General features: G+C 29.1%; 7 protein-coding genes across 19 annotated transcripts; 1 reads left to right on the forward strand and 6 right to left on the reverse strand.

Annotated features, from left to right (window-relative positions):
* Nucleotides 1–1,788: 1,788 nt before the first annotated feature.
* Nucleotides 1,789–6,217, reverse strand: LOC112603878 (mitochondrial import inner membrane translocase subunit Tim17-B). 3 transcript variants are annotated; one of them, XM_025352677.1, is made up of 3 exons: nt 6,131–6,217; nt 3,039–3,216; nt 1,789–2,219 (listed from the first exon to the last, which is right to left on the reverse strand). In XM_025352677.1, the coding sequence occupies exons 2-3, from the start codon at nt 3,183–3,185 to the stop codon at nt 1,884–1,886; spliced, it is 483 nt and encodes a 160-aa protein (XP_025208462.1). In that variant the 5' UTR covers nt 3,186–3,216; nt 6,131–6,217; the 3' UTR covers nt 1,789–1,883. The 3 variants fall into 3 exon arrangements, with proteins under 3 accessions (XP_025208462.1, XP_025208463.1, XP_025208461.1); XM_025352678.1 differs by lacking the exon at nt 6,131–6,217 and adding an exon at nt 5,978–6,033; XM_025352676.1 differs by lacking the exons at nt 1,789–2,219; nt 3,039–3,216 and adding an exon at nt 3,555–4,856.
* Nucleotides 6,218–7,381: 1,164 nt separating this feature from the next.
* LOC112603864 (GPI mannosyltransferase 3) lies at nt 7,382–9,461 on the reverse strand. 2 transcript variants are annotated; one of them, XM_025352655.1, is made up of 2 exons: nt 9,296–9,461; nt 7,382–8,927 (listed from the first exon to the last, which is right to left on the reverse strand). In XM_025352655.1, exon 2 carries the CDS (start codon nt 8,858–8,860, stop codon nt 7,382–7,384), a length of 1,479 nt encoding a protein of 492 aa, XP_025208440.1. In that variant the 5' UTR covers nt 8,861–8,927; nt 9,296–9,461. The 2 variants fall into 2 exon arrangements, with proteins under 2 accessions (XP_025208440.1, XP_025208441.1); XM_025352656.1 differs by lacking the exon at nt 9,296–9,461 and adding an exon at nt 9,218–9,255.
* A 276-nt stretch (nt 9,462–9,737) lies between these two features.
* LOC112603862 (ATP-dependent RNA helicase DDX54) lies at nt 9,738–15,228 on the forward strand. 2 transcript variants are annotated; one of them, XM_025352654.1, is made up of 12 exons: nt 9,738–9,863; nt 9,948–10,121; nt 10,197–10,370; nt 10,931–11,139; nt 11,207–11,353; nt 11,478–11,646; nt 11,778–11,988; nt 12,060–12,289; nt 12,380–12,580; nt 13,831–14,153; nt 14,216–14,511; nt 14,754–15,228. In XM_025352654.1, exons 2-12 carry the CDS (start codon nt 9,951–9,953, stop codon nt 14,954–14,956), a joined length of 2,334 nt encoding a protein of 777 aa, XP_025208439.1. In that variant the 5' UTR covers nt 9,738–9,863; nt 9,948–9,950; the 3' UTR covers nt 14,957–15,228. The 2 variants fall into 2 exon arrangements, with proteins under 2 accessions (XP_025208439.1, XP_025208438.1); XM_025352653.1 differs by having other exon boundaries at nt 9,738–9,859.
* A 1,630-nt stretch (nt 15,229–16,858) lies between these two features.
* LOC112603887 (troponin T) lies at nt 16,859–24,532 on the reverse strand. Of its 7 annotated transcripts, none has more exons than XM_025352691.1 (12): nt 24,427–24,532; nt 23,124–23,177; nt 22,038–22,055; nt 21,261–21,287; nt 20,592–20,619; nt 20,146–20,490; nt 19,379–19,600; nt 19,159–19,251; nt 18,974–19,054; nt 18,832–18,910; nt 17,397–17,533; nt 17,212–17,310 (listed from the first exon to the last, which is right to left on the reverse strand). In XM_025352691.1, the coding sequence occupies exons 2-12, from the start codon at nt 23,147–23,149 to the stop codon at nt 17,212–17,214; spliced, it is 1,155 nt and encodes a 384-aa protein (XP_025208476.1). In that variant the 5' UTR covers nt 23,150–23,177; nt 24,427–24,532. The 7 variants fall into 7 exon arrangements, with proteins under 7 accessions (XP_025208475.1, XP_025208476.1, XP_025208474.1 ...); XM_025352689.1 differs by lacking the exon at nt 18,832–18,910 and adding an exon at nt 18,503–18,581 and having other exon boundaries at nt 24,427–24,531; XM_025352690.1 differs by lacking the exons at nt 18,832–18,910; nt 24,427–24,532 and adding an exon at nt 18,503–18,581 and having other exon boundaries at nt 16,859–17,310; nt 23,124–23,149.
* A 943-nt stretch (nt 24,533–25,475) lies between these two features.
* Nucleotides 25,476–29,482, reverse strand: LOC112603885 (probable dolichyl pyrophosphate Glc1Man9GlcNAc2 alpha-1,3-glucosyltransferase). Its single transcript, XM_025352688.1, has 8 exons — nt 29,033–29,482; nt 28,650–28,922; nt 27,742–27,943; nt 27,435–27,656; nt 27,268–27,373; nt 27,072–27,205; nt 25,921–26,060; nt 25,476–25,851 (listed from the first exon to the last, which is right to left on the reverse strand). Exons 1-8 carry the CDS (start codon nt 29,089–29,091, stop codon nt 25,494–25,496), a joined length of 1,494 nt encoding a protein of 497 aa, XP_025208473.1. The 5' UTR covers nt 29,092–29,482; the 3' UTR covers nt 25,476–25,493.
* Nucleotides 29,483–31,929: 2,447 nt separating this feature from the next.
* On the reverse strand, nt 31,930–37,216 carry LOC112603867 (T-complex protein 11-like protein 1). 2 transcript variants are annotated; one of them, XM_025352662.1, is made up of 11 exons: nt 37,132–37,216; nt 35,359–35,475; nt 35,131–35,283; nt 34,921–35,041; nt 34,728–34,841; nt 34,539–34,658; nt 32,965–33,088; nt 32,763–32,896; nt 32,525–32,709; nt 32,296–32,462; nt 31,930–32,226 (listed from the first exon to the last, which is right to left on the reverse strand). In XM_025352662.1, the coding sequence occupies exons 2-11, from the start codon at nt 35,439–35,441 to the stop codon at nt 32,018–32,020; spliced, it is 1,410 nt and encodes a 469-aa protein (XP_025208447.1). In that variant the 5' UTR covers nt 35,442–35,475; nt 37,132–37,216; the 3' UTR covers nt 31,930–32,017. The 2 variants fall into 2 exon arrangements, with proteins under 2 accessions (XP_025208447.1, XP_025208446.1); XM_025352661.1 differs by lacking the exon at nt 37,132–37,216 and adding an exon at nt 36,967–37,114.
* Nucleotides 37,217–52,900: 15,684 nt separating this feature from the next.
* On the reverse strand, nt 52,901–62,381 carry LOC112603883 (protein atonal homolog 1-like). 2 transcript variants are annotated; one of them, XM_025352682.1, is made up of 4 exons: nt 62,223–62,381; nt 57,342–57,642; nt 53,503–53,608; nt 52,901–53,355 (listed from the first exon to the last, which is right to left on the reverse strand). In XM_025352682.1, exons 1-4 carry the CDS (start codon nt 62,335–62,337, stop codon nt 53,212–53,214), a joined length of 666 nt encoding a protein of 221 aa, XP_025208467.1. In that variant the 5' UTR covers nt 62,338–62,381; the 3' UTR covers nt 52,901–53,211. The 2 variants fall into 2 exon arrangements, with proteins under 2 accessions (XP_025208467.1, XP_025208469.1); XM_025352684.1 differs by lacking the exon at nt 62,223–62,381 and adding an exon at nt 58,878–59,087.
* Between the last annotated feature and the right edge of the window lie 7,952 nt (nt 62,382–70,333).

The raw sequence follows: 70,333 nt of genomic DNA on the forward strand, positions 1-70,333 counted from the left end.
AAGTGAGTTATAAGTATTTTTTAGTATTTATATATTTCATACTCATAACTCACTTAAAAAACAATATCTATTACCTCGGTATCTTAAAAATCAATGAGAGAAAACAGATAATGTTCTTAATTAAAAGTTTGATAATAGGTCAATTCACTCTAATATCAAAACTAAAAGCACACTATTGAAACTGGAGAACGAAAATTTACCGTGTCGTACGCATGTGAGACGGAGACAACACATGTGGGAGCGAGGTCCTCTTAAGTCTTAAGATTATTGAACCGTGAAATCTATTAAAATTACCTATCCCACGTCCAATTTTGTGTAATTATATTTAATACTCACAGACGGATTCCTTATGGTCGAAAGTTTTAATTTACAGCATTAATACTTATTTATGGATATTCCAACCTGCTGGTCTCAAACTTTGAGGACGTTGCTTGTATTAAAACGTTTTCGTCAACTCCGACGATTTTACACATACCGAATACTTTTTATTTCGTTATTGTTACGGTCGTTACGAATTCAATTCTCAAAAAAATGTCGTTAAAATTACATTATCTGCTTATTCATTTTACACGATCGTTTTTTTTTTTTTTTTTACCGTACCAATTATACCACATAACAGGAAAAAAATAGAAATATTATTTAAAAACAATTGTCGAGAAGAGCAGCTAGAAAAAAAAAATGTTAGCATAATATGCATATCATTTCACCTTAGAGTCAAATGGAATACGAAAATTGGAATGCACCACTGCATCAGTAGCACCACATGTCCATTAAAATATAATTCAATGACTACATTTAAAAACATTTTTTTTGAGCGAAGTCGGGTAATGCCCGCCCATATTAAATAACCAATATATTACAGAAAAGAAAAGAAAAAATAATTTATAATTGTTTGTTATTCAAATATTGAAATATATATCAAAAATCAATGTCTATATGACATTGATAAAAAAAACTCTATATGACTCAACAACTAAAATACATTAAAATTATTTTTACGTAGGTATAATTAATGCACATAACATATAAACGAAGTAGAATGAAAAATACATGGAAACAAACAGCAATAGGTGTTGCCAACCCTAATTGATATAAAAAATGAACTTTTTTGAAAAAAAAAATTTCAAAAAAAAAAAAAAAAAAAGGTAACATACTCGTGAAAATCATAGCTTAATCAATAAGTTCCTATTTTACATGAATATTTATAATTATCTAGAAATAAGTTATTGTTTTTTTTTTTTTTTTTTTAAATTAAGTAATATAATTAGTGGAATTAGTTGTATTTTTTAGACATATTTATTTATTTTTTTAAATTAAAGTTTATACACTAATTATCTACAAAAAAAAAAAAAAAAAATATAATATGTCTAATATTTACAGCTAAAAAATTTAATTTGTATTTTATCAATATTCATTTGCAAATTCATAAATTACCATATGTAATAATAACTATACTACACACTTTCAAGTTTTAACCCCTTTTTTTTTATAATAATATTATACAAAATTTAAATAGGTATTCAACACAGATATTACCTTCCAGACAATTTTTTTCATATACAGATAAACTATTTATTAATTATTAAAAAATTAACTAGCATGTTTAATATGCATACTTATAATATTCACACTTCACAGTTCACAGTCTTGTCAAGATGCTAATTAATATTAATTAATTTTTATTTCAATAAGAAATAATTGATGACAATATTATAATTTATTGACTAGGTCAACATTAAAATGTCATCATAGGCTATCTTTTTATATTTTGTCAACATAAACTCTGAATAATATGGTAAAAAGTAACGAGTATATTGATTGCATTACTACATTTAAGGAAATTATACATAAGCTCTAAAAGAAATATTTATAGGTTTGTTGAATTAACTGGCATTAGGTTGGTTAATTTGAGTTGGATCTTCAAATACTGGTGGTTGAGGTCTGAATTGTTCAGCTGACATGTGCATAAAAAATAATCCAAACCCTTCAATCATTGCCAATAGTAATCCTCCAAAAACAGCACTAGCTGTCATAGCTGGTATCCCATTACGTGCTGCTAATATACCACCGGTCAAAGCACCACTAGCTATAGAATTCCACGGGTCTTCTTTTTTTCTGATGGCCACTAGTGAACAATCAATGGTTGAAAATAATCCTCCCCATATGGCAAAACTACCACCTATATTGGGTGCTTTGGTTGCAACAGAATGAAAAGCTCCCTATAAAATACCCAAATTGATACACAGTTAGTATACCGACTAAAATAATAGAATTACATTAATTAAAGCATATAATAATGTATAACAATTTAGTTAAAATGAGTTTATTTTTTTCAAAGTTTACAATGTTTTATCATTGAACAGATTAAACACAATCATAACAGTTGAAAACTAGTATACAGCAATCCGTTTTCCGCAGTTCTTTTCTATAGTAATTAATAATTATTTCAGTGTAAACCCACAAAACAGTTACTAATTTAATAATTTAGAATTTTTAATGAATACTAACATTTAATAGTTTTATTAACTACTAATATTTATTTAAACATTTTAAATAATGGGTTATTATAGTTTTAACTTTATTTTTCGTGCTTTTATAGTAATTTAAATTATAATTATTATCAACATTAAATATTATTCAATTATTTGTAACATTTTTTATGCATAAAAATTTAAACAGTTAATATAAAAAACAAAATACTGTTATCATTTCTTAAAGTTATATAATACAATATTCTTGAAATTTTAAATTTTAGTTCCAAAGTTCATTTCATCAATTATTTTTATTTATAACACAAATGTGTCACTGAAAAAATATAAACAATTTTATTTTTCTTAAATTTTATTTATAAATTTATATAAAATGTATTATAAGCTAGAAGTTTAAATTTGAAACATTCAACAAATTTATTAGCTGAATTTTAAATTTTAAATATTTGGATGTTAATAGTTACTTATAAATATATTATTAATACTATAAAAAAATGTAAGAAGTTAATTGTATTTACAATTTTTTTAAATGAAAAAAATTGAACTTACATTAAAACGTCTATTAACTCCTGTGGGAGCATTACGAAAACCTTTTATTCCTTGAAAAATACCACCACCAATAAGACCCATAGCAAAAGCACCACCAAGATCTTCTAATATTCTCATTGGACATGGTTCTCTCCCAAATTCTTCCATAGTTTATTTCTGTATTAGGTTATTAAAATATCTGAAAAGCCAAATAGTATTTATTATTAAAATATCTATGAAAATAAAATCCTAACATTTCTAAATCATTGAATGTTTATTAGGTTTTTAATGCAAAATAATTATTTAAAAACCTAGTTAGTATAAATACTGATATCATTGTAACTATAAATAATATACTAGGTCTAATTTTATAACCAATTTTTATAATTCTCTTGATAATAATATAAGATGGTATATATTTAGTGAAAATCTTATTTATTTAACACTCTAAATATCAATAATACATTAAATATGTTTTTATATATATACATAGACATACAAATTTAATATTTTTTCAAAATTTGATTTAGTGGCATTGTATTAAACAAATAATAGTATTTTACAAAATTATGTCTTATTATTTAAAAGTTATAAATAATTAAGTTTAAAATTCATTCTCTTTCAGGAGATTCAATTCTTGGTCTTTTGTTGAGTACTTCTTCTCTCCTATTTCGTACATTATGATTATATTTAAAATTGTTGGAGAGTTTTAAAACCACTTTTGGATTTTCTTTGACATCTTCCTTAACAACTCTAGGAGTCCAATTGTTTTCGGTTAAAATATCATAGATCTCTTTACATGTTTGATTAACTATTACATTAAAATATAATTTTTCTGGATTAAGGAACTTGACAATTTCTCTTAATTCCTTACAACTAGGATGGCTAGAATAACAAACTCGGGTTATATTATTTTTAACTATAACATGACCACCTGTGTTTATCACATCTTTGGTAAATGCTAAGGCATTAAGCTGTACACATTTTACATTTTTATTTAATTTCATACAATTAATATTATCCGTGTCACATTCATATTTTGAACATGCATGTATTCTATTATTAGTGTAAATAGGAGTTACATAGTTGTCTAATTCTGGTATTGAACTATACAATTCTTCATACTTTTGTTTATGCACATGAATAGAACATTTGAAATGTTTAGCAACTTCAACTATGGCAAATTCTATGCCTACATATCCAGGCATCCACAAACAAATTTTATTATCAGGGTTTTGGTATAACCATTCTTCAACTACTTTTATCAAGTTGGAACTACTTTCCTTTCTAGTTGGAAATTCGTAATAATTTTTTGATGCAAAAGTAGTATCTAAATATAATGCAGATATATTCTTTGGACCATGATTACCTTCTTTATCTATCAAAAGTGGTTTAAATAATTTGAAATTTTGTAATTGTACTCGGAAATCTCCTGTATATAAAATACGATGTGTACCAGCTTCAATCAAAAACATGACCGACCCTGGACAATGACCAGCTGGTAATAGGGTCACACAAATGTATTCAAATTTATCTGAATGTACTTTTAATGAATTAGGGAAACCAATTTCAAGAGATATAAGCTTGTCTTCTCTAAGATTAATGGTTTTATTTCTCTTTAAAAATGTTATTGTCAATGGTGATGCATAAAGCATCATGTTGTTTTTAGTATTATTGAACGCCTCTTGAAAAAAATGATCTTGAATTCCTCGCATGTGGTCTGTATGAAAATGGGACAACATAAAAGTAGAACAACTCAGAAGATGTGACTCAAAACAATCAATGCCAATGAAAGATAATTCCTTCTCTTCTAATTTTCCACAAAAGGTAGACATTTTCCTGGAATAACAAAATATTTAAGAAAATCCAAGAAATGATAACACTTCATTTTCAATTCAGAATCTAAAATCATATTAACAATAAATAATTTAAAATATACATATTTTGTTTCAAATAGCCATAAGAACAGCTTGAAATCTATTTTAACTGTCTTAAAATATATATTAAAAACTAAAAATATTATAAAACTTAATTATCAAATAGAAAATATGACATAGATTTTTAAAAATTATAGCTAATTATAAATACCTATGCAAATACACAATGCCATATACTGATAGAATTATGAAAATATTGAATTTACAATGTTAGTGCATAATTTGTTACCTATCTCTCTCTGACCCACACATGACATGGCAAATCTGATTAAATTTATATATTAATAATAAATAAGTAAAATATCTCTAATACTAAAGCTAACAAAAAATTATACCTGCTATTAAACTGAAATTTGATATATTGTGGTATAGGATGTTGATCAGGGAAAGAAAATAAATATGTACTAATATCTACTTAATTTAAATTTTAAAAATTATAGTTATAACTTAATTATACCTATTATTAATCATAGTATGTTTATCTTAAGAAATATTATGTTTTGTTGAAACAATTATTTTTAACCAGTTTATGCATTTATAATGTTTAAATTATACTTGATTCAACCTACCTCTATTCATATTTTTATTTTATGATTCAAAATATTGGATTAAGTTATTAGGTATACCAATTATGTATTAATATTCGGATAAAGACAAAGCATTTCTATCTAATTAATAATTACTTAACACTTTAATGTATAGAGAATTTCAATACTAAAATAACATTAAACATATTTGTACTATTAATCTAAAAAAAAAAAATAATTTGTTTTAAGTATATTTTATTTTATTTTCACATTCATGGATCACTGTCAAAATTAAATAATTTAAATTTGGCTGATTAAAGTTATTCATATATCCATTATCAAATAAAAAGTTTATTTGACCATAATAACACTTTTTTTTAAGAAGACAACTTATTCAAATTATTTGATAAGGACATAGCTTGAGGAGTAACTTATTTAAAATAGTATTTAACCAATTTTAGCTAATATTATGTAATCTTTATAAAAATTGAATTACCACTGAATAGTGAATACTGATATTACATTGACATTTACTAGACGTATAATAAAAAATAATATAGATAATATACTAGTATACCAATAAATTTATTTCTGTTAATTATATAAAACATATATGTCAATTATAGGAAACTATTAATACTTTACTTACGATTAGCTGAACGATGAATGTTGAGTTGAACAAATTCTTAATTCTTTATTTCTATTCCATATTTCTATGTATTTAATATTTATAATATTTTTATCAATGATATTTAAGTTTGATGGTTAGGTTAGAAATTAATATTATTCATCCATCTCAATTTCAAGGAGTATAATAATATATACTTCCCGCCAAAAGTTTAAAATTTTCAAGTAAAAATATATCTTTAAATGTATATAAAATTGAAATTGGAATTAGTTTTCAGTTGAATTTTGAGCAAATAACCAATGATTGCTCATAAAGATCAAAAAACTTCTCATCATTAAGTAGTTCTGAAATTTGTTTCTTTGTTGTATCAACAATAATGTGCATTGTTTTACATCTTTATTCTATATAATAGTTGATTGCTAGTTAAGTGATAAGCAATGAATGGTATTTAAAGTTTCGTTTAAACAAACAATTTTTATAATAACTTCAAGCTGTAGGACCAAATTGTGTGCCTTGGCAGCTTTTCATTTTTAAAACTTCTTTAAATGCATTAAGAACTTTTAAAATATCATTAAAATGTTTTTTAAAAAATGTAATACCCTTGTATTCTAAAATCCACCTTATTATATATATTTATATATTGTTATATTGAATTTTAGTTTCATCTAAAAAAAAATGCTAGATTAATTTAATATTTTAAATTTTCTAATTAAAAGTTTGAAAAAAAGTTATTTAACAATTCATGGTAAAAAATATAATCACACTAAATATATATTTTTAATTTTTTAATAATCGCTTTATTGAAATAATGGTTTGGATGATTACTTTTTTAAATATTTACTTGCTTAAACCATAAGTTTTGTATATTTTTTTGTTATTTCATTAGTATTTAATTTTTGCGTTCAATGTTGATTGCAAAAAAAAAAAATTACAGCCATGTTCACAATTGACCATAATAATTGTTGTAATCTTACTATATTTTAAAATATATAGAAAGTATTTATATTAAAAAAAAAAATCCAATTAGTATTAACTTTGCAAGTTTGCAATTATTGTAATATAAAATAAGATAACTTAACAATTAACAATTAAAAATAAAATTTTACACTAATTGGTAACATAAATTCACAAGATTTAATAGTTTTCAATTAATCAATGTAAACTTCAATATTTTTTTAAATAACAAAATTAAAATATTAAATACTGTTAATTAAAATATAATCAAATCTTAAATATTGTATTTTACTGAAAACAAAATTCAAAATAATTATATTAATTAGGGTATTCAATACATGAAAACACGTATATGTAATAACCAGTTCTAACAGATGGAAAATCAGTATGAAATATTGATAAAATATTTTTGTATTTTTCTTTAGTTAAAAATGATTGTACTTTTTTTGATAGTTTGTCAAACATAACTATGTGTGTTGGTAAATTGTTATTACTCTCAAATAAATACGACTCTTCAAGCCACTTCTTAGGATTTTCAAAAAATACATCTGCTTCATCAGTATAATTTGATATGCCATGAAGGTTTGGCTCACATGTTAAAATTCTCGCAGTTATGTTCAAATGAAGATGACTGTAAAGTGGAGTTGAATGACATGGCATTAGAAATAATAATGTTGAATTTTGAGGTATCTTAGCTAAATGTGACATAACAGTGGTAGACCCTATCTGATGATATCGTCCCAAATAAATTAATACAATGATATTTAATATGACTGTAAGAGTTCCTAATTTTATAAACTTTTCACAAATTATAGAAATTTGTTGAGATGTAATAAAGAATATCATTGGAAACAATGGCAGTAGAAACCGTTGTTCTTTATGAGCAACCATACTCAACACTGACAAAGACCAAAATACTGTGATTACTAATTTAGAATCAGTATCATAAAGATTAATGTGCCTTAATTTTTTGATAAAACAATAAATTAATACAAAAAATATAGGTCCCAACACTGGTGGTAATCCACTGACAAAATACCAATACCAATTCTCAACAGAATAATGAGCATTGACTTTTTTTATAATATTATAATACAAAAAATTCCACTGTGTTACAACAAAAGAACCATGAAGATATGAATCTAATGTTATAGAAAAAATAATTGCCAAAAGACTAATACAAATATATCTAGCTAAATTATTTACAGTGTAACGTTTGTGAGCAAAAAAATCAAATAGAATTAATGGAATCCAGACTATTATTGCTGTTGGGCGCATAATACAAACAAGAGCAACTATCCATAAAAATTTGACATCTTTACTTTTTAATGACCAAGGGTAGTAATACAAAGCAATTGTTGTCAAGTTGGTTTCTACTGTATTAATTAATGTACGTGTTGAACAATATGCTAAAAACGGATTTGACATATAACATACTACTGGCCAAAATATTTTTGAACATTTAGTGTGTTTTTGCATCCAGCACACAAAACAATAATCCGAGAATGTTGAAAAAAGTGTTTGTAAAAGGCGTGGACTCCATATTATAAGTTGTAATGTATCCAGTGAGAACAATTTTAAAATTTTATATATCATTACAATCCAAGAGATGGAAATATAACTTCTGATACCAACGACCCATTCCCAAGTACGATATCCAAAGCCAAAAGTAAGGTAATGAGCTATCTCCAAAGACTGCCAATATTCATCTGGGACATACCATGAACGAATTATGTATAGATGAAACAATCTTATAGTCAATAATGTACTGACAATCAACAATGATGGATATTTCATGTTTCAACAATGGATAATTGCATATTTATGTAACTTCTTAGTAAATCTTCTTTTTTTGACCATCAGTCTGAAATATATTTAATAAATTATTAATCAATAATCATGACATAAAAAATCCAAAGGATAATTAATTTTACAATTATACTTGCTTAAAATTTAACTTGGAGATAATAAATTTAAAGTTAATTACAATTACATGATAATATATTAACCCAATACCCATTATAATTCAATAGAAAAAATTAAGTGCAATTTAGTGACATTAGTTAATAAATACAAATTAATTAAAAACATTTATTTCCAATTATTTGTATAATTTATTAATTTTAAGTAAAATATTTTCAAAGTAAAACTAACCCTAATTGTTAACAAAATCAGTGTCTTTTCAAGTTTTTAAGTTCATAATATATATTAATATTAAATACTTATAATTACCTAATTTTAAAATACAAACACAATCATTAAACATGAATTCAATTGATAATACGTTTTAGGTTTAAAGAGATATAATGAATTGATTTTAAGAATTAATTATTCAATATTCGTTTATTGCATTTTGCGAGTTTCGTGATACTTTTAGTGTTTTACTTAATATTAATATTTTAATAATAATATTATGTACTCCTACTGTCATTTATCACAATATAACAATTCAAATCTAATCTTATCAAATGTTTACTTAGCTCACGGACAATATCGATAATATATAATGTGAATACCAACCACCGACTATGAAGAGTATAAACAGTATAAATTATTCAAAAGTCCACATTAACTCACTGATAACAGATAATAAATATTAGATAAATTCATGATAAATTTATCATTATTCATTACCATTATTATCAATGGGCACGTGGTTTTAAAACAAGTAATAATAAATATTAAAAACAATGTTTATTTTTTAATAATTTACTGTATATTTAACATAGCTTTATATCGAATATATCCAAAAGAATTTCTGAGTTTCTGTGGTTTCTTAATTATTTCTTTATTCGAGTGAGTGAGTTTATTCTTTTAATATTGTAACTTATTGATAATTGTTAACTACTTATTATAATGTTCTTTTTCATTTGAACTTGATTAGAAAATGGAAGAAGAAACGTTAATTGGATTCAATGATATAGCTACATTAAAACCAGAAGCCAAACAAAAAACTGGCAAAAGATCTGGAGGTTTTCAAGCTATGGGATTGAGTTTTCCTGTACTAAAGGGAGTACTCAAAAGAGGTTACAAAGTACCCACCCCTATACAGAGAAAAGTATGGCCAAATTTAAAACTATGTTATTTTTGAAATTGTTTGATAGTAATTCTTGACATTATTGTTTTATTTTAGACAATCCCTATTGCTTTGGAAAACCGTGATGTTGTAGCCATGGCTCGGACTGGTAGTGGAAAAACAGCTTGTTTTTTGATACCAATGTTTGAAAAATTGACTCAGCACACTGTTAACGGACATAGAGGCATACGTGCTTTAATTTTATCACCAACTCGAGAACTTGCCGTTCAGGTAATATTTTATAAAAATATGATTGTAATTTCTGGAGAATACAATAACTTAAAATCCTTAATAATATCCATTTTGTGTAGATAATATAAAAAAGATTATTATGCTACTAAAAACTAACCAATCAAATTGCATTTATAGTTTTATGTGAATATTATATGTTATATTGAACCTTATATAACTTATAAGTTATAAAAAATGAATTAAATGCGTTTGGGGTTAATTTGATAGTAGATACTTGATATTTCTCTGAATTTTTTAAAAGAAGTATTCCATAATATTTTTTGGTGATTTCATTATTCTATTAACATTTGAACTTATAATATTCTTGTACAATTAATTAGTAACTGTGTTATTAAATATTAACATTACCCTCAGTAGCCAATAACTAAATTTTAAAAATTAATATCATAGTAAATGTGGCTAAGTACCTAATAATATTATGTCTTAATAAATTACAACTTTTAACTTAGTAGTATATTGTGATTGATAGATATAAAGAAACAGAACTTTATAATAATAATTAACAAAAAACCAAATTTATGAATATAACATGATTTCAGACATTGAAGTTTTTAAAAGAAATAGGAAAATTTACTAACTTGAAATCAGCCGTGATATTAGGAGGTGATCCAATGGAAGCCCAATTTAGTATAATGCACAGTGCTCCAGATATTATTGTAGCTACTCCTGGTCGATTTTTGCATTTATGTGTAGAAATGTCTTTGAAGTTGCCAAACATTCAATATGTTGTTTTTGATGAAGCAGATAGGTAAGTTACTTAATTTAGTTTCCTATTTATTGATTTACTATATTATAATTAATATATTTTTTTGTAGGCTTTTCGAAATGGGTTTTGGTGAACAATTAACAGAAATTATTGCTCGTCTACCAGAAACTCGACAAACTTTACTTTTTTCAGCTACTTTACCAAAAGTTTTAGTTCAATTTGCTCGAGCAGGACTCTCTGACCCTGTTCTTATAAGGTTAAAATCATTTAGTTCTTAGTATAATATTGATGAAAATTTAATTTTTATTCAAACATATTTTAATCTTTTTAATATAGTTAACATTATCCTAAATTTTAGTTTTAAATGTTTTAAACTTTAGATTGGATGTAGAGTCAAAAATACCTGATACATTGGGATTAGGATTTCTAAACGTGCGGCCTGAAGAACGAGATGGTGCTCTTTTATGTCTTCTGAAATATGTGGTTAAACCAGATTCTATGACTATAATTTTTGCTCCAACCAAACATCATGTTGATTATATTCATTTAGTAAGTTCTTCTGAAAAATAGTTTCAATATATTTTTTTATCTTATATTTTTATTGGATATTACAAATCTTGAGGTATATTCTTGTATAAAATTGTTACATAAATAAGATTTAATTTCTATGTATATTTTAGCTTCTAGATTTTCAAGATATACCAAATACATTCATTTACTCTGATTTGGATCCAACGGCCAGGAAAATAAATGCTAGTAAATTTCAGACAGGCAGTGTAAAAACTCTCATAACAACTGATATAGCTGCACGTGGTATAGATATTCCACAGTTGGATGTAGTTATTAACTACACTTTTCCAGCAAAGTCTAAATTATTTGTGCACAGAGTTGGTAAGTAAATAGTAGATATATAATGTAGTTTTATAATCATATTATAACCATTGCCTATTATAATTTTTTAGGACGGTGTGCTCGAGCTGGAAAAGTTGGTCAAGCATATAGTTTAGTGACACGTGATGAAATGTGTTATTTATTAGATTTACATTTGTTCTTGGGCCGGCCATTTAGTCCTGTGCTCGAAACACCAAAGTCTGATGATGATACTGATGGCCTTTTTGGCATAGTGCCCCAGTTGTTGTTGGAAGAAGAATTAGGACAATTGACAAATTGGTATACATCATCCATTGATGTGGTAAGTTAAATGTTGTACTTATTCAATCAAAGAACATAATATTACTTCTTTTATTATATATATTATAATATACTTTATGTATTATTCTAGATTAACTCTTTGAAAACGTGTACAAATGGTTATAAAAACTATATCAAGTCTAGGCCAGGTGCTTCAGTTGATAGTGTCCGTAGAGCTAAGAAAATTGATTTAACAGTTATTGCAGAGCATCCAATGTTTCAAAAAATAATTGAATCAGATATGGGACGTATTGACTTTGTTAGCCGTATTAAAAACTTTAGACCAGAAACTGTAAGTTATTATTTGCAAATGCGTGGTACACAATAATAGGGACTAAATTAAATAACTTAAAATTCACTACTTTTCTAAGGACTAGTTCAAAAATAAATAATATTTTATGATATGTAATAATTTAACTTGTATCATTTTTTCCATACAAAGTAAATTATTACTGTGACTTATTTAATTTTTCATTATTTGTTAAAGATAAGTTACTAATAGTTTTTTTTTTTTTTATTTCTACAAGACAGCATAATGATTAAAGAATAGACAAAATATACAATTTGAGCATTTTCTACAATGCCCGGGCATCTTATACAATAACCAGGCATTATATAGAATTACCTTCGTATATTGGGCAATATAGATAATATAATATTTAATAGTAAAATTTTATCAAAATGTAATGAATAATATATATTTATACTATAATATTTATATTATTAGAAAACATAATATTTTTTTTTATTTTTTTATCACTTATTTTCCCATGTACTGCTTCCATGGCATTTTGGCAAAAAATAAATTATTTGAACCTTTTTTTTAACAAATCTTTTAAATCAGCATTAAACTTTTCCATATTTTCGTTATAAGTTAGAATATTATTGAACTACACTATGCAAATGATTCGTGGTTACTAAAATATTAATTTTACGAGAATTAACCCTATAGGCGCATCTGACCTCTAAAATTTAGGTTGCAAAAACTATTAATGACTCACAAAGCCATGGTACTTCTCTAAAATAATAAGTCAGGTATAAAAAAAATAAGAGGTGCTAAATTTGTACTAGGGGGTACTAAAAACCCTTTTGCACCCAACTAGTTGCCACTGATTAACTGGTATAGGTCTTATCGATAAACATTATAATCATAATATATGTTACATGTAGTGTGTAGACTTTCCCATTGTAAGAAAACCGATAAGAACAAACGAAAAAACACATTAGCTAATTCAAATCTACAAATAATAACCAGTGCTTAATCTTACTCTGATATTTTGACAATATTTTAAAATTAAATATTATATTATTTATATTACCCAATATACGAAGACCATTTAATATAATGCTCAGTTATTGTATAAGATGTCTGAGCATTGTAGAAAATGCCTAAATTATATATTTTGCTTGTAATATATATTTATTTAATACAATATTTTTGTAAACCTATTTTAATCAAGGTACCAACTAGCCTACTAATTTAAGCCATATTTTAATACCAACTATGTATTGTAATCATATTAATATTATATCATTTTATAGACCGTTTTTGAAATGGGTCAGTCTACAAACTCAATTCCATTACTTCAAATGAAATTATTAAGAGAACGAAATATGCCAAGCGTTATTAACTATCATCGAAAAAAACGTGAACAGCTTAATGATCCTGAAGGAGTGCGGTTGAAAAAAGTTGATTTGCCATCGAGTAATCAAACTGAAATTCAAGAAACATTTAATGATATTATCACACAAAGACCTCGTGTAACTGGTCAAAAAAAGAAAAAAAATCTGAAAAAAACAAAAAAACCAGTTAAGTCTGAACATTTTATACCATACCAACCAGCTGATTGCTATACAGAAGAAGGGTAAGTGAATGAAAAATATATACTTTATAATCATTTTAAATGTAACACATTGTATTATTCAGACTAGCTGTTGATAATTTGAAATCAAGTGAAGGAATATTGGATTTAATGGGTGATTCAGAACAGTCATTAGCTAAACAAAATTCAAATAAACGTAAATGGGATCCAGTGAGTCACAAATATGTGAGTAAACAGAGTCTTGAAAAAAATCAAGTTAAAAAAATCAAATCCGAATCTGGGCATTGGATACCAATCACATACAAAAGTGATAGGTATGAAAAATGGCAGGAGAAATCAAAATTGAAGAATTCTGTGGCAGAAGGAAATGACGAAGAAGAACAAAAGAAAATAGCACCTTGTAAGTACAATAAATGAAATATTATTGAAAGCCATTTTCTTTAAACTAATAATAGTAATTATTCCTAAATTATTATATTATAATCTACCAACAATATATCTTATTAAGATTATCAGGTGATAATCGTTCATAATATTATCAAAAAGAATATCTGGGATTTATGAAATTTTTTAAATTAATAGTTATCATGTCATTTAAGAACTAATGTATTAATTTTGTAAACTTTGCATTTTGTCTTTTAGTGTTCCGGTTCAAATTAGACACTCGTTGGGGTCGTCACAACGCCAAATTACGGGAAAAGCAATCTGAACACCGTTTGAAATTGGACACTAAACATATTTTGAAACAGAGAATAATTAAAGAACACCGTAGAAAGAAAAATGGCAGGAAACCCGTCAAAAAAGATAAGATCCGGAAGAAGAGTGCGAAGTTTAATAAATTTTAATTTTATAAAGTCATTGTTGTGGTATATTACGTATCATAAAAAAAATTAATATTAACTATTTTAAATTATAGTGAACGAATTATCATTTTACTTTTATAACTTACTGTTATTACAACACTGTATATGAATAACTATTTTACACACAATTTGAGATTAATTGTCAGTACCTAAATAACTGGAGTGTATAAAAATATTTGTAGATCAGCGTTGGAGTGCTTGATATAATATGTTTATATTATATTAAAATGATTGTATTACACACAAAAATTTTGTTTTTTATACAAAGTTTGATTATAACCCCATCGCTATCAAAGACTACCTTATTGTCCGCTATTTTCTAGCGGTATAAATATACAAAACATTGAAACTATTAAAGGTAGGTACTTTTAGACTTTTCTCCTATCCATGATAAACTTAAAGACCTCTGCTTGGTCGACACGTAATTCGTACCTCTTTTCGATTCCCCGTTTGCATAACCGTGTTTGAAAAACGAACCTTTTACAAATCACACACGTGATGAGGTTTGCCAATGGATAATTCGATCAGTCAGTTTTTCATAACTAAAATTGTATTTATAATATTTTTTTTTACTATTATAAGGTAAAATTTTAATATTATTAATACCTAGCGCAAACTCATTATTTTATAAATAAATAAATACAATTTCGTACTATATTTTCTATATAAATCTTTGTCAACGAATTAAAACAAATATCGATTTTCACTCTTTGAGAATTGTCCTTGGCTAATGCTGTTGTGTGATACCAATTACCATGATCAATTTCAAAAGTGGTTATGGTAAAGTAGGTACCTCTACCTATAACCATTTAAACTGTAGTCAACTCGTTTCAGGTGACAATGTATATAGGTACCTATACTAATTAGTAATAACAATTAATAATTTACTACAAAAGTGGGTACTAAGTAAAACTTCTCGAATTCTTCATAACAACTATTAATACCTAATGATATCATTCACCACGGATCCGGCTCGCCCGTTTATAACGCCTGCAATATATCCATTTAATAGTTGAAGCGATTATTTCAGAATCCCGTTAAACGCCAAAATGATGAAAAACGTATTAGGTTCAGATTATTGTTTTATGAAATAAAACACTTCGTTTAGTGTAAAAACCCGTCAAGTGTCGAAACTCTATGGCAGTTTAATTTTTGGTCAAATAATGTTTATACTTCAGAAACCTATTAATAAGTGGCATTTGACGGCTTTCTGCGGCAAACTGGGAATTTTAAAATTTGCACTTAACGGGTTTCTGAAATAATCGATTCAATTAGTAATGTGTAAACAGCTTATAAGTCATAAGTTATTTTTTATTAAGTATATACAGTAAATATGGACTCTGTAAGTACTCGTATAGCCGTGCCACCTTATTTATTTCAAACCTAGTTTAATGTCTTAGAAAATATATTATAATTCATAAAAATAGGAAATAATTATTTCCAAATATCAGTGTAGTTACTCATTTATCATTATTTTCATGTCCTTTCTAGTTAGGTATAAATTATATATTGTGTGTGTGTGTATGTGTGTATGTGTATGTAAAAAATTTAATATATTATATTATACCTAATATATATTACAACCGATTGAGATAAGATTATTTTTTTTCCATTAAAAATAAATTAATTTTTTTTTTTTTTAATGCATTAAATAAAATCCGGATCTCTTATAATAAATATTTTAGGTACTAAACACGATATAAGTACCCTTGCATATACGTAATATACGTTTAACGTATAAGATTGTTTAATTGTATATACACAAATAAATATAATATAATATTTTTTTAATGTCGGTTATAAATTTAAAAATATCAAACAAACTTCTATTATAGAAGTTAATAATTTATATAAAACATTAAAAATTAAATTAAATACGACTCGTTTAAATTCACAAGTTTTTTTTTCAATAAATTATATTAAGGACAACAACGGGATTGACAATAATACTATGTCCCGTCCGCGCCAATAATATTATCGATTGTCGTTCATATAAATAAATTCCTATATATTATACTTAAATACCTAATAATCTATAAACTTCATCCTCAAATGTTTATTGTTAATCTTTTGTCCTGTACAAACAAACAGTGTTTAAATAGTACAATTATTCATTTAATATATTTTTTTTTTTTTACATTGAGGCAGAAGTATATAAGTTAAATTCATTTCATTTGTGATTTTTTTTTTTTTTGAAATTGGTCTTAAGATATTTTTTAATAGCGGAATTATAATTATTATTCTTCCTCTTCTTCCTCTTCTTCCTCTTCCTCTTCTTCTTCCTCCTCCTCTTCTTCTTCTTCCTCTTCTTCTTCCTCCTCTTCTTCCTCTTCGACCTATAAAAATAATTGTAATTGATTAACAAATAACATTTATAAAACACTCATAAACTAATATCATAGTAAATATCATAGGTATTTACTTCTTCTTCTGCTTCTTCGTCGTCAAGGCCAAACGGTTCTTCGTCTTCCTCGTTTTTCTTGAGCTCTTCCTCTTCGGGTGTGTCTGGGTCATCCTTCTTCTTGCCTGGACGTTCGCCGAACCATTTCGGTAACCGTCCTGCGAAAACAGAACGTAAGAAGTTTATCAATACGAACATATATATTTATACGTTCAGAGCAGAAGAACATGAATATTGTTTTGGGTTTCGTAAAATGATTATAGGTAGGCATGTAGGTAGGTTGGATGGTGAATTCATTCATAATATTAGGGTAATTGTGTAATATGTAGAATGGCAAAAAAAGCACTAAAAGGTGAGTAATTCTAGTAAATTCTCGACTGCTCAAAAAATAAGTGAGACAAGAACAATTTAATTGAGTTATAATTTTTTGTGGATTGCTGATATACTATTATTAATCACTATTTACATATACTTAAACTAAGAATAGTGTTAAGACGTCGAAAATTTACAGTAATAATTTTTTTATGATTTTACCTTGTCGTTGAAAGTAGTGAAACAGTAAATGTACTTATATATATATATTTATAAACATTGTAAGTAGATAAACGATCAATTATTGTATAACAATCAAAGTATTTAGAATTATTAATAAATCAAGGATTGTCTAAAAAAATGTTTTCTACATAAATCTAAATAATATTTTAATTTTAGTTGAGCTGATTTAGCAAGCTAAATATATAATTGAACATATAGGATATGTGCGTATAATATAAATAACAATATGCGTAGGTACCTATCTAAAAACTGTAGATAAAACGATTTTGAAAATCACCAAACAGTTTAAAGTTTAAACAAACTGTAAAATCTTTTTAGTTTATACTTTATACGATATAATATTGTGATTAATATACGTAAATACATACACTCACAAGCAACTGAGATGGAATTTAACAACGTGAAAAATCAAAATAATCGTAATCAAAATTATTACTACAGTGATTCATAAGTACCTATTTATTACTTTCTAAACAAAATATAAAATAATTTTGAAATCAATAAATACGAAGACGAACCTCTACATAGTTAAAAGTTTAAACAGACTCTATTCAAGCTGGTCTATTACTTACCTTTAGCGCGGCCACCAAATTGGTCACTTTTTTCTGTCCATTGTTTTTCCATCGATTCTTTACTGGTTTCCATTAAACCCTAAAAAATGCAAAAAAAAAAATAGGAAAAGGTAACGTGCATGCGGGTACGAAAAAACACAGGTTTGGCCGAAACTAAATGTTATAAACACGGATATCTATAATCGGGCGTAATAACCAATAGGCTGGGTAGGGAAACTAGAGGGGATATTCAGATTTTACATTACTCTTGATGGACGGTTATTATATGAACCGGTTCTTTCCTGGACGCGAAGGAAAAGCATGCCGAAATTCGTTAAATATTTACGTACTTCTACTTCTTTTCATGAATTGTTCGTATTTACGATTCCAGTTAGACTCGGACTTTTCGCCTATCAACTCTTCCAGACCCTATTTATTTCGTTAACATCTCTGTATAGATTATACGTTTATATAATATATGTGCACACTTACTCCTTCGAACAGCTTCTTTTTGTCATCATAAGACCTCGTGTCCACTCGCCTCTCGTACTTGGAAGCGACTTGGATCTTGGGCTAAGTAAACGTATACAAACATGTTAAGTTAACGACAACCGAATAATACGATCATATAAATTGTATAATATACACGATCATTTTGTAATATGATGTACACTTACTGGGTATTTGCCGGTTAGGGCTTCGGGGTCGAGACCCTTCTTCAGAGCCTTGTGGCGGAGTTGTTGCTTCTGACGTTCTTTCAACTCTTTCAACTGAAATACAAGCAATTATTATTGTATTAGATACCAAAATATAACTACTAATATCTGGAAGCTTAAAAGTTAAAATATAGTTATGAAATATATTATAGGTATAACCATACAAGTAAAAGGTACTTACGTCGTAATCTTGTCTCTTTTGCCTTTCCTCCAAATCGTACTTTTCTGTTTCCAGCTTAATGATCTGGTCCCAAAGTTCAGTAGCTTTGAATTGGAGTTTTTGTACGGAGAATCCTTCGATGGTCAACGGTTTAATTCTGAAGCTCAACGATATTTTCTTTTCTTCTTCGATCTGTTCTCTGGTTTTGTTGCGTTCAAGTTGGGCAGATGTCATACTCAATGCCTATGATATAATATGAAATACAAAAAAAAAAAAAATAATAAATATTTAAATAACATAATTGTAAGAAACAGTAGTGGACCCAGAGGGACTAGGGGCCTCGGCTCCCTCTTCCAAACCTCTTTAACAGTCTTTTTACTTACACAAATATTTTAAATTGTGTAAAAACGCATTATAATAATAATAATAATAATTATAATTATGAATAATTTTACTTCTAAAAAAAAAATACCAGTACACATTAGATTTTGTATTAAGTATAGAAGTTATTTTAAAATAAAATAATTAACATTTATAATAGTATAATTATTATAGGTACCTATAATTAACATAAAAAAATTTTAATCCAACCATAATAAATTAATAACATTCCCTTAATCATTTTTTTCGTATTTTCAGAAACACGTGTACTAGAACACCATGTATATATATGGCTCAGAAATAATTTTTTTAGGAGACCCTTTCCCCAAAACCCAACCCTGGATCCGCTCCTGATAAGGAAAAAAATCAAGTTCATCGACAATAATTGAATTGAATTAAACACTTACGCCTTCTTTTTTGCTGATGGTGAAGTTAGGTCCTTTGGATTTATTGGTTTGTTCCTTAAGAGCAGCCATCATAGCTTGCCGTTTTTTCTCGGCCTCTTCCAGGCGTTTACGTTTTTCTTCGATGTCTTTCTGTTTCTTTTCCTCGACTTCTCTCTGTCTGCGTTCTTCTTCTTGCTTCTTTCTTTCGGCCATTCTCTTCTCTTCTTCCGCTCGCATAACCTTGCGCTTGGCTTGTTTTTCCTTCAACTTCTTTAAATCGTCTTCTTCCTTTGACCGCTGTTTGCGCCATTCTTGAATGTACTCTTTGAGTTGTTCGTCTAAGGCTGAAGATTTTAATTCTTGCCTCTGGTTAAAATCAAAAATTATTGGTAAATTATAAAAATAATTCAACATAGCTAAGCAAAATGTACATATATTTATGTTAAAACATAAAATATACCAATTACCTTAACGAATTCAGGATCTCCATCTGCACTAAAGTTTGCAAAAAGAAAAAGTAAAAAAAAAAAAAAAATATATATATTAATTTCGATATCAATACATTGTATTTTTTATGGGTTGATGACACCGTAATGTTATTTTCCCCTGCGGGGGGCTTGTTATTTATAATATGTGATTAATAAATGGGTCATTTGAAATTTGGCACCGGTTAACTGTAACAGGATATATTGTCAGAATAAAAATAATTTTTAGTAACGATGCCATGTGGCCTATAGCCAGGCAAAATGAATAAATAGTAAAGACATGCAAAATTTATTGTTAAAAAAATTTGCACACAAAATCAGTTTTATGTATGTTTATACTTCAAAAAACATATTAAATTAGTCAAGAAAAACTTTGGTTTTTAATCGTTCTATATCTAAATATACAAAACATCTTAATATTACTATAGCTAATACTTTATAATAAACATCTAAAATTTCTAATTTTCAATGAACTAATAAAATAAATACCATTTTGTCTACATTCTAATTTTTCTACTAAAAAAATAAAAAAAATACTGCATAAACTAAAGGCTTATTGTATGGATTGTCTGCACTAAGCCTTTTCTACTTTCTACTTTAGAATCAACTCAGTACACATTTTTACTTTAACTCCCACTGTGGTAAACTTACTCTTTGCTTTTTTCAGGCTCCGGTTGCCTGCGTCAAAAATTGACGATTTAGACAAATTCCAAGAATATCACAAACATATAGAGTGTACAGACGTAAACTTATATTTATAAATTTTACTTTCTCTCGGTAATTTGTAGGGCTTCAATATTAATTATGAAATCGTATACGATTACATTTAAACTATATATAACTAATAAATACTTATAGATAATAATATAGTCTAAGTACAACATACAAAATATTCAAAATTTTGTAAAGTTAATATATTATTATCTATATATATATATGTATATGTATATAGGAATATTTATAATGAAATGTAAAAATAATTCCGACCACATTACGTTGTACACTCTATTAATAAGGAATAAGCCAAATAAACAATTCGGGTGCTCATATACACAAAATCATTTGGCTTATAACGTATTTACAATTTTGAAAAGCGTGCAAAAATAAGCAAGTTGAAGCTAATGAAATAAAATCAAGTGACTGAAAATCGAAATTAAAATCATAAGTGAATTCCTTGGCAAACATTTATTAATAAATCGTTTATATACCACTATAAATTTTAAGTTCTTGTCACAGAGTTCATTTCTAGCTCAACATTTTTATATGTACAATGCATTTGAAATTATTCTTTCAAACTTTTCTCTCTCTACAGACATTTTGTTTTTTTTGTATTCCCCTACATTTACACGTTTATTCACTTATCCTTTTCAAATGCTTTTGCAGTAGCAATTTAAAAGCGTAAAAATTATTTAATACTTTAAAACTTACGTTTCCTCTTCGGAATCACTGAAAAATAATATTAAGTTCAATGTAAAATTTATAAAGTGTTTATATAGGTATACCTAATCATATTGATCAACGCCCAAATATTTAAATTTCTACCTGATTAAACTTGATTAACCAAAAATATTCAAAAATTAAATTGTTAGAAAAAATTGCGAAAATGTCCATATTTATAGTTTGTATGATTGTTTACAAAAAAGTGTTCACAAGTAAAATTTTATCAAATTGTCGAATAAAAATAGTTATTCAGACATTATCGTGATTTTTTAAGTTATTGTTCACATGCGACTTGGTACAAAAATATGGGTAAAGGTAATAATATTATAAGTAAGAGAAAACAAATTCATCTCGGATAATAGAAAATACATAGATTTAAAAAATATAAAAAAGTATACACTATAACGATGAATGCAATCAGAGTATTATTGAAATATCGATGTATAATCTATTATCTAATTCTATTGGCAGCTTATACTACACAATATTTATAAGAATTTTATTATTTTGTTAGAAATTAACATCATGCAGGAAAAGTCAACCTTTTTTTATAAAAAATAAAATTGTAAAACTGTAATGTAAATACTAAGAAGGTTGTGATTGCTGGACAATTTAAAACAAAAATAAAAATAATAATTTAGCCTGGTAAATAAAATAACAAGGTCAACGAAGAATATGACAATATTACAATAGATATCATTATAATTTGCAATAAAGCATTTGGAATGAAACTTAATCTAAACTCCAAAATAAACAGTTTTATCATATCTGTCTACTCATTTTACGTAGGTAATGTAGATTTCACAATACGTATTCATCCACTATTCTGATGGGAAAATTATTCCAAACACATTAGAGTAATAAAGTGGATTACAAAATATATGCGATATAATGTATTGAACGAATTGAAATATAACTCAGATAAACAGTAATATTCGTAAATATAATTTACCAATGTATTTTCTTATTTCAAAAAAAAAAAATTCAACTATCTAACCCATTCTGTTGTATACCTAATACAATATCATATTCAGCTGCAGTAGAAAAATTATTTAATTTTATAAAATGACTTACGTGTACACTTCTTCTTCGTCAGACATGGTTAAGCGTGTGTCTAAGGCCTAGTCTCTGTAAACAAATAAAATCTAAATGAAAACCCGTTCGAAACGTGCAAATCGCGAGTAAACGAAATGGGTAGGTAGATATATCTTGTCCACCCTGTCCCTAGCGGTTTTATTTGAAAATGGATTTCTCGCGGAGAAACGACCGGTAGACGTTTATTCTGAAAATATGTGGGAGGGATCGGCGGCGATGGATCCCGTTGATATTAATAGCTGCTGCCGGTTCGGGCTGCCAACATTGCCTTTTTACGACCCACAAAATCCTAATGCGTCTATTTATATAAAACGTGCATAGTATACCAGTGCGTATATAGTATTATGCGGACAGACAAATCGTTCAGGATTTCAATAGTAATATAATATAGTAAATCATATGTTATGGTCCATTATTGTGTGCAGTTGAATTCACGAATCGCGAATCGGTTTTCTAAATCGTCGCTGGGAAATCTATTAAACTCAATACCGAAACATAAATTACATGAAAACCATATCAAATACACCAGCACCAATTACCCGAATCCCAATAGGGATCAACAACAACGAATATTTTTGTTTTTTTATTTTTGTAACAAAAAACTATACAATTAATTAAATTTCACTATATTATGTGTATAGTGTGTACCTACTAAAGCAGACACATGGAATTTCATACGTGCACTGCAAAAAAATTTTTAACACAAAACGCATCTGACGATCTTGACGTCTGCAGGTTATTTCTACACCGAGCGTATGGGGTGACTGGTGAGGCCCTCTGTATAAATACTACACGAGAAAAATTCAAAGCTGCTGCTATCAGCTAATGTAACAGTCGTAACAAGGATATTATGTTATTTAACATAAGCGAAAGATGCCGTTTTTCAACGCGTTAACGAAAACAAAAACTCCTCTATCCTGGAGTAGCCAATATGAAACGTTATCATTCTAAGACGGAACGACGTTGATCCGGATGAACGCATACTAAGTTATCGATTTCATCGGAAAATTTTACGTTGATCTCCAACGTCGTCTATCATCTATCCTCATTCCTCATTCCTCAATTGAATCGCGACTACATCAACGTGAGATTTATGGCAGGTACCCTCGCACCGTCACGAAATCTCCCGTTGCTTATGAAAATATACATGGTAAAATAGCAAGTAGTTTTTGTTATTAGGCGTCAGACGGACACGTTTACTACGATACAGTAATGAAATTTAGAGTACAGTATGTTATAGAATTGTGTTATAATTTATATTATGTATGATTGGTGTACTTACAAAAATATAATATATATATAACGCGACGGAGGTCCCACTAACGTCTGCGGACGACTGTTCGCCGTTCGGATTCGAGATCGGCAATTAAGCTCGTCCCCACCAAACCGGGGCTCGTGGACAGGAAATCTATCCGGGATATTTTTGGCATTTTCCAGTTGTATCGTATATAAATACGTACAAACTACATATACAGATCATGTTTTGCATATGGAAAACGTGGTAGAAAAAAACTATAATAATAATGGTAATAACGAGAAGACGACGAAAAAGACCATTTGATCCTAACTGTCGGGTTGGTAGTGGGGAGGCTTTCAAAAGTGTGTCAAAAATATTAACACACTGGCCGTAAGAATTTATTATTACGTTAAGAGTATATCTGTGGTTTATTTTAGAATTCCCAGCGTACAAGAACGTATAATTATCTGAATGCCACGAATCTTTGCCGACGACAACAACAGATGATTAACACCTTAAATGACATTTTATGTCATTCGTCTTTATGTATTATTCAGCCATACAGGTGTATTGTATACCTATGTATATCGGGCTCTTTATATTGGATAGATACAGACATCATACATTTACAATTCATATGTATTTTGAATCATTATACATACATATATAATATATATTATATATAGAACAATCATAGATGAAAATCTAATTATATTCAAGTACAGTTCATGTACACATTTTAACAATACATATAAGGATTGGTATAAGGGTTTTATATTAAAATTTAAACAGTACTCATTAATTATAATAACTAAATAGTTTACAATTGCTCAATAACTAGTATTCTTTTGTATTTTATATGTTCACGTGTTTAACAGAATAGAGAAAAATAAAAATATGAATTTATGTAATTTTCTTTAGTGCAAAAGTGTAATAGCTCAACAATAGATATAAATACATTTTTAGTTAAATAATTAACATAAGTACAATAGATTTGTATTTTATAGTCACATCAATGAAACATTTAAAAATATTTCTTTATTGATAAATTCTTATTTTTAAAATGCCCTCCTTCTTTAAAATAGACATGTAAATTCTTGAAATTATATAATTTATTGGAAAATATAATATAAGTAGTATTTTATCCAACAATAAATAACACCTATACTATTATGGAATGAAGTAAGCATCAATGGGAGAAATGGATATCTTTGATCAAATTTTAAGATCATCCATCCAACCTCAGTCAACAATAACAATGGTCCTAGACTTATTAAATACAATTTCTCTAAACGATTCAATGATTTAAATTTACCAGTATTATACAAAAATGAAACATTGACTAAAAGTAATAGTGATTTAGTAATGAATTCAAATGGTTTAAACAATAATGGAAAAACAGAATATGTAGAGATGGTTGATAGCATTGTAAACATGGAACAATCATTTGTAGAGGTAAATACTAGAATTCTGTAAATAATATAATAAACATGTACAAAATTAAGTATTAGATAAAAAAAGAAACATTGAATAACTTACGTTAACGGTATGACAGCTAACAATAATGCTTTCTCGTGAACATGCCAACCAAACATAAATGAAGTCAAACCACACAATACAAGGCATCGAACAAAATCAATTGGATTTCTATTGAATTTCCAAAGTTTATATAAACATGGCTGAAAATGACAAATTAACATTTCAATAAAAAAAAATGGTCATGACAATTAAACTTAATAACTTTTTGCATTACATATTATACAAGAATTAAAAATACCTATCTTTGAATAGTTTTGGGATAATTAATATATTTTACATGTAAAAACAAATGGGGATATATTTATATACAAATATTTATTTTTGATCAGGCGAGTTAGAAATATATAAATTTAATACATGTGCAAGAAGCAAATATAACAAATAGTACCTATGTTCATTATCTAGTACAGATATATCAAACTAAACGTGATCTGAGCTAAAAAATCTAAACAGGTCATAAAAATATAATATATATATAACAATTTTCTACACAGAGCTATAATATATACAATATTATTAGTTAATTACACATTTATCTTATTTATTAGATACAAATTAATTATTTTAATCTTATATTTAAAATTTAAATTAATATGTTAGTCTAGAGGTACATTTGATTTTAAATACTTAATTAGGTGTTTATTTTAATTCTTAATCAAATGGAATCACAAAAAAATTAAATCAAGAGGTAACAACTTAACCTAATCCACAACCATGAATTTGATATGCTTAGTTTAATTTTTTATAAAATAAAAAAGTAAAAATAGAATATAGGATCTAACATCTAAACCATGCATCGTAGATTATTATTTAAGTATATTGTTAACTCCATTTAACCATTTAATTGTTAAAACTTTCCTTTCAAATAATATAAATCTAATTAAGTTTAACTATTTTCTATTTAAAATAAGATCAGAATTAGACAGCGATCAGTTTTTGTTAGATAGGGGTCAACAACTATTTGTCATCCTTACTGACTCAATTATCTGTACCACTATACTACTACAGCGTATAGTGAGCCATGCACATATATACAACTCGACCACCCAGTAATGATATCATTTTGAATAGAGTATATTTCAACTATTTTATTAACAAAAAAATGTCAAAATTTTAAATTTATAACAAATGAAAAATAACCCAAAACTTACCAACATAAAAATTATTGTTAAAATAAAAGTAATCTGAGGAGTTATTGATGGAAAAACAGTGTGTTCGAATTCTTGAACTAAGCCTCTTGTCATTGATGCTGAATTATTATTTTTTATTAAATCATAGTCTTTATCTAAAAAAGTCCTTAATTAATATAGGTAAATTAATATAGAAAGAATAAAAATGTATAAATACATGTAATTTTAGCACCAATATCAGCTGTATTATACAAGGCCCAAAAGTTTGGAGCCCAATAGGCATGTGATAAACCTCGTTTGAATGGAAATAGCTGATTAAAGACCTAATAAATAAATTAAATCAATAGAAATAAGATTTATATATAGTTAATATTCTAATAGCACCTGTAAAATTTGACCATTGAATATAAAAGGTCCAAATGAGATACTAAAAACACCAAGAACAATTACACCTAATTTTATAAGTCTTTTCAATGCAAATTGTATTTTTTTTTTAAGACAAAAGTGTTTTAATAAGTAAACAAAGTATGCTGGTGCCAAGTATAAATAAATATGTTTGAAATTCAACAGGACTGTAAACCAAAATGCACCTAGATAGTTTTCACCCTAGAAAAAAATCACTACATTAGCAAAAATATCACAATTTATTGGAAATATATTAAAATTATTATTTAAAAGTAACATATTTTACCTTTATTATGTGCGATATTGATATAAGTAAAATACCAAAAAGAAAGCCATTGTACTGAAAGTGTATTTGATCAATGAGCAATAGTGTTACATTAGCTATTAACAAGAGTTCAATGATAAAAACAGAAATGTTACTTTCATCAATCTCTTTTTTCTTTTTAGTCTTTGTTGATTTCATAATTAATGCAATTGACTGAGCGCATCTAAAAATAACATAAATTTCATACTGAATAATATGTAGTTTATCAAATGTTTTGAAAATATTTATCCATCACATTATTCTATATAATATTACTAGTTAGAAACTATTAAAGCTTTTTAAAGCTTTTTGAGAAAATTTATTATTTAAATTTCCAAATTCAACTAATGAAAAATAACTGATAGTTTTTTAGTAGTATACTTAATAAAGCTATGAGTAATTGTTCGTTTAATACAAAAAGTAATGAGTTGTATGAGAATTCCAGTTAGGTATACGTAAAAATGTATATTGTAAAAAAAATATATATTAATATTTTACTTTTACGATAGGTAAATATTCATAAAATAATAATTAATCAAAAAATTTAAGACAACAATAAGAAATTTTAAAATAAAACTTTATTGTTTATATTAGGTACTTATAAAATTTTGAATATCATATTCTTTGTAAACACATAGTAACATTTTATAATTTAATTTAAACCAATAATAAAAAAAAAAAATTATTAAACTTGGCAAAGGAGAAATATATTGGAAAAATATTTAAACAGGATTGTTCATTTTAACTAATTATTAATGGTTTTTAAGTTACTTTAGCAATTCTATATATTAGTAAGTCATCTCAGTGGTTTAATTAAATAATACCTTAACATACAAGAATTTAATTGTCATCAACATATAACATTGTTATTTAATTTGAGTGATATTTACTTTCGAGACCCGTAATAAAACACAAAATCAGTAATAATGACGCTGAGCCGCTGAAAGAATATAGTGGCATTTGATGAATAGTTACGATTGTGTATTGACAACATGTCAATATCAACAAAGGCAGCAATTTGTGCTAAGAAGTATTCAAACCACGCAAACAGTGGAGGATAGTCGATTGTCCATTCTGAATGTTTAGCAGAATACCACTGTGATATAGGGAGACTATACGTCGTAGCCAGCCAGTTACGATGCACCTCGAAATCGGTTGAAAAACTGTCAAAACAAAATGAGACAACAATTTAATAAGAATGATTATGGTTAAAAAGAGAAAAAATTTTAGACAGCGAATAAAAATGACGATCCTACGTCGGACCTCCACTCACTAGGACGGCAACAGGAGCAACTTCACGCACGTTATGACGACGTGTAAGGAACTTGTCATTTTTAATTTGAAAGTTATATCAAGACATCACTAAAAATCCATAGTCGACGTGAAAGAAAAATCTTGTAACTTTGGACAGAATGTATTTAATTTTAATAATGACGGTAATGGTCCCGAGTATAGTTTGAAAACATCATCAAAAGCGACGATGTATAACTGTTTCAAAGCCACGATGATAACATTACAATTACCCACAAAGCAAGCACCAGTAGCCAGTAATAATTATGATTTGTTGATTTAACGTATTTAATATTTGTATCGAGTACCTAGCACATACGTACGACCTACGAATGTCGAATAGCCACGAGACATTATTGACTTATTGTCTTATTGAGACGCGTTTCATGTAGTATGTACCCGATCGTCATTCGTCAAGTCCGAACGTTACCGGTATAACGAATAATGATAAAGTATTTGTTATCACTCGTCCGCTTATCAACGCTGCGTCAAAATACTCAAAATTAGAAACTTTTAACTTAGAAAATAGAAATTAGAAGTTTAGAACATGATTGAAGAAATATTTTTTTGGTCGAAAATTGATACGTTTTTTTGATAGGATTTTAAAGCTGAATGCTATACTGCAATAACTATTACTACTGTTCATAAAATAAAATATCTATTTAAAACAAATGAGAAATAATTGTAATAGTATTGCTATGGATTAAAATATATTATTTTATAAATCGTTACCTATGGAATATCCGATATCGTTAATTGCCTCTCTAGTCTCTACAATTGTTCTGTCAGTGGCGAATTTTCAGTTACCGCAATCAGTGTTTATATGAGGAAAAATAATTTTTATTATATCGAGTTTTTAAAAATAGGAATCAACTGAAAAATATATAGCAACTAGTATTAGTATGTAAATTGTGGCAAGTCGAAAAATGTGTTTCCAAATTTGCGACTTAATGTTTTTCAAACGACGAAAGTATAGAAATACGGATTATAAATTCAGATAAATAATTTTTTTTTTTAAATACATAGTCTTATAAAAGAAAATTTGATACTTATTGTACCTTATTTAATGGTATTTTATTTTTAGTTTTATACCATTAAAACAGAAAAATACTTAAATAAATAATTGTAATGAAAAGAAAAATTAATGATTTTTATTTAATTTAATAATAAAAATTTTATGAATTAACTTTAAAGTCAAAATAAAATCCAACATTAGTTTTAAAAACTCAATCAATATGCATAATTTTTCTCTTATAAATTTCAAGACAATAGTGACTGTAATTAAAAGATAGACGTCATCTGATGTGATGAAAACCAGTTTGCTTTAAAATTATATTATTAATCATCAGCAGCAAATATATTTTACAGTCACAAAAAGTAAATTTACCAGGACTATTGACTATTCAATACTGGATTGAAATTTGAAAAATTTTTTAACTTATCTTGTATAATATAATCTTGGCTGGTCTTCACTCAAAATCTTTCACCAAATTATACAAAAATTGATTACTAGTTAAACACACCCAATATAGTATTTACTCAACAACAAAACACAACTGTAATATTTTATTTTTTGTTTTCAAATTTTTATCATTTTTATCACATAAAAAATTGTTGAATATCAAAATAAAATAATAAAAATTTTACAATATAAATAAAGACCTGTTCTTCTATTTTTTGTTAAAATGTAGTAAATCTATTATACTTAATGTCCAGTAAAATACTCTGTACAAAACAATTATTACTGAATGGTTATATTGAAAACTAAGTTTATTTTTTATAATAAAATAAATTATTACTCTCTGGTTACGTATAGCAAAATATATTATAATGTTTTATTAATTGTGGCGATCGTGTAATGTTAATAAAATATTGGCTTATCAATATTTCCATTACTGCTGTAAACTAGTCTAGGAATACGTTTTATTTGCCACCCCCATCAATTGTTAACAAATTCAATTAATATATTATGTAATTTAATGACAGCTATTATAAATAAAATTTTAGACACTGAAAATCTCTATACCATCGCTTATCTATATATTCTGTAACCAATAATTATTATATTCATTGTTTTAGTGCTTGTATACAAAAATTCTTAATTTAATAATGATTAGTATATTTAGTATAGAATAATATAACAATACTAATAAATTTCTTAGTAAATACCAAAAATAGTAATTAGTAATTATAAAATAAATCACGTCTTACATATTTTAAAATTCAGTACAAGTTAATTTATGTACAAAATAAAATGTGTATTATATTTATTTATTAAATTAACTTAATGTAACAATACTTGAGCTTTTAAACTTTAGAATAATATTGAAAATATCAGTCAGGGTTAATATAAAATATTATATTATTACAATACTAATATTAAAATGTGCAATATTAAATAACAATCGTATATTTCTAAATTATTTAATTCAAACTATAGGAATTCAGGCTTACAGAGTTTAGTTCTATTTATTAATAAATGATCTAACAAAGAACATAAAATAAATTCAAAAGAATTTAAAAATAACAAGCTAATGTGTGTGTTTGAATATACTTTTTTTTATAAATATTTAACAGAAATAATTTTAAAATTTAAGGCTCACTAACAGTGGGAGTTATAAAATAATTAAATTATGTTTTATAATAACCATTGGTATAAGTTATACCAATGGTTTAAGTTATTAAATAAGTGATATTAGATATAATAACAATAATTTTTATACACATTGAAAAATTAAACTGTAAAATAATATTGAAATTATAATTTTTTTTTAAATATAATTTATTACAATATTATATTATTATATTGTACATAAAATAAAAAAATATGTTTCAATAATGTTCTAAATTCTAATTTGGTCATAATTTATGTTCCGTAAAAATAAATCAATTATTAAAAAAAGTATTAGTTTAAAGATTAAATAAATAAAAGCTAATATTAATTTTTAGTATACTTGATTTGAGACAGTTAAATCAAATCAGATTGATCCAGAAGATTTTTCAATATATCATCATAAAATTTGGAAAATACTTTTCTATTATATGTGATAAGACGCAAAAAACTGCCAGTAACAGCTGCCAATTCATCTTTGAACGCAGACAAACCAAGTGGGCATTGTTGGGGCACTGCGTTGTCGGAACTGATGACTGCAGTAATAAACTCCTTGAAACGCTTATCTAAAATAATAACCAAGTGAGATAAAAAATTATAACACTATTATTTATATTAAATCACAAGTATATTACCAACTAGAATTCTTATTTTATTGTCACAGTTTTGGACTAATAAAATTTGAGTCTCAATTGTAGTGACCATTTCTGGTAAGACAGGTGGTCCGTCAGGATTAATTAGACACAAATGCTTATTACAGAAAAGAACAATATGTTCTACAATATTTGACAAGAGATTTTTACTAAAAAGAGAAAAAGTTAATTAACTATTTATAAATTAACACAATCATATAGTAATCAATACTTGTTGGAATCATTATCCTTTAGGATGTATAAAATAAGATCTTTTAATTGTTTTTTGAATACCGTGTCATTAGGAATAAGAGTTGTAGTTGTTGATATTGTCAGAATAAATGTAGATGCTGCGAGAATCAAAAGATTTAGCTCTTTATTAGTTGCCAAATATCGATCTTTATCCAATGATAAAGCCTGAAAATAATAAACAGCTATTTTATAAACACTTAAAATTGTAATTTTATTACCTCTGGGAATATATCATTTTCGTTCCAATCAAATATTTCCATATAAGCTCGTACAATTATATCGTGATGAGGTTCTGTACGGTTTTCAAAATTAATATGGCGTTTTAACCATTCAGCAGTAAGATTTAAAGCATCTGTTAATAATTTTTAATTAATAAAAAATATTTAATTGAATATTACACAAAAAAGAATTGGGATTTACCAGGCTTAACTTTTAAATACTCTTCAAATTTTTCTCGTTCATAATCAGCACTACAGGCATGTAATGCTCGCCGTTGTGCAGTTATTGTGAAATTCGCCATGTCAAGTTTCATCAAGCTCAAAGTCTAAAAAAAAGTATTTAATATAATACAGAAAAACTCAAAATGTTAGGTTAAAATAAATAAATACCAATGGCATCTAAAATATATTTTTTAAGTTTTAAATACCAATATTTAAATTAATATGTGAATTTCCTAACTTTAATAACAGTCTACTGAAGCGCAGTGCATTACATATAATGACATTTTAGAAACAAATATCAAAATATTAGTGTTAGTCTCAAAAATGTACAGCAAATTTATTTACTTAAAAATATTAATCGGTTAAGTCACTGAATAAATGAATAGTACATAATTAAAAAAATATATATATTATACAAAATATTCATTAAACAATTTAATGAATAATTTTTTGTTTAAAGAAAAAATTCTAAACTTATACATTTTTAATAATTTGTCATAAATAATTAAAAAAAATTGATAGTTATTAATATTCTATGAATATTAAATAGAATTTAAACATTTAATTCACTTTAAATTAAGTACTTTGCAATTAAATATATTACATTATTTGTTTTTAACACTATTAGATAATTTGATCAAAAGTTTTGTAGTAGAATTGTCTAATTGCCTTCAACTTTATCGTAAAATAAATTCTTCTAAATCTTTTGACAAGTTAATTATTTAATATCATAACTATTTCACATGGGGGATTTATTTAAAAGTTATACATATTTATTTAAAATCTAAAATAACTATGTATATACATAAATACTAATTGAAGATTCAAAATTAAGACTTATATTTTTTATTGATTATTATATGATTGAACATCTGAAAATATTTTAGTAAATTTTATTTGCTACATAATATACTGAAAAGTAGAATTTATTTTGACCACATAACCATTTAAGCAAAGAATTTTCATCCAAAATTAAAATAAATAATACAGAATTGAAATGCTACAAAAAAATAATCTATGCATTTGTAAGAAAATTAAAGCAAAAAATAATAAAAAGAAGCAAAAAACAAACCTTTTTAAAATAGATATCTGCATACAGTACTAACTTTTTTTATTGTTAAAATTGTAAAAACAATAATTATTTTGTTATAACTTCAAAACAATATAAGAGTACTGAGTAGAATAAGAAAATTTACCATAATCTTTATCATAGGAACTTTGTCAATGCCAATTAATTTAGATTATATATTGTATTTAAACTATTTTCAATTTATTGTACTAAATATAATAATTAAAATTATTTTGCAATAATTAAATATTATGGTTGTTAGTCTTACAAAACAATGTTACTAATATCAATATGTCATTTTTAATTTATTCTGTGGTATAATAAAACATTTAACTAATTAAATTAATTATTTCAACTATTATTATGATAAAAAATTATTGAAATTACTTGATAAAATTAAATAAAAAAGATTTAGACAAGTATACATTGTTTTATCAGTTGCAAACATTTAAGTAATTATTTGATTCTCTAATTTAGTAATTTACCTCTATTATTCCTTTAAATATATCTACAGGATCATTTAATAGTGTTAGTGCACGTATTGAATCATCTCTTACCGGAGCACATATTTTTGACATCAAATTCAATATAAATTTGGTATAATACTGTTGATAAGAAAATATATAAGACAATCAATATTTCTAACTTTAATGGTTACGCATTTTTATATTTACTTCAAAATCCAAAGAGTTATTGTCTATCTGATTTTGTATAACCTCTACATCCAAAACTTGACCAATTTCTTCTTTTAATTTAGTATGCTGGTCCAACAACAAATTTGATAAGCTCTATAATAATTTTATTTTTTTTTAAATTAATAAAGTTACTAAATTAGTAAATCATTAGTAAACAAAAGATGTTACATACTGTTCGAATTTCTGATAAAAGTATCATAGCTTGTGTGTATTCAGGAGGATCATTGTTTAATTGCTCACGCAACAGCTCCCAAAATGCTTTATGCATTGTATCTTTGACTTGTTTCATTAAACTGATAGAATAAAATACAATCATTTAATATATATAAGAATCATATAATTAATGTTTATAATACTATTTTCAATTAATTTCCAGTTTTACCTATTATTTGGAGGTTCTTGAGGTTCCAATTTAAAATTTTCATTAACTGCTATTTCGTGAACAAGAGCAATATCTTCTAATTGTTTAGCAGCTACCATAATTTCAGGTAATGATAAGAATCTTGGAGGTGACGCGGCTGTTATATTATTTAACCTGAAGATTATAATAAAACAGATTAACAGATATATAATAATCAATAATAAAAATACTATCATATTAAGTTATTACATTTCTTGACGAGCACTAGGAATAGATCTACTCGGTGTTGATGCATTGTCTTGATCATTATTGGGTGAATTATCTGAATTCATTTTAAATATACGCGTTTGTAATAAGATTTAATAGCTGCAAAAAATAAAAATAAAAATATTTTTGGTAAATTTAAATGTTTTAAAATATGAGCCATTAGGTTGTGGTTTTTTTTTTTTGGTTATTAGTGATATTGTCTAACACAAAAAGCTCTAATAGAATAAAATAATAACCAACACTCATTTTTATGTATTTTATGCTGAAACTAATTTTTGTTGACAATGTTGTTACAGAAATATTCAATTAGATATTACATTATTAAACCATTTACCACTTGTACTTTACCACTATGTTAAATACTCAATTATTGATAATAAATGGCTTTTATAGTACAATAAGTATTAATAAAAATTTAACCAATCAAATAATATAAAAAATAGACATTGTATATTATATGAATACCTTTATCCTAACAATATGTATGTATGAAGTATAAAATATGTAAAATTATATCAGTTTAAACTTTAAATGACCAAAAAATTATAAAAACTGAAATTATCAATAAATTGACACTAAACATGAGGAAAATAAACTAAAATAAATTTTATAAAACAAATAAAAAATTTAAACTACTTTAGATTTATTATTATCTAAGTGTTATAAAAAATAACTTTTAATATTTAAAATATTTCTAATGATAAGACAATATATAAAGTAGTTAAATAAAGAATAAATTAAATTTGGAAAGTGTCAAAAAAATATAAATACCTATATAAAATGGTAAAAATGTTTACTTGTTTAAGTATGTACACAAAATATGTCTTGAAGTGAAACCCAGAGAACAAATAATAAAATTAAACACAAAAATGTATCACAACTGAATGGAAATGGAAATATGTACAAGAACCAAATGTGGTTGTTTCAGCAGTCACAAAGGAATTATCTAAGGACTGACAATCAATGTATTAGGATTTATTATATTTCATACCATACATGACATGTATGTGATACATTAATATACCTTTATGGTCATAGACCTTGATACTATAGATTTTAGAAAGTTTATTATGTGAAAATTTACTACAATACCTATAACTACCCCACATATTTTTGCTGAAATCAGTTTTCGGAAAAAATAAAATCATCAAAATTAATCAAAATCCTTAGTTACACAAATTGAATACAGGGGTCCAAAGTTACGTGTAAGACATAACATTTTTATGTGTTTGTATATATTATAACTAATAGAAAAGTATTGATTGAATAACTTCAAATTAAATTTCCGGAACGTCAATTGATGGCTTCAAGTGCTCCTACGCATAAACGTCATAAAACAATGGTAATGAATTGATGAAACGACTCATTTTCTGAACTGAAAATTTCCCAAAAAATTACATGGAACGAAATTGTAAGATGAATATTTTGATAGTACAAAATAAAATTAAAAGAATAATTTAATTTATGAATTTTTACAGGATTTACTGTGATATTATATTTTTAAATACTAATGAAATAAATAATAATAGGTAATTTAACTATAAAGTAGAATTAAATTATTATTTGTAAACACGATTATCGTGTTGTTACCTTATATAATATTATATTATTAAAATATAATGCCTTTAAAAGTCTTCATCTATGCCTTAAATCACAACGTTCACAACAATGTTATTATTTTTGTCGTCCACACTCCGCAACAACTACAGGCTAGTAGGCTACAGCTGTTGATAAAATGAATCATAATATTATTACCTAATATTGTTTTTATTGTTGGTAGATGGTTTACGATGACTTTCATTTATTTCATTTTGAATCTCGGTTGACACCACAAACCTGTTAACATATGATAATATAATATATACGTTTAGTGGTTGATACCAATAGCCAGGTTACCAAGTAAATAATTGAACTCCTATATAATTTACGCTGTGTCTAGATACCCGGGTGCCCGTGTCGTTAAGCGTACACGGACCCATCCGTGTATATATTCGATACCCGAATTGGTCGAATTGTTAACGCGCATGCGCCATAGACCCTATAATATTATTTCATGTTTATGTGCTATTTATAGACAAACTAATTTTATATTTTTTATTTTATTTTAATTTATTGTGACGAATTTATGATTTCCAACATTAATTTATTGTTTATTACATATGTATATTTTAAATGAACAAGTGCAGTCAAGGCTAATTTACAGATTTTATTAATTTATGGTAAAATATGTTTAATTTCTCCAGATTTAATCATGAGAGTATCAAATGTACTTGAATCACTATCATTGCACATCCTAATTAATATTTCCATCTCTGCTTGAACAGCATAAGAGTTTACTGATTGCCTAAATATTACTCCTTATTAAATAGTCACGACCAGACCCTTCCCTTAAGTATAGATAAATAATATCGAATGAAAGTTATGCACACACGGATCACGGTAAACATGACGAATGTATGATTCACTAAAATCTACTCAATGACAGATAACTACTTATCCCAATACGTCTCAGATTAAGATAAGAAAACGACTTTTCCAGATTATATGGACTATAAATATGACTATAAATACGTTATTTTAATTAAAATAATTCAAAATTTTACATAATATTATGCATTTAAAAGCCATATATATGCAATAAAAAAAAAAAACGTAAAATACAGAAATATGCAGTGCATGTCAAAAAGTTACAAAATATGCAAAAAAAAAAAAGCAAAATAAAACTTTAAATTTAAGATCTATTGATTAAAAATCAAACTTGTAACTTACCTAACTATTTCTTGGACTATTCAGAAAAAACATGTAAATGCATATAAATCCGAGCCCGGCTAATGTTACTACTAGATCACATGCCACCGCGATTCCGAAACGTTCGTATAACCGCTAATTTCCGGTAACCGGTCCCCGTCGGTCGACGCACACACATTACATAAAACGCTCATGACGTCATGGTAACATTCTCGGTGTCGCACAAATTAACTGAATGACCCCCAGCCATAAGACATATTATACATGTCAATGTAAAATATAATTTGTACACATATTTTTTGAAAATAATAAAAATACTATTAAAATTCTAACGATACCGAATTACCGACCGGCGACCACTTTGACCAGGTGTCAGATTTGCCGACTAAATATTGAAAAATCATGAGTGGGGGTGGGGAGGTAAGACACCCTCCCTCAAAGTACGGCCCTGATTACTATAGTCTTAGTCTATAAATATGATTATTGTCGTCATGATGATTTAAAATGATAGTACTCACTACTCTGAACACTGAACACGAAAGTTGACTAAATCTTTTGGTCAATAACTTCACCAGTTTATTAAACTATATTATTATACAACTGTTAGACACCTCAATGAAATCATCATACTTGTAAATATATTAGTAAAATATAGTTTATTATTCAAGTTAATACAATAATACTTAACTAGACAATGATTAATGACCGAAAAATAATTGGATTTATTTTGTAGGCTACATTTACTAAACAATTTAAATATAGTATTTTAATTATAGGATTTTAATTCCTAAAAATAGTAGCATATTAGTTTTTTGTTGAGTTCTGATTATCCTGCTTATTTTAATTGATGATTTTATTCTAAATTGATTATACACAGTACATACTTTATCCTCATTTTAATTACTTGTAATTTGTCTGTGTCTCATTTTGCTTTACGCCGTTTAATTTGCACAGCGCATGCTACTATAATAATAATAATAATAACAATATGTAAGGTATAATTGGTATAAATTGTAACGAGGACGAACATACACAAGTGAATTTAGAAATCTAAAATATGAGAGAGGTTGAATTTTTTTCAAAAAAAATATAAATCTGTAATTTTGGTACATATACCGATTTAATATATTATGTGTCATGAATACGTAATATTACAATTATCACATGTCCAAATAGTGAGGACCTTTAAAGTTTCCAAGACCCCTTCGATCCACGACTGTGAACATATAAGTATATGTTATGAACTAGAATTAATTTTATTCATAATAGGTATATATGAAGTATTGCGTTCAGTGCACTGCAAACGAGTAACCAAATTCCTGTATATGCGTTATATGTATAAGTACATATACTGTATATTTGTATACATACAATATATAAATAATAATATATAGGTATAAGTGTATAATAACACTACAGTGCAGCTGGCAACCGACTAAAATACAAGAAAAGAAAAATATTTTTTTTATTTACAACCTAGCATCGTGTTGTGAGAACAAAAATATATTGAAGAATATAATATGATAAACGACAGTAGGACTTGACTACCTATACATCTTCCGTTAACGTACTGCTGAACTGCATGACAACGATTCGCGTTTATTGTGCTTAAATATTAAATACGTTAGCCCGCCGTCACTATATGTTGTTACACTGCAGAGTTTCAAGAATTACACAATCTGTGTATATGAATATGGCTGTGTTTTCAAAAAATCAAAAAATGTGTTTAGTAAAAGCATTTAGGTGGGAGATCGAACCTCCAATAAAACCACGTACTACCCTACGTGCCTGCAACGCAACTACACAACATAGGTATAACAAAATAAATTTTAACTCCTAAAGTTTGTCCTTTGTGTTTTAGTTAATAGGTATTTGCGGTTATCCACTTAATTAAAACACAGTTATGTAGTAGTCACATAGTATACCTAGTTTGTACTTATTCCGGGCACTTAATTGTTTGATATTATTCTTTATGGGATAGATAATACTTAATAATAAATTAATTAAATTAGTCGTGGTTTAATTTGTGACCCGTCTTTGATGACTCATAGTGACCTAAGTTATTATATTATGGCTTCGGAATGTCAAATTTGAATTATCTACACAATCATCAAGCAAAGATTAAAATAAGGATTAAAGAAGCTGTAGCCCAAGATGCCGTATTGAGAATGTTTAACTAAGATCACTATTTTTTCGGTTATACTCCTATGTATTTTTTTTTATTATTTTTAAAATATAAAACAATCTGTACATTCATTAGCACATTAAGTAATTTAGATGACATAACATGTAAATAAACACAACGATAACATTTTAGGCTATAGCCTATGACTAATTAATAATTCATTAGTTATTACAGTAATACGTAAATACTTGTGTATATGAATAAATTCTTTGAATTTGACTTAAAAAAAAAAAATACTTTTAGTTTTTGCTCGATATACCAAAGTTTTTTGTTAGTACATTTGCTTAGTATACCTACCTAAAAGTTTATTTGTAAAATTTTTTTAAATATTATTTTTTTACTTGATATAAAAATTATATATTAAATTGTCGTGTTTCAGTGTAAGCGTTTAAATTATTTTTAAGCCACCACACCTTATTGTTGAATTTATTATTTTATTGCTTATTGCTCTCTTAAAATTTTAGATCAAATTGCGCCTGTGTTCAGCAGATATAATATTTTATTCAGATTTTGAGTGGTGTAAATGAAAATAACAACTTATGAAATATGTTTTAGGTTATACACTTAGGGAATACGACAAATAAGTAATAGCGTGTGCGTGTCTATAATATATTAATATATACGCCTATATATATATGGTAAAATATTTCGTATAATATGATATAAATTATCATTGATAATATTATTATATGTTATTATGGTGCACAAGATCAATTCTATATGTATGTTGTAATTGTATATATATGTCTCGCGCGCGAGTGGTAAACCCGTAAAAAAAATAATATTTTTATCGGTTCAAAATTAGTCATTATCCAATTAAACCTCTCATGGAGTGAATGTATACAATATAATATATATATATATATATATATATTATAGTTGAGTCGTGTGTCCGAAAAAATGGTTTTAATATAATAATATCACGGAATTGTAATACACATAACATAGGATAGGTAATAAATTATTTCAACAGCGATTTTTTCGATACCAAAAAAATGACCAAAACCAGTTTATAAACGCATAAATAACGGGGACGTTTTAAAGGAAACGCATATTGTCTATATTATATTCTATACTCTATAGGCACGACTGTATAATATATGTACTAAATATCTATATAATATACATTTATTTTACATACCCATAGAATCTATATTTTACAATAAAATAATAGACGTGCCTGTAATGTTTGAGACCAAATAGACAAAAGGAGAGAATAATTTACACGATTTGATTATATAATAATTAAAAATCTTCCGCTTAAAATATTTATACGATATTAAATAATTATCATGTTTGCAACGCTGTAATTAACATTTTATATTGTTAAACAGTTTGTTCAATTATTTATTTACTTTGAAATCGAAATGCCGACGCTCAAGGTCACTGGGTAATGTTTCAAAAGCTATATTTACTGAAGTAAAATTATGTGAAGGATTTACTGATTACTATAGTAATAAATAATGTATATAGTTATATGACTATACCTAAAATATTGTTGTAAATACTTGTCATAGGTGGGTATGTTTTATCTACAACCCTTTTGCCGAGTTTGCTTGTAATTAATTGTGTTAATTTATAAAAAAAAAAAAATATTGAATTGGCTCATATATTAGGTAATAGATTATTTTATTAAATGATTGATCTATGACAAGTAAAAATAGTGAAAAATGATAAATCGGTGACAACGACGGGATTCTTTGAATGCATACCTATAATAAAATATAATATATATATATCACACATACACCGGACGTGCGTTAATATTAGCACTCAAAATTTATATAGTATAAAAGTTTTTAGGTCATAAATACCGATGACCGCTATGATCGTGTACATAATAATATAATTAAGTATATTATGTCTGTAATGTACATATAATATACATTATGTATCATAATAATCGCATACGGCTCGTATAAGAAGGTACTTATATAGGTATATAGAGATACACATTAAATAATTAGTGCCCAATAAATAAATGTATATTATTTATTATGGATCTTTCCTATCTTAATAAATTACTAACACGTATCATTATATGTATATTTCCTATATATACTTTTAATAAACATTATACGATATGCATATTGTATATTATGTAAGATCATATCGTAATATTATATAGAGATGTATAAAAAATAAAATTAATATAATACTATATTAGTATATTACTATAATATAGTCATTATGTTTATTATGTGCGCATCCGAAACAATAATCCGAACGGTTTCGTGAAGTCTAAGTTTACATTTAAGCAAGCTGATTAATCGTCATCGAGATTTAATTGGGTAATAATAACTTTTGTTATAATGTATATTTACTCCATGCATATGGATCATCCGATTTAATATATGGAATTACTATTATATATTTATATACATTATTATTGTAGACAATTTGAATTTCATACGAGGCTAGAAATTAACTCAATATTATAAACCAGTGTTTCCCAAAAGGTGTGCCGCAAAAAGTTAAATTTAATATATATATATATAAACTATTTATATTCAGAAAGTAAATAATATTTAATATTTATTCAAAGTGTGCTGTGATTTATAATAGCTAATAATAATGTGCCGCGATGGAAAAAAAATTTTGGGAACCTCTGTTCTAGACAATCGATGTATTGGATTATTTTCAGATGTCAAAACTCAAAAGAGTAATCTCACTACGCTAAAAATTAAAATGCATAGCTTCATAAAAGGCTGATTTAATGCAAATTCCAATTAATAGTTAGTAGATTTTTCAAACAATAAAATAAAAACATAAGCAATTATGTTAACTTCATAAGCGATGATATTCAGAGGAACCGTGGTGCTGTAGTGGTATTACAATATACAGGTAATACTTTTATTATTATTTATTGTTGGAACCATATAAATATTCTTATGCCACTTTATATATATCGTATAATAAATAGTTGTAATTCGTAAAAAAGTTAATACGCAATAACTTTAATTAAAAATTACATAATATTCAATTTGGTTTATAACTTAACCATCTGACCATAATATGATATAATTATATGCAGCCTACGCAAGTAGTGCTTATAAGCTAGAGAATAATAATAAGGGGCTGCAAAAGAATTTTTTTTTAAATGTGTTATCGACGAATTAAATGTAAAATTGAGTAAGATGTCTTAAAATAGTTTTTAAAAAAGGGCTACTTTGACTTTTTGCACTTCTCTTTAATTCGAACACTTTTTGTAAGGACTAAGGACTAAGATGAATTAAAAAATAGGTATATTATAATTTATAGTTATGCACAGAAATTATTAACCTTCTATTTATGTATGTATACATTGTTACATTAAATCATTATTATATATTTGTTGTACATGCGCTATATCTGAATTGAATCATATAATCTACTAATATGCAATTGATACAAAAATATTTGTTTACATAATTTTGATAACAGTAGACGGAGAGTAAAATTATTTTCTCATATTATTTTATAAAATTACTATTAAAGTATTTACTCGAACTCGAGGGATGTGATTAAATGTCTTACCTACTGAAATATTTCAGCTGCTGAGCAGAGTTCAAATTCATTAAATTGGTATAAAAAAGGACCCATGAAAATCCATATAATATTCCGTAAGCAATAGAGTATACTCGTATTACTCTATACATATCTCGGGCCTCGTCTCGTATAATATATAATATGTTTAATGTATTTAAGTATTATATTTATATATGAACGAAGACCGATATGGATTGACCAAAAACCTTAAATGTAATGTTATTGATCGAAATCCGCCTTTAATGACGAAAGTATAGAATCGTTAGACGAACCAAAAAAATAAATAATCTGAAAAAACAGTATTAGCTGCAGCTGTCTTCCTGGTTGAAGTATTCGAAACAGTGCGTTCTCCGTACGACGGAGCGTATATTGTCAAGTACGCGACCGCGCTCAGTCTATGTTAGTATATTGTATTATATATAAATGTATAAAACACTATTATATTAAATTACATGTCTGCAGGTAATTTGTTACAATAACAATAATATATATTTTACATTATACACGATCAAAATAGGGATTGAAATAACACAATTTTTTCAATTTAAATCGAGCTTAACCTTAGGCTATACTATTGTAGCTGTTAACTCAATACAGTAAAATTCGCTTTTAACGATCTTCAAGGGACTTAGAGATTCTGATCGTTGTAACCGAACTTCGTTATATACGGATTATAAAAAGTAACTACACATAAGATATAAAACCAATCAAATGCATTGCTTGGAATCATTTTACTTGGAATATCGTAATCATTATATACGGCATCGTAATAAGCGAATTCGACTGTTCTTATTATGTAAGGTGAAAATAGTGGACTAATTTGATAATCCACAACGCGTATATAACGAACACTTTTATGACACTGATATTAATAATTTTTATCTTAAATTAAGAATTATTTGGAATACCTGAATAAAAACCTCAATCATTAAGTTATCTTATGCTGTGTACATTATTAAATTGTATATGAAAATCTTATCTTATCCGTTCAGTCATTGAAATATTATTGCGTCAACGAAATATTGTAACTAATGCATTGTCCTATATGCGTTTAGTTGTGTTTGTGATGCCAATATACCAACGTTTATTGTAGTGTGCTATGGCCAACAAAAGAAAACGATTAACTCTAAAAGAAAAAATAGACATTTTGGAATTTCGAACATCAAATACAAATATGGGCATTCTTGGGCATTTCAATCTGGGAAATTTTTTAGATGTATTTAATTAATGTAAAAATAATATAAAATAAAATTATTGAATTTATTTATTGAAAAAATGTTTTCCTCTATAAATAGCGGACAAAATTTCGGCGACCGAGATTGTCCGCTATTAAGAGGTTTCACTGTATTTTCTAACCTACTTATATCGCGACTGCATTCTATTTATTCAATATTCATCTATATTAATAAGAAATTATTATTAGAACCTAGTTTACTGAAATGTATCATATACATATTATATAACCGTGCAGGATACAATCTGAATGATTGACCTGCAAACCAATTTTAGTACCATCACTAAAATTAATGAAAAAAATATTTTTAAACATCTATTGATAATTATAATAATTACTAATTACCTATATATTTTATCACAGTGTTGGGAAAATAATTGAAGTTCAGGTGCGGGCGCAACGGGGTACACATTATTTACGAATGGTGCAAAACTAAAATGTTGATCACAATCGTTTATCATACAAAATACACTGTTAACGATAGTCGCGCAGGCCACGGCTCTGTTATGTGCATTATAGGTGTGCCGAATAATTTTACGAATTATTTAGAAGTTTTGTATTAAAACTCGTTTACTTGGTTTTTTTATTGTAGTAGTTTCACATGTATACGTATTAATAAATTTATTATAAATTAAACAATAGTATATAGAAGACATGACCCTAGTGAGTTTAGAACTTTTCAAAGAGGGAAAGGATCTCATTCATATTTATTATTCAATATAAATCGCAATAGATATATGTATACTACAGACAAAAATTTAAATTTGTTTTGTTATTATATCATTAAGATTCATGTATGTATGGGTATTACTCGAGGGGACGGGAAAGTGATCTTACATCGTGAATATGTCTCTGCAGTATAAAAAATATAAATACATGCAGATTTGCTGGGCTAATGAAGAATACTACGTATATAGATAGTATAAATATACTTTGACGCGTAACGGTCGTTATTATAATATTATTATATATACATAGTTATTATTATATATATTATTATATTATTATACGAGTGTACACTCCCGCGTATAATTTTAACCTTAAAGATCTCACTGAACACAAAACGTACACCTTTGTAAAATAATAAAAAAAAGTTGTTCACTCGCTTGAGCATTATATATTTCACTACACATATGTATACAAAAAAAAATAATAACAATAATATTTAACTTTTAATTTCAGATGTTAAGATATTATATTATTGAATATAATATTACGGCCTAAGTTATACATTGTTATTATACATGAAAAACGATTGCATTCGTATACTGTAAGATACAAAATGTTAGTATCTCATACATTTAATAAATTCTTAATATAATCACTGCTGCTCCTTTTCGAAGAAAATTTTTATTGGTTACGAAATAAATTTCATAATCTTTCCATTCCCATCCCCCGTCACGCGGGATAGTTGATGAGGTTTTTTGCAAAAAATATTATTCGAAACACCGACATGCGCTTTTTTTGTAGCATAATAGCATTCACACGGTAGGTAGGTACTGCAAAATTACATTATTATTATTATATACATATATATCGTACAATGTGTGTATAATATGAGCGTGTATATAGGTATAATATATTATACACGCCTAGCCGAGTCAGCAAAAATCCGCGGTGTCCAATGTATTATATTGTTATATATTATACACATATTGTACTCGCATATGCGATTTGTGCTCCGCTCTATACGTATATACACATAATATATATAAAGATCCTTTGTCCATGGCGGTCCGTTTTTCTCTTACATTATATTGGCGGCGGTGGTCATTACGGTTTATTCAACAATGCACCCTTAGTCCTTTGCTCCACATACACTTGCATGCATATACCTATATATAATATACTGGACGATATATATATATATATATATATATATATATATATATAATATATATGTGTGTGTGTGTGTCGTGATATCGTATTGCCGTCCTGTAAGCACAATTATTATTATTATATATATATTATAAAAATGTACCCCTGCGACGACGATACTCTCATTTCTTTCTGTGCCTATATAATATATTGTATTTGTGCCGCGTGCTAAATAATGTATATAATACAATGCATCTATACGTACGAGAATATGTGTCGTTTTGTCACATGAAATATATTGCGCGACCCGTAGAGAAGACGCGACATTGCGCGTATTAATATAAAATAATTATATATTACATACAATAATATGTACGGACCACTTGAAACGCGTGTTTCATAAATCATAAATATATACGTAATATACTAGTACACACAATGCGTTTTTTTTATATTATATTAAAGTTACATGTACATGAGCTTAGTGACTATAAGTGTATACCAATACGGCGTATGCAGTAAAGAATTTATTTTTGTTTGAATTGAAAAAAAATCTAAGTGGAATGTAAAAGATTTAAAAATGTGTGTACCTGAATATTTAAATACCATATTGGTTGGGATATAATATAAAGGAGCACACTAAAATATTTTAAAATAAGAAGAGGTATCCTTTCATCCTTCAATTCAAGTATTGAAGTATATTTGAAAATTCTTAACTGCTTCATTACAACTAATTTTGTCTGTCTATGTACCGACAACTAATATCAAGATACATACCTATCAGATTCGGGTAAGTTATTATTATATTTAGTAAATATTATAAACCAATATTTAAAATATTATGTTTTAAGAAAACCAGCGAAGTATTATCTCAATAAGACGGCGTTATCTTTTATTTTATTAAAATGTTTATTTAAAAAAACGTTTTGGGCTATATTGATGATAAATAATAAATATAAATATAATAATTTAATAATTATACTAAAATACAAAAACTTTCTCTCATAATAACTTGATTAGATACAATAGGAAAATAGTATATGCATTATATTTCAAGTTATTGGTACTTATTTTCTAAATATTAAGCTTTATATTATATCATTATATATTTTTCAATATACGTCAATTAGATATATTATTAGGTTTACTTAATAAATTCTATTTATGATTTTATTTGGCCTGATCGCGAAAATGTGTATATGATATTTCATAAATATTATTGTATAATCTCGGAGCCCGCACGAATGTTACTATGATGCCGTCGAAGGGTTAACGGATACACCAAAATGGGTTATTTGGGTTGCAACCTTTTCTGTGTAGAGTTATAAATTATAATATTATGAGTGTATCAGTGTGTATTATTTTATATCATACAGGTTACAGTGCCCTAAAACGTGTGCCTTTGATTATGATATAAATTAAATGCAATAATAGAAAACCGATCAAAAATTATATATTATGTGAAAAGGTAATAGTTGTACCTTAATAATTTTGTTTTGCATAATCGCTCTAAGCCTTTCGCATGTTTTTACCTTATTTTAAATTTCTTATTTTGAAAAATATTATATTTGTATTAAATATATTATGTACGACAGTTGAGGTTTTGACAAAATTTCAAGGGACGGAGATTTAATTTAGTATCATGGCACAACAAAATTGCTCTGAAGACCATACGCGTAGTACCTACGAGTGTAATATTAAAGCAATTTATTTATTAAATCAAATCAAAAATTTCTCAATATCCTACACGTTGTATTATTTGTCGTATATACTTACGGAGATTATTTCTGACGAAGGTATATACAAATAAAACGAGACACATCTAATTATTGAAATATTAGTATTTTATTTACTATTTTGTTTTGTTATATAGTGACCAAAGAACTATATTCCTATCTACTTTTCCTTACATGCATCATAGCTTGACCTAGTTTTATTTGTTGATTAATAATTGTCTTTAGTTTACTCGTATTAATTTCTGATTAAACACTAAAACTATAAGTTTCATAGATGTTTTCTTAGTCCAGTTTTAAATTATAATAATGTTTATGTATTATAATTTACAAGTTACAAACTATCTGTTCCTTACTTAATTTATTCAAGTACAAACAATATTTAATGCATATACAACAGTGAAAAGTCCAAAAATATACAGAATTAATATTTTCATATTATAAACTTTAACTACCTAATCTAAAAAAAAAAAAAAAAAATTACTTGGAATTGCATACTTATATTATTATATATCTATAGTCTCCAACATCTATATCCTCAAAACTGACACTGAAGAAAAGACATTTTCTCCAAGTATTGAATATTTTTTAATTTTAAATTATTATTTTTCATCACTAATTGTTTAAACGTGTCACTGTGGTTTACGAGACTATATAGTTTACTTAAACTATTATATGTACAAGGCATGGGCCTGTATTTTGTAGAATCATATATTTGTTTACATACACCTAGTAATAATATAATATTTAATAAAACCGTAACGTCCTACTGACAGGCACGTCGACGCACTATATTTTCTCGCGGGACTTGTTGATATATAGCGCACTGGGTTATTTTAAATGTAGTCCGTAGAGGGTTGTTGCATAATTTTATAAGGGTGCGCGCATGCGTTTGCTGTTCGTCGAGACACCGGCGGTCTATGAGGACTAGGCGAAACGTACGCGTAGGCGTGAAACACTATTTTTAGTGAAGTGATTTATAGTCCGAGCGCGTTTGTCACTTTGTCAGTTAGACTAATAAAAAAAATGAAATCAGATTTGCACCGTACGTAATCCACAATACATTTTCTTCCTGCAAACTATAAAAATATAATATGTCACCACTTATTATATATATATATATATATAATATTCTTAGTCACGTGATATATATATATAACGTATTGTCCTAGGTGAGTTTATAACAGTGAATGTTATTATAATGGAATTATACACGCGCTTATATGTATTGTATACATTATTGAACACATACACGTATAAAATATATAGGGGATAGTCCCTATTATAGTTTTCGTGAATTAATTCGATCCCCAAAAAAGGGCGATTAGCCGCTGGAAGCTATTGTACGCGTAGGCTGAATGCTGATGCGTCTACCTCCCTCATAATACCATCTCGTCTGTTGTCGATCGATCTAACCGACATGTTAATAAAGAAATCCATTAATTGTTTGTGGTATGACAAATTTCATAAATTTATAAATCACTTCTATAACCCTGCATCCATTACCCATGCGATTACATTATCCACGAGCATTTTAGCAACTGCAGGTATTTGTAGCATTATGATCCTATGTACCTACACGATATTGTAGGTAAATCAAGTAAGGCATAGTCGGGAAAATCGCTTCTCCTCGATGGGTCGTATAAATTTAAAGTATATATTTATTATATTTATTTAATCTAGAACATTTTAATATAGATAAAATATTATCAACTAATAACCTTTTGTGTATTATTTATTTTTAATAATTCGCATTATGGTAACACTATTGGCTATAATGAATATTTCGCAAAGTTCATCAAATAAAATAAAGCATTGACTTTCTCTGCATACCTTTAAAAATTTTTGGCTATGCTACTGATACGTTGGTAAGTGGCATGTGCTTGAAAATTGTATAATATGAAATATTATTGTATTAAATAATATTGGTCGGAGTTACGACGTTAAGGTACTAAAGTATATTAAACACCGTTCGGTGTGCATCATGGTTAATATTGTGGGTATCACATTACACATTATAATTATGCCATGATAACAATATGAGCAGGTTTGCATACACATTGCACACTTATCAAATACAAATGTCATGTACAATGTACATATAGACATATAAGTTTTGTACATTTTATATTATGTTTTTTTAATCAAAATATTTGATCGTTGTATGGATTTACCTATAAATATTGTTGTTTAGCGTATAAATCCAAAAGATCTGATTATAAGTGAATCTCGGGATCTACGTCACTGTACCTACAGATATGTATGTACATTGTACATATTGTTTTTTTTAAAACGCAAATGAGTATACTTCCGGTATCGGTAGCTAATGGTACCTATACTACTGGACAGTAGACGATAATCGTATTACTGCGATAACAATGGACGATACCAGCATATCAAGGTTAACCTGCTTTTTAAGAGTTTTAAAATAGGTAGCTTTAAAGAAGTGTTGATAATTACAAGTAAACAGCACTATTTGCTTTGTTACCTACGAATTAACAAAATTATATCATAAAAAGAAAAAAAAGAAAAATTGTGTTGTGTGATCCAACATCACACTCGCAGTCAGTAGTAAATATTTATTTCTTAAAAAAAAAATTAAGGAAAGTTCTCACCTGCATTACATTGATATGTAACTTTTTAGTTTTTTGTTTTGATTATTTGATTTGACAATTATAAAATAAATATTTATAGGTAATATAATGATTACCATAATATTAATATATTATATAATTATAAACAAAAAAACTAACGAATTTAAACGAATAAATAATTGTTTGAATATTAGTTTATTAAAAAGCACATCTAAACGATTATTTATATATAAAAAAGAAAAATTATGTATTTACTGGTATTTTGAGTGCTTATGTAAAGATGACTTTACACGGTTATTACTAGCAAAAATCATATTTTAATTATAACTCTTGATGTGATAAGTTTGACAAGTCAATGTTTATAGCGAGACTAAATTTTATATATTATTACAAATAACTGATAAGTAGCTATACCGATAAAAAATAAAAATATATGATTGCATACTATATTAAATTTACTGGTGGTACTTTTTTACATAAATAATATAATAATTCTGAAATATTAAATTAATTTTATTTTTGTACAACATTCATTAATGAATTACACGATGGCATATTTTGTACATATTATGTACTATACAGTACTATTGAATATTTTAGACGACGTACTAGAAACGAATAATACAACTATAATCACATTACTAATCGCTTCCAAATACTTTATATTAATACGTTGGTTGATCTAGAGACCGTACCTAAAATAAATTACTGGTGGTTGAGGAAGAAAGTTTAAACCTTTAATATCCTGAGGGACTGATCAGTATTTTTGTTTTTGAAACTGACGGAAAATATGTAATTTTCAGACATAATTGTTTCAATATAATATTGTTTTAAAAATTATAAAGTCATAAATTTGATAATTTTGGAGCATATTTTGCAAACAATCGTCCTATACCCCAGAGAATTAAATTATCGTTATCACGATCAGGTTCGCAATACATTGTACTGGATAAGGAATGGTTAACTCACATTTGGTATGTACAAAAAAAAAATATATTTTTTTTATAATAAAAATAATTTACAATATAAACTTAACACTAAAATGGAAATAAGGCACTTAAAAAATAATACAATATGCCTTTGTACAGACAGGAGCATTATAAATTACATATAATTTAACAAAACGTTTAAAAACATTTAAACTTTAATCCCTGTAAACGTGGTGTTTTTAAACTGAGCAATTTCAAAAAGTCGATAGTCATAGCCTAATAATATATATTTACTTAAGTAGGTAACAATAATTTAGAAAAGTAAAAAATCCATTAAAAAAATATCTTAAAAAAAATATTTGCTAAACATAATACAAAAAAAAAATTAAAATTTCATTGATGTAAAAAAATTATGAAAATAATTAAATAATAGTTTTATAATTTAGTAATATATACGGTACGATTTAGATAATATTCATATATTATATATATTATTAAAGGTACGTTTTCTCTGAAGCGTTTGGACGCGGAGTCAAGCGTCAACTACCGGTTCAAACTATAGTCCAAACGCCGTGTTGTTCTATTGTTTGACGCTACAGAGAAAACGTACCTTTAGAGATAATGATGAAACAAAAAGAGAAAAAGTGTACCTAATCGTAATCAACTTAAAAGCGTAATGACTAGACTTTAAATGTATAAACAAAAGTTAACAAAAACATAATAAATATTATGAAGTCATACATAAAAAAAAAAAAAAAAATGAATGTTGAAATTCGAATAAAACAATTTGTAATTATTACAGTATTTGACCACCTCAATAATAATAATCTGTTGTAAAGGGGCAATAACATGTTTAGAAGAAAATTTACCGCGACAAAAACAAAATATCATTGTCTAATAATAATAATAATAATAATAATAATAATGTTATTAATAATAAAAGAAACAAATAGGCTTGAGACTCTCATTGTTCATGATTGATTTAAGCCAGTAGACAATTATTTTCAATTTTAATAATACACAATGAACGAAAAATTTAAAAAAAATCGCATGAAGATTTTCCAAGTCAATTTTGATGGTCAGTCAATAGTTGGGTGTAGAAATTGGGAGGCATGCGGAATTGGAGCTCACCGGGTTCGATCTTGTACTGTATGTCGGAGAACAGATTGATGTCAGCCGTTGTTAGCAATTGGTGATGTTCGGGTTCGGGCTATTAACAAACAATATAAATAAGGATTTTAAAAAAACAATTTCTACATGTAAACGTAAAAATGGGAATAACCAAATAAAGGAAAAATAATTTATAATGCATTTAAAACGTTATTTAAGAGCCGCTGCAATATAATAATATACTCACGTGATTATTATGCAGTGGACTCTGCTGCAGAGATAGAACTCCTTGCAGTTGGTTAATGTATTCAATGGCCATTTGTAGGGTCTTGACTTTACTCATCCTTTTACTCCTGTAACAAGCAAATGGGCATATTATAGTTTTTTTTGTATAGCATTTTTCTAGTTTTTACAATATACAAGTATAAAATGATGCAGAAACCACTATTATTATGTATTTAATTATCAAACACGTGTATGTTTGTGTGTGTGTTATACGCGCGACTGTATAGAGTGCACACATTTTCCCGTTTTTGACCCCGAAAAGTGATTTGCCGCCTCGAAACGGTACTGAACGGTAGGTATATATGGCTGCATAGCAGACGGATTGTACGTAGGTGCTACGCGAGACGACGTTCTGGTGCACAGGAAGTTCTTAACGAGGGTGCGGAAACAACATCTGTGGCGGTAGCGGCGACGACGATGACGACTCGCGAGCACACAAATGGGCCGAGACGCGTGTAATATTGGCGACATGTGACTTAAATTATGTTTATTATTATATTAGTGTTTTTATAATAATTTATTATATTATACACTTTATAGACGCTAGACAGACGCACTCTCTTGTCGCACGTGCAACCCTAAAGATGATGTTATAATAATAACATTATACTTGTAGAAATTTCGAAAATCTGAAGGAGTTGATTAAATCTACGATTCGCGAATACAGTTTGGAAGAGGGAAAGGGGTTGGAAATGAGGTATGAAGGTATGCAGATGAGACGTCATATTTTGTAATACATTAGAGGGGAAACCGGGTTTTAAATGAAAAAAAAAAATTGTTCGTGCGGAGTGTATGTGTGTGTGTACTTCAGCAGCAGTGGTCGTCGTGGTGGTAAAATAATGTGTTTTTGTGAATAATTGTATTTATACGTGACGGTGACGGTAAGGAGTATAACAATTTTAGACTTCGCGCGTGGCATCAACGGCGAGACGACAGAAAACGCGTGTATACAGTTATTAAAACAAAAATCGAGTCAGGCACGCGCCGGACGCGCGCATCATTTAAACTTGTGTATCTACCTATATATTATATGATACCTATAATAATACACACACACATACATATACATTAATACTATACAGACGTCGTAAAGTAGGTGCGATCGCCAATAATAATTGACTGGTGTCGGCGGTCCAGAAGCACCTGTTGTTTCTTTTTTTTTATCTAATTCTTTCATTGGTGGCACACGACTACTAAGTGTAAAAAAAAACCAGTTTGCCGAAAAATAAGACAGCGGCGCCGACGAAGGGGCGGAACGGAGGGAGAGTGAAAAGCTGGTCAAAATATTATAATAATATGTACATTTGCCGCCGTGTACCGGTTCCACCCGAAATGTTTTTAATCTCTTCCTCTTAGCCGGCGCACGTCTCATATATATAGGTATAAAATATAATATTGATGAGACGTGTGTGTATGTGTGCAGCGTAATATTATTATTAATAACGGAGACGAGCGGCAGAGGAGTAGACGATTCGGTCGTCGGTCATAATATATATTATACATAGGTATAATATTATTATACATAGAAGGACTAGGACAAGGAAGAAGGAACGAGTCGAACTGCTACCGACAACGAAGACGAAGACCGCGTCTTGTTGCAGGTGCTTTTTTTGGTTTTTTTTAAATTTTTTTTTTTGGGCGGCTCGTGCCACGGGACACGCCACCGCATCACCTGTCTCGTGGTCGTCGTCGTATATAGTTTGACCTCAAGTGCCGCCCGATAAGACGTTATTACTTATATTTGTATAAAATTGCCGCCGCCGTACGCTAACACTAATTATTATTACGACCAGTTTTTATTATTATTATTATTCCGTTTTATTATCGGTGGCGGTTCGGTGGTTCCTTCTTTTATATTATATTATTATTTTACGCATTATGCATAATATATACATGTATAATATTATAATTTTATCTCTTTTTCGTTTTTTAAATAATAAATTGTTGACAGTAGGCGAGAGAACTTTTCGACAGTTCGATCGAATGTTTCATCGTTGCAATAGAGTTATTCAATTTATTTCTGATAAATCAAAGACCGTCTATAATTATTATTGGTATTGATATCATAAAACTTCTAGATTCCACGGTGTATTGTTAAGCTATACATTACTTATCAAGGTATGTGCAAGTTTGTGTAAAATGTTACGTATAATTTATATTATATATATATAGCCATATTTTTAACGACGCCGTTTAAAACTTAAGTGGATGTCATAATGTTAAAACAATAATATGCGTTATAATACACAGTTTTTCGGTCGTTAAACGTACTCCGGATATCACCATTCCACATATATACCCACCGCATACAGTGATAATCGTACCGAAAGAAAATCGTTTGTTTTATACCTAACCAAACGGACTTCCGAAAATTTTCGAGATAATATGTGGTCGGGATCATGGTGCAGGGTTTATTTTTTTTTAACACCACGATATACACTACATGTGATGGTGAAAGGATTTTACAGCCCCGGCGCAGAGCATACAATATAATGTAATATAATCTAAAAATACGTTTAAATGTCCGTGAACAGTCGGAAGGGAAGATTTAATTTTTTAAACAAACATTTCGGTTCATGAACAGTGTACGGGCGTGGGTTAACGACTGTGATTAGTAGGGTCTAGAGAACAAAAATGAGATATTATAACATGTATAAATACATATTATACTATATTTTATTATAGTTTAGATACACGTGAGATCATACACGAGAGGAAGCATGTGACAATAATATGTTTAGGTAGGTACTATAATATACCAGCTATTGGCGCATTAGATGCTACCGACCGTTGAACGACTTTCAAGTATTTGACAACTACTGTCATTGAAACTAAATTTATTGTTCTGCCACGTATCGAAGAAGAATAATCTGGTAATTATTAAAATTATGTTGTTATTGCATATACATTCAACTCAACGGAATAAAAAAAAAATCTTCGATTAATTTTATCACTCTTAAGCATCACAATTATTCAAGATTTAATTTTTTAACATCACACATTTCAACTAATGTATACAACATATTAATATACGTACGTTTAACAATATCGATGGTTTTTTAGTGTTATAAATTTTAAACATACATTTTTAATTACATAATCTGCCTGTCACATAGAATATCGAGGTTATTATTATCATGTATATATAATATATTTTTAGTTTATGTATTTTTTTATACGAAAAGGGTGATCATGAAGTATGTGAACAAAGCGACAATATTTTATACACTTATTTATACTTTATTTTTATTTTTTTGATTGATCATTTTGTTAATTTATATGAGTATTATAGAGCACGACAAAGGACGTGTATTTGTTTGCATTGTGTATTCGGCATATCATAAGATCACAATCCAAAAAGTTCAGAATTATATCAAAAATATTTTTCAAATAAAATATATTACATTTTATTCGAATAATTTAGCCCCTTATGATAATAAATTATGTATCTATGTTTAATTGCAAAACATCACAGAAATAATTTTTTTTTTGTTTCAATGTGGTTCACTACCAAACATTATTATAAACATTATCCTATACGGCTATACATACATAAATATGGTGCTAAACTAAAACGCGCTTATTTATATATATATATCCATTACTTATCAATTAATAAAATTATACGATGTTTATTTGTTGTGTTGCATGATATCACGAGCTTAGTAAAAGATATTAAAATGAGAATTTGTCAGTCAGAGTCAATTAATATAACAGATTGCCTAATTCGTTCGCAATAAATATACCATAATAATAGTGCAATGTTTATCTCAAAATAGTTTATAATGGTATTGCACTCACTTGTTTTCCTCTAGCGGAACAACTTTTCGGAGTCTAGCAAATGCCCAGTTGACCGCTTGCACTCGGCGTCTTTCGCGCGCGTTCCGTCTGGCTACCACTTGAGCGGGTTTTTGTCCGGCCGGCGTGTCTTTAGATCGACCGCCCTGCTTGGCTTTGGACGAACCGGCCTTTTGGCCTCCACCGGTAGATGTGGACAACAACGAAGAGGGCCCGGGCGACGAACTAGTCGTGCTGCAAATAATAGTGTTTTGACTGTCCGAATCCGATAGCCATTCTTCCTTGTGGGTGTGTGCAAACGCTTCTGAAAGAAGAAATGACGCGTATTTTTTAAATGTAAGGATAACGATGAGAAAAGTTTAAGAATAATGACGTAAATATAAACATAAAAAAATAATATTTGTGTGTAAGCATATAATAAAAACTTAATAATGTACCCATGTAGTTCAGTTAAAAAAAAAAACAGAATAGAAAAAACCAAATTTAGAAGAACTCACGCACGAACGATAAGAGCTGCCATTGTCATTTAATATAGGTAGGTATACGTATTATCTCTCTCGTTTTGTGTGCGCATGGCTTATAATAGAGTGGCGCGATGTACGCGTATTTGCATACAAACCGACCGATTAAGTGTATATTATTATTATGGTTGTTGTTGTTTTTGTTGTGTACTTATTTTATAATATATATATACATATATATATATAGTCAACGTTCCATTAGGCAACCGTTTTCCTCAACCTCACCCCCGACCACTAACAACCAACCCACCGTCGTCCGCAAGAGTACCGACTACGCGTTGTGTACTTGGATTTTTACTTTTTTAGGTTTTAAAACGGGGCGAGTCGTCATCGGTGGTTATTTAGTTCGCTCGGGGAAAAAAAAAACCGGAAACGCTAACACGGCCCTTCTTCTGTATTGCCGTCAAACAATAGGCACACTCAACATCGAGTTTTCGTTTTATTATTATTAAAATTACTTTATACCATTGAAACGGTGCCCGAGCTCAAAGTGATATAAGAACTACATCCGACGTCAGTTAAAACATTTTAAATAAAAAAAATTCCCGAATAATATACATTACATGTTATTATAACGATAAAGACATAATATAGTATAAATACGCGATGGCAAGGCGGTGACGACGCACGTTATTATATGGACGAAAACGACGTTCGACGCGCGACCGTTCGCACCAGCGAACAGTTTAATTTCAGACGAAAACTGGTTCTGGTTATAATCGACTATCGACAGATATTATCGTCGTTATATTATACTCATTAATATTGATAGCCAATAGGTACATAGCATATAGGTAGTATATATTATAATTATTTATTATTAATTATTATTATATATACCTAGTGACAGAATAAATACTTAATAATAATAATAAATTGTAATTTATCTGTGGTTGTTGGTCGAAATCGCCGCGATAAGAACACGGACGATACATAACAATATTATGTTGATATAGGGGTGATTAAGTGATTTGCATATTATTATGTGCGCGAGTGGAAGCGCGCATTCGAAACTCACCCTGTTGTTGACTAGAAGAATCAGCCGGTGACGGCAGACCTGAAGCCTCCATAAGTGCAAAATACAGTTGACAGAGATATTAGATTATAACCTCCACGCGTACGAGAAAGCGTTTTTCGCTTTTGTTTTACACAACCGCGAACGCGAAAACAAACTAGGTAAACGTACCGGCGGACAATATGGTGGCCGGTACGAAACTGGATCGGGTACGCGCGGCGAATAGGTATTTGGGCTCCGAAGAATTTCGAGATCGCATTTTATCGTACGAACATCGCGCGCCAGGTACGCGCACACACATGTATAGGTATAAACCTTTTGTGTTTTAAACCAGTTTTTTTTTCATTCTGTGCTCTCCACCACCGTCGATGCACTCACACGGGGATGTTGTGCTATGCAAAGCCGCCTAAAGGTCTGGGCGGCGCACAATGGAGAGGGCCTATGGGGTTGTGTGTGTATGCGTGTGTGTGTGTGTGTGTGTGTGTGTGTATGCGTGCGTGTTTGTGCGCGTATGCGTGCGTGCGGGTTTGTGTATTTGCCCGTGTGCGCGTCGCAAGAGTTTGCCACAGGGATTCCGATCCTGTACACAAAGAACGTCGGTTAAGTACGGTATTTCGTCGTATATATTATATAATAAATAATATGCACATCAAAGGGGCAAATTTAACAAATTTTTTTTTTTTCAAATCGCGTCTGGGCACCCTCCGTCCAAGGGAATTCGTGATGTGCACGCCGGGAGGGGTAAAAGAGCGACGTGCGGACAATAGACGCACAAACGAACGAGCACCCCGATTACGTAAGGCCGCGTTGTATTATACTATATACCTGCACTACCGGAGTTACACGTTCGCGTCGGCTATTATGTTCCGTGCAGACAATATTTTTTTCTTTGGTGGACCTCACGTAGTTCTACTGTGATAATACATTTACGTATGTCCAGAATAAAATAATTTATTATTTCACAAAAAAAAAAAAAAAGAAAACAATCGGGTCAAACCGTCGGAAAATCGAATTTATGTGTGTATATGTATACATTGAGCACTATAATACATCTATATATATGTATGGAAGTATTATCTGAGTACAACAATAATAATAATATATCGTATTAATGGATATATATAGGTATATATATCCATATATAGGCATATATAGATATGTTCACTGAGATTTTTGCACTCGCGGTGCGTGTATTATCTTTAGTTTAATTATATTATATTGCAGGGACGGTCAAACTTTTTTCAGCCGCGATCTACTAAAAATATATTTCACCTTTGAGGATCGACTTCGATAAAAAAGTTTTTATTATTATTAAGTTACTATACCACCATAATTAATTTTCGTGAGCGCAGCCTAAAAATAAATTCTAGCACGATCGATTTTAAAATCGTTTGCGATCGACTGTTTGGCCGCCCCTGTTATATTGTATAGCTATATATTATAATGTAACGATTATTTTAACATTCATTATTTTGAAAAGTATTAAAGTTATTGAAAACGATTTTTCTTCGTTAAGTTTATTGCAATGCTACATTTTTGGATATAAAAGTAATATTATTTTCTAATTTTTTCTTATCGTTTCATAAGTATTTTAATTATTTTTTGTATGACTACATTATATACATGATTAATTTCTTGTTCTAAAGCAGAGTATGTTTCTGAGAATTTTTATTCAAAAAAATCGATTCTCTAATGAGTATAAAATTTATTAAGAGTATTTAAATCAAAATGAGTGAAATTCAGTTGTAGATTTGCAAAATTTTGCGAGGTTTCGGAATATTAAAGTTATGTTTTACTGTATACGTCAGTACACCACTAATTTTCATTTAAAACACTTATAAGTTATAATGCTAAAAATAATTATTTTTTTAGTTTAAAATTCAATTTTTATTCATCGAAATTCTTTGGAATATACTCTGATTTATGATATTATAAAATTAAAAATGTAGGTATGTTTTCAATCAATAATAATTAAAAATTTAAAAAACAAAAACGACAAAAACAAACTAATTTCTTAGCAAACTTTTTTAAAGAATGGCGGTGTTTAATTGTAAAAAAGAATATTTAAAAAAACAATAATACTTTTTAAGATAATATGTGTTTAGTGTTAAAATAATCACTTTGTATTATATGTATTATGTATAGTTAAGTTCGGACATAGGTTATAGTCGCCCATAATATAATAATACACGTAAAATCAATAGAAACGTGGAAAACAATACAATGCCGAGCGACTAGACGATTTTTTTTTCTAAGGTATAAAGTATATATTACTATATAGGTACTCGTAAGCATTCATACACCTTATGTTATGGACCATATGACGTACATATATTTCAATTCCTTGGGAACAGACCGCACGTATGTATAGCCCATATGGTCTCTCTAGACTAGACGAGAACGGGAACGCGACGTAAACACGCAACATATGGTGCCCAAAGACGTTAATGAAAGGCGTTCACCTTTTTTTCCACCCTCTTGATCTGTCTGGTAACGGTACGGTCTGGACATTTCGCGGATTTGACGCGAACATTTGGTCATAACATCGTAATAACATATATTATAGAGAAATATATTATACAGTTCATTTTGACGAACAATTTTCGTATATAACAAATGTATATTATTATGCAATATAAGCTGCGCATTATGATCGTGGACTACATTAGATAATATGAATGAAATGCTATAAACAGAACAACAGTTGCATCGCAGTAGTGGGCGCTGCCACCTGAGCCGAAAAACTGACCAACCGTCAAATTAAATAATTTCACCCGAACCGAATTTACTTCCGGGCTGGTTATTACATTATTGTGTCCCACGCTATACACGGATAATCTCGATTTAATGCGCGACAACCCTGTCAGACATGTAAAGCATGTAAAAGTACTATAGAAGGGTTGCTGCTACAGTGTATAATAATTACTCCGCACCTGAGCGAATTATTTGAATTTTTCACCCCCGAGCGGTGACGGGGACTCTGCAATGTACTGTGCGTGGGGGAGACTAGTCAAAATGTTTACGGTCCGCGTAACACTGTAACAACTCATTTCCTAGTGTGTGAGAACCAAAACAATAAATAAAATGAAACACAAACCTCCGAGTTCCGGCGGTTGAGCTCTTGTCTCGTTATTGTGTATTATCGCTAGGAAAAACGGACAAATCTGTAACGAATTTTCGTTTCCCTCTCCCCCACTTTATACATACATATATATGCATATATCATAATATTTTTACTACATATAGTGTGTTTATAGAACAAACGTATTTACTACTTACACCACATTCAAATAAATAGGTAATTAAAATATTATAATATTATATTACTACAATAATGTCGACCCTTACCTGCGTCGGATCCTGCGGTCCACCAGTCTTCCTGGACATTTCCTTGGTCAACTCTGGAGCAGAATTGCATGAAGGACGGCATAGTGGATTTCAGTTCTTCACCAATGCTCATCATTGCATAGCCTTTTGTGATCAAAACCTGAAACAAGTGAAAATAGGATTTACGTTAATACACTGCGAGAATATAGCACACCAAAATTGACATATGATAGTATTATGTATTAATATCACCGTGGTGTCGTATATGATAATATAATATGACGTGTAAGACGCATTTCGGTATGAAACTTTGTTTTTAGGGTTAAATATTGTTTCAACCTGCACCTTCCCGGGGCGCCACCACCGGTTTGGATTATTAATTATTGTCACCGTCTTCGGTCCCAATATTTGTACTGATAAACAAGATATTTGTTATATATGCACGCGTGCGAGTTGCATCTGCTTTTAATAAACAAAATAAAAAAAAAAATCGCCTGCTTTTAACCACGCGCCTGTTGCTTTGCACGCAAGCTGCAATGTCGCGCGTGTGCAGTGCACCTACGTATATTTATATACACGTCTATGGTCTATATTACCCTCGTTGCGTGGTTTTACGACGGTCGTATAATCGATTTACTAGTTTTCCAATCAACCCTCTATATACGTCCATGATTGTAACCTAAACAATAATAATAATATATAACCACGCGCGGCACTAGAGATCTTCCCTTCCCAAACACGCGCACGTTCCATATGTAAGATCTATATAGATTAGGTACATAATATTAGATAAATAATATTATTACTTTGCACTCGATATATCATGTGTGTACACTGCATATGCCTTATCGCAAACTAAACAATTTGTCGGCGAGTTCATCGTCGAGAACTATAGGTAAACGTCAGTTGGTTTGAAAAATAAAACCCATTAGAAACAATATAATAATATATATAATTGGCCGCGCCACGTATTTAAAACGACAACTGGTTTTACAAGCTTTATTATACCAAAACGTTAATCATAGCTTCGGATCTGTCGCCGTCGTACCGCCTTTACACGTACAACATAATAAGGTGACGTATTGTTTTTCGTTAGTTCATTCATCGGAACGTTCTTCAACGATAATGTCTCACACCACTAATTGAACTCGAATTTATACAAGTATGTACAGATGGATTCTAATTTTATTTTATGATAATCATATAAATATTTTAATATATCATGCTCGGTAACCGCGGTCGGGGTACGTTTTTTATTCGAATATAATTCGTCGGAATATATCATTACGATCGCGGTCGGTTGAATAATTCGGGCGGTGGCTTTTTATATATTCGAATGCATAATAATTTTTCTTTTTTCGTACACTTCGACGGTCCCGGGATTTGTGCGCGCCCCACAAAAACCGGTTCTCTATACACGTATTCTATAGGGGGTTGTGCCTGCGTGCGTGCGTAAAGGGCTTATTATAATGGAGGGTTGGTTAATGGTTTTGTATATACATATATTTTTTTTTCAGTTTCATGCTCGAGTGCGATCGTACGCTGCCGCCCCGTTTCCCTCCACTATACCACCGTTTCATCGCTCTCTTTCTGTTTTTCTACATCGTGCACCAACGGCAGCAGCGTCACAAGTATAATGCTACGGAAACCGTTTGGGGGGAAATTATTCACCGATACACTCGTGCATTATAAACGCACGCACATCAACCCTGCGTGTCTCCCATTTTGCAAGGGTGGTAGTTGTTCACGACGGGTTTATAATATTATATACTTAAACGATTTGACAATGTCGCAATTTCGTTCTGACGGATTTGTCTAGGTTATATTTTATGAATGAATAATCTGATTTGATAATGAAACTACTCAGAACTTGAACGTCGTATCCACTTGTTAGTGCAGTAGATTCGAAGTTTGACAACAGGGTTAATGATATATGAAAAAAATGTAATTTTGTCTAAACGGTGACTGAATTTGATGGAGTTATAAAAGAAATAAAAATGTATGTTTCTGTGGTGTTGATGTAGACTACATGATTTACTTGAAACTTATGAAACCAATAAAAAAATAATACTTCATAGAAAATAATAAGTGATACGTTAGACGATTATTCTTTTAGACAAAAATAGTTAGTAAAATGAAAATAAAAACAAGTTATGTTTTATTGAACATTCGGAAATCCGTCTAAATGTCTGACGATTATCGCTGGTAAGAAATTTGAAGTACTGTAGAATCAAATTGCGTATTTAGAAACTTAACTCGGTAAATTGCCATACATTTTTTGTCGTTATATTATAATCTACAGAGTATGTAAGTTGTTTTTTTTATATAGTTGTTACAATTAACGTCATCCGCATCGTGCACGCAGTGGATAAAAACGGACGATTACGACTACGACAACCGTAGTTGTAGAACGCCAAATAACAATGGTAATCTACATGTTTAGCATAACGACTACCTGCATAGACTTAAAAAAAAAGTGTTGACTCAAATACACACGCACGATAACCCCAAAAACCCAATATAGACAATAAATTATATACATACACGAGCATATTATATAGGTTTACCGAATACGATTATTATTATATTATATATATTGTTATTCATAACCGAACGTCTTACGAGTACCAGCATGAAACATGCATAATATTATAGTGCCTGGATCCCGTATCCTTAAAATATGTCTGCCGAAGGACATGATGTATATGCATTATTTTCACCTCGCCCGTCGCCGCCGGTTAAGTACCGTCGCGCGTGCTGCGTGTGACACACGATACCGTTGTCGCGCGTTTTCTTCGGGCCAGTAATATTATCATCATGACGTATAGGTACATACTACATCATAATAAACAATACCTACAATAATTTTATATGACTATATGTATTTTCAGTGTGTGCGCGTGATATATTATACGGGACGCACACGGGTAATTTACACATAAAGATAAATTGCAGCGATCTACAGCGAAATGAAATAATAATAATAATGAAAAAAAAAACAAAAACAAATATATTTATGTAAAACTACTAGACAGTGTCTTCTGTTTAGGAGCCCGACCCGCATTGTGCTTGCACAAAGGAACAGCCACTTATATGCAAACACACACACACACACACACTCACACGGGGTACAGCCTACAGCGACATGACAAATTACTTGGACGATTAACAACACGTATCTATACGGATTATGGGTGCCCCCTGCGCGCCACTGTAGAAGTTGTCACCGCGGCATGGTCGCGGTTTAATCCGAACGTGATATCGGATATAATATGATAATATTATTATTTTCGTCGACGACGCGTATTGACCAATGACTTTGGCGATTGAAACGAGAGACCATCTCCCCGGACACTCGGTTTTACGACTGTGAAATTTATTCTAATATCATTTTATACTCACGCACCGCCGTATTAAACGCGCTCGCGTTGTTTGTGTACAGTATACACCTATATAGACGAAAAGTTTATTGATCGTATATCGAAATAAAAAGAAATTCACGTGCGGTCCCCCGGTGACCGTGTACATTATAATAGGTGGTATACTCTCGTCGTAAACCTGGCGGTGCTGTAAATTTCGCGTTAAAATAAAATAAATTCATAATACGATACAATACGTATAATACGGGATCGTGACCGCGCATGACATTATTTATTCGCTCCCGCGTACGGCGTACGTGTTCGGTAGGCCCGCATCGGCCTTATATACATATATATATATATTATATAGTTACTCTATATACCTACGTCTACGAACGACTTTTAAATCCGTACACAGTAAAACGGGCACACAATATTATAATAAATAAATAATAATACAAATATTATACCGGACGCGTACGTGTGGTACCCCTTTTTTCCCCGCTGACTGAAAGAGAGTTCCCGCCATCCAAGTATACCAGTTATTACTTACTTCACCGGATACGCCACGTTGAAACAACCCGTGCGAAGCGGAAACAGAAAAATTGCTTTTCGATGTATTTCTCTCCATAACCCCTTCCCACCATTCATACTGAGCGATTTAATTTACAACAACACAACGTAGCGACAACACGAATAGAATTAACCACGGCTGAAGTGCAAAGTAGCCCCGAGAAATGGACGTTTAGGGGGAGGGAGTGATTTATAACTGTTTGACTGTCGGAAAACTCAAAAATCATATACGAAGAATAAACGATTTTATTAAATGTTTACTTTTACTATCTACGTGTATAGCTGACTTTTGGTACAGAGAAAATGAATAAAAGTATATATGATTAAGTTTTATAAAATACATTTAAAGGATTTTATAAAAGGCTTTTTAAACATAAATAGTTTCATAATATTGAATAATTTCAATACAAGAATAGTGAAACTCATATTTTTTTCAATAACGGGTTGAAAGGGACTTGCATTATTAGTGATCGCAAATCTAATTTAATATTCATAATAGTGTTACCAACGGGTGACTTCCTCAAAAATTATTTTTAGTGTTATATTTATCGTTACATCAAAATTACTCAATGTGCTTATTTTTACAGATTGTTTTAAATTTTAATAAAATAAAAACAATGGAGAGAGGAAGATTACTATTGACTTGGTGAATACCCCTTGGAACCTCTTTCAAACGTGATACCGCGTGATAGGGTTAGGTACCCATTGCGCGGAATAACGGACTTTTGAATACGTCAAATTTACCGTTATAAATACGAGTTTAAAATATAAGCCTAATAAATTTTTTTTTTACGGAAAGCTTAAAAAATAATGTTTGCCTATAATTAGAAATAAACTATAACTGTGTAAATTAAATAAAAATATACAAAACATTTTTAATCAAAATTTTTAATTAATTTTTTTTTTTCTAAGACATTTATAAAATACCTGCTTAAAACTATGATTTTCCTCGGCGGAATAACTTATCGAGAAACGAATATATAATAGCATGCACGTATTATATAGCATTACGAAAGATATTTAGAATATTGCGGTATAAATATAGCTGTTTATATATGCATGGTTTGGTTCAGTGTATTTTGTGATATGACAAGAGTTATAAAATATACTAATTAATTAAATATAATCAAATAATCAATACTACAATAATCATAATAATATATCATTAATATATAAATATAAAAATGAATAATAATATAATATGTGTAATAAAATAATAATATGAATGTAATTACGGAAAAATTACCTTTAAAAATATCGGACAGTACGAAATAACACATCATTGTCGTGTGTTATTCAGATCGATCCGCGGGCGTGCAAACCCGCAGCAGCGAAGGGCGACTTCGAAGCCGGCGGCGTCTCGGTGATTGACTGTGGCAGGTAAGGTTGACGGATGACAATATTAGTATGCATACCGTGCGGCGTGTGGATGTGCAGCTTGACGTGTGGGTGTGGTGGGAAGCGAGTATCGTGTACGTGTGCGGTCTGAAACGCGACTGATCGTGTTCAGGGGTTGCGGCGCCTGTCGTCGCCGCGAGTACCGCTGTGTCGACGACGGGCGGCGAGACGAGACGACACGCCGACGGGGTGAGCCGCGCCTGCAGTTCGCGTCTATATAATACCACTTATGTATCACATGCTCAGCCTGTACGATATCGCCATATATGCATAATAGCAGGTTGCATGGTATAATCATATATATGGGAACAGCGCGCGGCGGCATGTCGGCGGCGGCGGCGGCGGCGCTCTGTCATCCACTACGCGCCGCGCCGCCGACGTGGCTGGGCTCGCGCGCGCCGACCGGACACCTGGAAACGGGCGCGGCGAGCACATAGCACCGAAGGCACGCGCCATCCCACGTCGGGTATGGCGGCGGCGGTCGGCAAAAGAATGTTACCCACGAAAAACAACGACCCAAGAGACGAGACTATTACACTACTTACACACACTACACATACACTGCGCGCGCGCGCGGACACTCGTTGCTGGCGGGCAGCAGCTCGTGGGAACTAAACGCCAACCGTTTTTCGGTCATTCTCTGGTCTGTCGTCGCCGCCAGCCATCCTCCGTTCCAGACCGTCCGTCGAAGGCCACCGCCACCGTCTCGTACGAAATCATTGTATACGATCGTCAAACGGATGTGTGCGTGTGAGCATATCGTCAATAGAGTCGACCGGCGAAAACTCCTGTGCCCGAGCACGGCGCCGCAAACGCGTATGCTTACGCGAACGCGGGCGGCGCCGTGTGGTGTATACATTCGCTTTGCTCTACGTAGTCTCGTTTTGCGCGTCGACGCGTTCATCAAATCTCGGATGGACGCGCGTCGTCGGTCTCCATCCCGCGTCGAATCCAGAATTCCACGCGCTTCGACGATTTTTGTTGTCCCCATCGGCCGATTTCCCACCTATAGGTGAAAATTATACGGACGACAGTCGCATTGCCGTCAAACCGAAAAATTTCCCACTATCTACGCGGTATCAAGTGGACACATATTATTCGTGGCCGGACGACGAAACTAAGTCTAAATTTTAAAAGTAGATCAAAATATCGAATCGTAAATGTTTTCAACACTCGGACTTACCATTCGATTTATTGCTCTGATCCTGATGACTCGTGAACTGATAGGGGACGGTGTAGGAGTACAAACCAATATAATAATAGAAGAAGTGAATATTGAAACAATATATAAGGTTATGATAAATATGCGAACGTTTATTTACATAAATATAACACATTGAACGCTAATATAATAAGAGAATAATAGCAGGCTTTAATAATAATAACAGAAGATACTTAATAATAACATAACATCAAATATTTATAAGTAATAACAATTAGGTACCAGGAATAGAGAACAGATGGATTCTTTCATTGACCGGGCTGGCAGTATCCAGAACTACTCGAGCTTCGTTCCGACTCACCGGAACTGGCGGAAATGCTAACATCGGAGTTGATGCTGACAATAACAATATAATACAAAACTGTAAAGAACAATAAAATGTATATTCAAAGCCGAACACGTGTTTCTTGAAGAGGCACCAAGACAACATGAACGTCACGGACAACTCGTATGACACGACCTAATAATAGAATCGGTCAGAATGATCGGTGCGCAACGTCGCAACTATCGTCGTAGGCCGTGGCGTTCCAATGAACGGCGGCCTACATTTCTCGACCAAGGGGTGTCCGAATATTGTACCAGCACAACGAACCTCCCATGGGGCATGGTCTCTAAGCTGGAACCAGAACTAGAACTGGAACGGAACTGGAACTGAAACTGGAACTCCTTGTTCATATTGGTAACATATGATCTCAAGGAAGTAGATGGATAACAAAGATTCTGATTACATTTTTATAACCTTTATTAAATACAAACGACGATAAGATATAAAATAAATAAAACATATAATAAGCATAATAATAGTGATAATAAATACCCTTGCCACCACAGGCCGGTCACCGGCGCCCCGCACCAGTAGCGGTTCAGAACTGAAAAGTGGCTAAACAATGGGAGTGGTGTACATGGTATACATCCTATTCTGGGTAAACAACCAAGCAACCACAGGTCTAACTCAACGGACCCTGTCCGGTGGGAACTTAACAACGCGACCATTGTCTTGTCGGGCGTAACTCACGGCCCTACCTGGGCGCAGCAATGGTGGATGGTCCTTTTATACACTAATCCCCACTCTCTGAGCTGAGTATCGGCGGAGATCCATTTGAACGGCGCAACGAATATTGAGGTATTGAGGACCACCTCTTCCAGAACGCCGCCTGGCAACACTGGTGGAGGAGCTTCCACCTGGAAGTTAATGATAGGAGCTTTAACACGTCTGATTCAAGAACACTCAGCGGTTGTCTATGAAGCCGTACAGTGTCAAACTTTCTAAATCTCGGGATCTGAAGATGGTATTGGTCTTATAATTTGGGTGATTCGATTCATTGAAACCACTCGTAAATTCACTAATGAGTTCAGATGATGGGCACCACACTGGATAATAACGCTTTCGTGGATCTTGCGCCGCTTTAAAGACCCCAGTGCTGGAGCACTGGGGTTGTCTATTTGGAAGTGCAGAGCTTGGTGATCCTGAACGCTGCATCGAAGAACTTACAGAGCTGTTTGTACTACAAAATTTGTACCGCAGTCGAATAGATGTCGGACGGTGAGCCGCGACGCCACGATCAGCAATGCAGCGAAAA

Source organism: Melanaphis sacchari, unplaced genomic scaffold, assembly GCF_002803265.2.
Source record: "Melanaphis sacchari strain LSU unplaced genomic scaffold, SCAv2.0 Contig112_pilon_pilon, whole genome shotgun sequence".
Taxonomy (NCBI): domain Eukaryota; kingdom Metazoa; phylum Arthropoda; class Insecta; order Hemiptera; family Aphididae; genus Melanaphis; species Melanaphis sacchari.

Excerpts from the sequence above, each read along its gene's own strand:
- LOC112603878 (XM_025352676.1), bottom strand. The coding sequence starts at position 4,852 with ATGTCTACCTTTTGTGGAAAATTAGAAGAGAAGGAATTATCTTTCATT.
- LOC112603864 (XM_025352655.1), bottom strand. The coding sequence starts at position 8,860 with ATGAAATATCCATCATTGTTGATTGTCAGTACATTATTGACTATAAGA.
- LOC112603862 (XM_025352654.1), top strand. The coding sequence starts at position 9,951 with ATGGAAGAAGAAACGTTAATTGGATTCAATGATATAGCTACATTAAAA. Across the intron at positions 10,122-10,196 it reads CCACCCCTATACAGAGAAAA|ACAATCCCTATTGCTTTGGA; the intron begins GTATGGCCAAAT and ends GTTTTATTTTAG. Across the intron at positions 11,989-12,059 it reads ATTATTTGTGCACAGAGTTG|GACGGTGTGCTCGAGCTGGA; the intron begins GTAAGTAAATAG and ends ATAATTTTTTAG.
- LOC112603887 (XM_025352690.1), bottom strand. The coding sequence starts at position 23,149 with ATGTCTGACGAAGAAGAAGTGTACAC. Across the intron at positions 18,582-18,973 it reads AAAAGAAGCTGTTCGAAGGA|GGTTTAATGGAAACCAGTAA; the intron begins GTAAGTGTGCAC and ends TGCATTTTTTAG. Across the intron at positions 17,311-17,396 it reads ACGAAGAAGCAGAAGAAGAA|GTCGAAGAGGAAGAAGAGGA; the intron begins GTAAATACCTAT and ends TTATTTTTATAG.
- LOC112603885 (XM_025352688.1), bottom strand. The coding sequence starts at position 29,091 with ATGACAAGTTCCTTACACGTCGTCATAACGTGCGTGAAGTTGCTCCTG. Across the intron at positions 28,923-29,032 it reads TTGCTCCTGTTGCCGTCCTA|TTTTTCAACCGATTTCGAGG; the intron begins GTGAGTGGAGGT and ends TTGTTTTGACAG. Across the intron at positions 27,657-27,741 it reads CAATATCGCACATAATAAAG|GGTGAAAACTATCTAGGTGC; the intron begins GTAAAATATGTT and ends ATTTTTTTCTAG.
- LOC112603867 (XM_025352662.1), bottom strand. The coding sequence starts at position 35,441 with ATGAATTCAGATAATTCACCCAATAATGATCAAGACAATGCATCAACA. Across the intron at positions 35,284-35,358 it reads CCTAGTGCTCGTCAAGAAAT|GTTAAATAATATAACAGCCG; the intron begins GTAATAACTTAA and ends TATAATCTTCAG. Across the intron at positions 34,842-34,920 it reads TTTTATCAGAAATTCGAACA|AGCTTATCAAATTTGTTGTT; the intron begins GTATGTAACATC and ends AAATTATTATAG.
- LOC112603883 (XM_025352682.1), bottom strand. The coding sequence starts at position 62,337 with ATGATGAGCATTGGTGAAGAACTGAAATCCACTATGCCGTCCTTCATG. Across the intron at positions 57,643-62,222 it reads GACCGCAGGATCCGACGCAG|AAGCGTTTGCACACACCCAC; the intron begins GTAAGGGTCGAC and ends TTCTTCTTTCAG. Across the intron at positions 53,356-53,502 it reads GTCCACTGCATAATAATCAC|CCCGAACCCGAACATCACCA; the intron begins GTGAGTATATTA and ends GTTTGTTAATAG.